Genomic DNA, 72,089 nt, shown 5'->3' on the forward strand with positions numbered 1-72,089 from the left:
TTTTGAACTGTTTTTATCAGGAAAGGATGCTGTATTTAGTCAAATGCTTTTTCTGCATCTATAGATATAATCACATGATTTTCTTCCTTCAGTCTGTTTATATGGTGTATTACATTGATTGATTTTCTTATGTTGAACCATCCTTGCATACCTGGAATAAATCCCACTTGGTCGTGGTGTATAATTCATTTAATGTGTTATGAAATACGATTAGCAAGTATTTTGTTAAGTATTTTTGCATCTAGGTTCATTAGAGAAATCGGTCTGTAATTTTCCTTTATTGTGCTGTCTTTGTTTGGCTTTGGTACTAGGGTAATTTTGGCATCATAGAAGGAGTTCGACAATGTTCCTTCTGTTTTGATTTTTTTAAATAGTTTCAGCAGGATTGGTGTTAGTTCTTTCCGGAATGTTTTGTAGAATTCACCTGTGAAGCCCTCTGGCCCTGGGCTCTGCTTAGTTGGGAGATTTTTAATGACTGAATCTATCTCTCTGCTTGTGATTGGTTTGTTAAGATCATCAATTTCTTCTTTCATCAATATGGGTTGCTTATGTGTTTCTAGGAATTTGTCCATTTCCTCTAAATTGTCATTATTGTTGGAATATATTTTTTCAAAGTATCCTCTTATGATAGTCCTTATTTCTGTGGGGTCAGTGGTGATATCGTCTTTCTCATTTCTTATTTTGTGTTTTTGCATCTTTTCTCTTTTTTTCTTTGTTAGTCTAGCTAATGGTTTGTCAATTTTGTGGATCTTCTCAAAAAACCAGCTCTTGGTCTTGTTTATTTTTTCAAGTGCTTTCTTATTTTCTCTTTCATTTAGTTCTGCTCTTATCTTTGTTATTTCCCTCCTTCTTCTTCCTGTTGGTTTACTTTGTTGTTGTTTTGCTAATTCCTTCAAATGTGCAGTTAGTTCTTCAATTTTTGCTCTTTCTTCTTTTTTGACATATGAGTTTATGGCTATAAATTTACCTATCAGTACTGCTTTTGCTGCATCCCATAAATTTTGGTATGCTGTAATATCATTATCATTTGTTTCAAGGTAGTCAATGATTTCTTTTCAGACTTCCTCTTTCACCCATTGTTTTTCTAAGAGTGTGCTGTTTAATTTCCAAATCATGGTGTGAAATCTTGGCCTCTGTCCCTTGCAAATTTCCAGCTTGACTCCACTGTCGTCAGAGATATTGTTTTGTATGATTTCAATCTTTCTGAATTCATTCAGCCTTTCTTTGTGGCCTAGCATATGGTCTATCTTTGAGAATGATCCATGTGCACTTTAGAAAAATGTATATCCTGCTGTGTTTGGGTGTAATGATCTATATATGTCTATTAGATCCAGCTCCTCTAATATACTGTTCAAATGTTTTGTTTCTTTAGTGCTTCTCTTTTGAAATGTTCTGTCCAGAGTTGTAAGTGGTGTATTAAAATCCCCAACTATAATTGTAGATGCATCTATTGTTTCACTTATTTTTTTCCAGCATTTGCCTCACGTATTTAGAGGCGCCCTTGTTAGGATCATAAATATTTATGATTGTTCAATCTTCTTGACAGATTTTCCCTTTCACTAAAATGTAGTATCCTTCTTTGTCTCTCACAATTGTTTCACATTTAAAGTCTATTTTGTCTGATATTATTATAGCTACTTCTGCCTATTTTGGTTATTATTTGCTTGTATGATTGTTTTCCAGCCATTCACTTTCAACCTCCATGAGTCTCTGGGTCTAAGATGTGTCTCTTGTAGACAGCATACGGATGGGTCATATTTCGTTATCCAATGTCACAGTCTGAATCTTTTGATAAGTGAGTTTAATCCATTGACATTCAGTGTTATTACTCTCAAGGAATTGTTTGTGTTAGCCATATTTTGATTGTATTTGTGTTTGTCATATTTTGTATTTTTTCCCTCTATTGTCTTTTTTTGTTGCTCTTATACTCTCCTCCAACTCTGCCTGTCCTGTTTCTTCCATTCTTCCTGCAGAACTCCCTTTAGAATTTCTTGAAGGGGAGGTTTCTTGTTGATATACTCTTTCAGTTTCTGTTTATCTGCAAATATTTTGAACTCTCCATCATGTTTGAATGCTAGTTTAGCTGGATAGAGTATTCTTGGTTGGGAATTTTTTCCTTTCGTACCTTGACTATATCATACCACTGCCTTCTTGCCTCCATCGTTTCAGATGAGAAATCAGCACTTAATCTTATGGAGCTTCCCTTGTATGTGATGGTTTTCTTTTCTCTTGCTGCTTTTAGGATTTTCTCTTTGTCTTGAGCATTGGATAATTTGACAAGTATATGTCTTGGGCTGGGCCTGTTGGGGTTTATGACTAGTGGAGTCCGCTGTGCTTCTTGGTCATGTACATCTGTCTTTTTCAGTAGATTTGGGAAGTTCTCAGCCATTATTTCCTGCAACACTCCTTCTGACCCCTTTCCATTCTCTTCTCCTTCTGGAATGCCTATAATACGTATGTTTGAGCATTTTGCATTGTCATTCAGGTCTCTGAGTCCTAGCTGGATTTTTTCTATCTTTTTATTGACACCTTCCATTGTCTGATTTCTGATGTACTGTCTTCCACGTCACTAATTCTCTGCTCTACCTCTTCTAGTCTGCTGATATTGGCTGCAAGTGTATTTTTGATTTCTTGAACTGTGGTGTTCATTGCCATCATATCTGTTATCTTTTTGCATATGTCTGCAATTTCCCCTCCAAGTGTTGTCTTCATTTTGTTAACCTCTTTCATTACATCATCAAATTTGTCGGTCATAAATGTTCTGAGATCTTTTATTGCTTGTTTGAATTTCTGCTCCCTTCCTGATTTTTAGTTTGTTGATTGGATTCAGCTATGTTTTCCTGATTACTGGTTAGATTTGTAGTTTTTTGTTGCTGTCTGGTCATAATTTTATCTTGATGGGTTTATTCAGTTCCTTAGCTTCTTTGTCTACTCTTGGAGATTAGTTAGCTGTTGTTTTTGTGTAAGTGTTATATCTTCTCTTTGTCACTTTGTTCTTCTTATTCTAATTTCTTGTTGCTGGTTAAGTTCACTTTAGAGGAAAGTGTTAATGCCATGGAAAGGCAATTGTGTAAGCAAGGAAAACGTGTAAAGTAGTATTGGTGATATATGTTAACAAAGCAAGAATATGAGATCTGGGAGGGTGGAGGTTAGATTCGTGTAAATTGTGTTGAGTTATAGCAGTAGGCAGAGTACCTATTATGAGGTAGATGACTGAATATGGGAGGAATATGGTATGCGCTAAAAGGCTATTGTTTTCATGAGAGAGGGAAAGAGAAAAGAAAGGTAATAGTTTCAAGAGTGGATAACAGACAGAACACAAAACAGAGGTATTAGAAATTAAGAGTTAGACACTTTGTGGATCAAAGAAAGGGAGGTGGGAGGTGGAATATAGCAGAGACAGTAGATGATGACGGATATCAAGGTATAGGGGAAAGGGAATAGTGTTGGTAGCCTAAGTCAGTTCACACAGAAATGAGGCAGTGGAGGATGTGAAAACCAAGCAAATGTGAGGTGTTCCCTGCCACACTTATTGTATAATTGAGTTAAAATGAAATAAGTAGAAAAAAAAATTTATAAACCCTAAATAACTGAATAAAAAAAGACTTTACGGGATACGCTGGGAGAAAAGACTAGGGGATAATGCAATAGTAGCAATCAGGACAATAAAAAACAATAAAAAAATAAGGTAAAATGAAAATAAAAACAAAACAAAATGAAACAATAAAGAAAAAATGCAAACTTTGAAGGCTAGGGCATTCAGGGATCTCAGATGGACCTCAGGGCGTGATGGATTCAGGGGTGGAAAGTCTGAGTTATTGAAGACTCAAGAGGTGTGAGTCAAAGGTATGGGCCACCAGAATTTAGGGGATTCAGACCTGGCAACATCAAATCTGGTCAACAGGAAGCCTAGGAGCCCTGCAGTGTAACACAGCCCTCAGGGAACCCCGCAGCTGGGTGTCAGCCCTATAGGAGAAGTCAGATCCGCAAACTCTATATTATGTCTGAACCCTGCAATTCACTTACTCAGTAGGATTTTTTTTTAGTAGGTAAATTGAGAATTCAGCTTTTGGACAGCTCCCACCCTGTGATTCCAAAAAATTGCCAGTTGAGTGTGCCTCTACACTGCAGTCAATTTACTGATGCAGATCCGAAGCCCACCGTGGGTTGGGTTCCGGTTGGAAATGCCGAAAACAGATTCCAAAACCGGAATTCCCAAGCTTCATGAAATATTCCCCTATCGACTTCCTGACGTGTCCCCCTCCCTCACCGCACCCTGAAACTACATCCCAATTACTAAGAATCTAATTTTGTTGCATATCGGCAGCCGGGCCTGGGGGGTGGGGCTCTAGGCGGAAGCGCTATTATTTGTGTCCGCAATCAAAAATTTCCCCGCTTCACAAAACACCGTCTGTCTCCCCAAATCGATTTGCATAGGCGTCCGTTACCTCAACCTCCCAACAGCCCACCCAGGATTTGTGAATTTCCTAGCACCACAGAGCCACCAAAAGCGCAGCCGGAGTGCCGACACTGCGGTTCCCCCACCCCCCCAAGGAGTGAGCAACCTGTCAGCCTGGTCTCACCTCTGGGCAATAGAAGCCAAATTATATCTTATAGACCAATCCTCTCCATTACCTTTCCACCAAATCGATGTCCAGACACTTCCTGCCCTGCAAAAATCCTGAAAAAGCCCGGCCTCGGAGAATCTCCAGCGGCACCCAGACTCCTTTTCCCACGAGAGACCGTAAGGCAAGTTCACTCAGCCACCATCTTGGCCCCTCTCTCTTCTTTGAATATTTGATAGAATTCATCTTTGAAGCTGGCTGATCCTGGACTTTTCTTTTATGGAATGTTTTTACTTACTGATGCAATCCCTTAACTTGTTATAAGTCTGTGGAGACCTATTTCTTCTTGAGTATGTTTACATAAGTTGTATGTTGATAGGAAGTTGTACATTTCTTTTTCTAGATTATTCTCATACCATTTTCGAAGCTTTCACTTATAATCCTTTAATATCTGCAATTTCTAGCAATGGCCTCAGTTTCAATTTAGATTTTATTCATTTGCCTCTTCTCTTTTTCTTTTTCAATGTATCTAACACTTTGAAATTTTATTGATCACTCCCAAGAACCAACTTTTTATTTTATTTGATCTCTCAATTGTTTTTCCATTTCATGTGTCTCCACTCAAGTATTTCTTATTTCCTTCCATCTACTAGCTTTAGGTTCTGTATTCCCTTCTTTTCATAGTTCCCCCAGATCTGTAGAAAGACTAATGACTGTTCTTTTCTATTTTTAAATGTAGACACTGATAGCTATAAATTTCCTTTCAACTTTTAAATCCACCCCTAGAATGACCTAACATAAGGAATTCATCACCTGAAAAATAAATAATAGTAAGGATCTTGATGGGTAGAGGAGTTCATATGCCAGCTGCAGTTCTAGTGAACTGTCAACACTGAAGTCCAGCTGCAGTTCTAGTGAACTGTCAACACTGAAGTCCTTGAGATTCTATATTAGTGAAGTGGGTTCATAAAGGGTTGAAGTCCAAAGTTCTCCTATGTAAAATATCTGAAAAGTACATTTCACTGTGGGAATGACTCAAAATCAGGGTCTGATCATGTGGGATGATAAATTAAAAAATAAGATGAATTCAAACTTTGCCAAAGAACGTGAAGTGAGTACTAAATAATAGGCAGATCACATTTTTTATCAAGATTAGACACTAGCTCACAGCAATTGTTAATCTCAAAATGCCACTCTGGTTTTCAAGTCAAAGGAATGGATGGCTCTGGAGTCAGGTGATGAAGGGGGTATTGGCCTTTTTCTAGTTCACAGAGAACACAGTAGGTTATATAAAAACTCTGGTATTATTTCATAATATCAGGGAAAACTAATGGTTGGCAGTGGACAAAATTAACACATGGCTCTGCTAAATCAATTTTAATGAAACATATCCATAAAACATAAAATCCCTCTAAAATTTACAATGGACTTTGGTATAATTACAGAGTTGTGCATTCATCACTTCAATCAATTTTAGTGATTTTTCGTTTCTCCAAAAAGAAAAATATCCATAAACAACTACAAAAAAACACACAAAAGAATCAAGCAAAAGAACACACAAAAAGCCTACCCCTTGGTAGTCACCTCTCAATCATGTTATCCATCTCCTGCCATACATAATTGCTATTCTATTTCTGTCACTAGATTTTATTTGAATTTTCATTTTGTTTAGACCAAATGTAACAATAGGTAGTAATTTCTGCCTACATTCTTTCACTTATCATTAATTATTATTAATATAAAATATATTATTATACTTTACAGTCCATAGGTTTTTTATTCTGTTTTTCCCCAAATCATCCTGATACAAACATCTCAGAACATCAACATATATTTTTTACATTTCATAGAAAACATCCTTATATATGCACTACTAGCAATATTAATTTTTCACAAGAAGGTTCTCTATGCTACAAAGTTCTAAGTTTTATATTTTCTTCAATTGACATAATTGACCTTGGAATTCCCTTTCAAACACTACTTTACTCATATACCAGAACTGCTAATTACAAACACTATGATGTGCTTTCACCATTTTTATGCATTTCCAAATGTTAACAAATACACTTTTACCAAGTCTGCACATATTAAAACTCACCTTTCAAATATATAAACTCATTCTATTTTCTAATGACTTATATTCTATTTTTTAACTCCATGAATTTGCTCTTTAGGCTCAGTTCATAATATCAAACTCATACAATGTTTCAGTTTTTGTGTCTGACTTGCTTTACTCTGCATTATGTTCCCTTGGTTCCTCTAGGCTGTAATATGCTTCAGGATTTCTTTCTTTTCAGAGTTGAATAATATTCCATCAGGTGTATATACCACAATATTTTTATGAGTTGCTTACCATTATTGTGAATAATGATGCTATGAACACTGCAGTGCAGATATATGTTCATATCCTAGCTCTCAGTTCCTCTGGGTATAAACCTGTGGGGAGCCGCCGGGAGCTACGTGCATTTGTTGTCTCCAGTAACATGGGGTTTTCATAAGTACGCCTACTCCACCCCTGTGCTTCCACCTTCTTCTTCCCCTTTCCCCAGTTTCCCGGGCAAAAAGTGTCGCACCTGCGCAACAAGATGTTGAAGCCATAACCAGCATTGAAGACTCGCAACCTATAGCAAGTGGTGTAACAGCATTTTATTGCCTTATATGGAAGAGCTGCTTCATCAGCCTATCACCCCCTGCTAATACCCTCCCCTTAGTATATATTCTGATGCTCTGCCCTCAATAAATGGAGACTTGATCAGAATCCTGTCTTGTCTCCATTTCTCTCACCTCTTGTCCCCCAATTCCCACTCCCTCTTTCAGGTGCCGGATCGTTTGACCTGCAGGCCGGGTCATAAACCTAGTAATGGCAATGTCAGGTCACATGGCAGATCTATATCTGACCTCCTTAAAAACTTGCAAGTGGAATTACAGAGCAGCTGTGCCATGCTACAGTTCCATCAATAGTGAATAAGCATTCTTATCTCTCCAAATTCTCTCCAACACTGGTGGAATCCTTTTTTTTTAAATCAAGACTTTCTATTAAGTGTGAAATGACATCTTGTTGTAATTTTGATTAGCATTTCAAAAATCTAGTGATACTGAAAGTTTTCTCATGTTTTATCACTATTGGATCTCTTCTTTAGAAAACTGTCCATTTAAGTCATTTGCCCCCTTTTTAAAATTTGTGTCCATTTATCTTTTTATTGTTGAGCTGTCAGATGTTTTTATATGTCATGGATATTAAAGCCTTGTCATAAGTGTGGCTTCCAAATATTTTCTCACATTAAGCAGTCTGACTTTTGACCTCCCTCACAAAGTCCTTCAGGTACAAACATGTTTAGTTTTGAGGAAGACTCATTTATTTATATTTTCTCTCATTGCTCAGCTTGGGGAGAAAGGGTTAAGAGAACTTCACATACCTAAAGACTTGAAGATGTTTCCCTATATTATCTTCAGGAAATTTCCTGAACTTTATATTTAGATATTTCATTCATTTTGAGTTGATTCTTGTGTGGCGAGTGATTTAGGGTTCCTGTTTCATTATTTTGGTTAGTAATAGTCATTTCTTCCATGACCACTTTCTGGAGAACATGTTCTCTCTTAGTAACATGAACTTGGTAGGATTATCAAAAATCAGTTGAACATAAAGCAGGGAGCCTATTTCTGAATGATCAATTCTATTCCAGTGATCATTTTTTCTGTCTTTATGCCAATGCCATGCTGTTCTGACCCCTGTAGCCTTGTGATGCAATTCATCATCAAGAAGCATGAGCCCTCCTACTTCATTCTTCTGTTTTAGGAAGTCCCTGGCTCTTTGGTGCCACTGTTCCTTCTAAATAAATTTGGTAATTGACTTTTATATTTATTTAAAGTATGCTGTTGGAATTTTTTAATATGATTATGTTGAAACTATAAATCAGTTTTGGTAGAATTGATATCTTCATGGTATTTATCCTCTAATCCATGAACAAAGAACATACTACTAATTGTTAAGGTCTTCTTTGATTTCTTTTCACATTGCCTTTTTTTAGATTTATTTATTTTTATTTATTTCTCTCTCCTTTCTCTCCATTGTCTGCTCTCTGTGCTCATTAACTATGTGCTCTTCTGTGTCTGCTTGCATTTTTGTCAGGCAGCACCAGGAATCTGTGTCTCTTTCTGTTGTATCATTTTGCTGTGTCTGCTCTCCATCTGCGTGGTGCCACTCGTGGGGGGTAGGGGGCAGCCCTTTTATCACGTGGGGCTGTTCTCCTTGTAAAGTGCACTCTTTGCATATGGGGCTCTAATACATGGCACAGTACTCCTTACCCACAGCAGCGTTCACAAGGGCCAGCTTACCACATGGAACAGGAGACCCTGGGTATCAAACCCTGGACCCTCCATATGGTAGGTGGACACTCTATCAGTTGAGCAATGTCTGATTCCCTCTCATTGCCTTTTATGACAATGAAATGAGGACAATTATTGCAGGAAGCACCAAGAGAATTTTCCAGAAAACTTCCTGCCTATCAAAAAATTGTTACACAGCAAAACTGCATCTCTGGAATAAAAATGTGATTAGTGATATTATCAGGGTTTGAATAATCAGGTATTAGTATAGCCTAACCTAACATTTGCTGAATGTGCAGGAGAAGGCACATGTGGCTTATGCAATATGAATTGTTGCAAACATAATCAGATACTAAGTCACGTTCCGTATGTGATCTCTTTCTGGAACCAACTAACAGAAATTCTAGCAACAATTGTAAAGACTTTGATATAACAGATTTTTTCAACAAATTCATGTAGTAAATGACCTATAGCTTTCATCTGGCTGATATTGTAGTTTGTATTCATTCCTCCAACACGTACTATAATTCTAAATATATCAATTACCTGTAGTAAATATTTTACTGCTGAAATTTAAGGCTGAAGATTTCCACTCCAATACTGTATTAGGGAATAAAACTGAAAATTCAAATTATTCAAAAGAAATTACATAAAAAGAGGTGTTTTGATGGACAAAAATTAAAGGGAAATAATTCCGGAAATTAGATCTGTAGCAGATTATCTTTCTATGCACGAATAAAAGTATCTAGATTTATCTCTCTCAGTATTTGATTTCTGTTAATCATGAGAAAATTTCTAATTTGGAGGCAAATGATCCTTTTATAAAGAGAAGTTGTCTCAGCAGGAGAGATTGTTTAAGGTCTGCTTTATATCCTTGTTTCTAAGACTGTAGATTAAGGGATTCAGCATGGAAGTGTTCACACAATATGTCAGTGAGGGTATTATACTTGCCCTTGAGTTTTGGGTAGCAGCAGAACTAAGATACACTCCAAAACATGTATCATAAAATAAGGTGACTACTGAGAAATGAGACCCACAAGTAGAAAATACTTTATTCTGGCCCCCAAATGATGAAATTCTGAAAAGGAAAGACAGAACTTTAGAGTAAGAGAAAAGGATCTTTATGAGTTGGATAACACCAAGAAATCCAGCTGCAAAATACCCCACTTGGTCATTGTGGAAACGGTCAAAATAAGCACATTGGAATACTTGATTAAGTTCACAGAAAAAGTGGGGGATTTCCAAATCTTCAGAAAAAGACAATCTTAAAACTATTAATCAATGTAAAAGAGAGTCCAGAACTCTGAATAATAGGCATGCCAGCAGCAGGAGGTCAAAGAGACAGCGGTTCATGGTGACTGTGTAGTGCAGGGGGTGACAGATAAAAATACATCTGGTGGAGGTAGTTTTTATAAGCCATGATTTTTCTTTCTCTCTTGATATTCAGCAGCATTTTGGGGACAGTAAAGGAGGTGATGATATCTGTAAAAAACAGGTGAGACAGGAAGAAATATGTGGACACGTGGAGGTGGTGTCTGAGATGGTGTCCAAGATGATGAGCAGGTTCTCCATGAAGGTGACCAGGTACATGGGCAGGAGGTGCTGCACTTCAGTGTCTTCTGAGAGGTCTGGGAAGATAAATTCTGAAGCATTTGTTTTTGTTTGGCCTTCTGGCAACACGTAGCTAATGAAACAGCTGGAAAAGGGACCAAAGCAATGCAAATTTAGCCACAATCAGTGGTCTCCAAATTTTCATAAATGCTCTGATTTGTAATGACATTTTGCTAATAATTTCTTCTGATAGCTAGTAGGAAGATTAGATAGATAGATAGATAGATAGATAGATAGATAGATAGATAGATAGGTGGCTAGATAGAGAGATAGATGTATATTGGGAAAAATTAGTAGAGTATTGCTCAAAACTAAAAGTGAAATATCATGCATGACACTTTGTTAATTAGCAATGTTTTCCTGGTCAGCAGTTTTCATATTTCAGAAGGCATAATGAGAACTAAAGTAGTGGGCATATTTGGGGAATGTCTCTAACAGATAAGAACAGATGCATTCGGGGAATATTGTGCTCCTCCCTGGGAAGGTTGGCCATATCTTGGGGATGAAGCACAAACCTTGGAATGTGCTCCCTGGGAGAGTTGTGTTCTTCCCTGAGGAGACTGGCCACTTCCTTGGGAATTGATGGAGTACTTTCAAGTTGGTATCCATATTATCCAGTTCATTAATTATGACCTCAGTATAGGAGTTAATCTCTGATGGAGAAGACTGAAGTCCCACCCAGGGAGAGCATGCTCTGCACAGGTGTTATTTCCAATCAAGACATTGGCATTGGCTGCTGCTTCTGGTCTTCCTAGCTGTGAGCTGGTTGGTGGTGAGTTTGCACATACAACTATTCTATTTTTATGTCATTTTGTGACTCTGATCAATATTGCTTTAATCATCCAAATGATTATATAATTCTTGTTTCTCACACTAATTATCAGTAAAGTCTTTTTAAGCTAGATATGTTTGTTTGTTTATTTACTTATTTATGGATTTATTTATACTGCATCCAATTGGGAATTTGGCCAGAGGTGGGCTAGGTATGTCAATGTGTCCCCCAGTTTGGTGAGCTTAGGAATGTTTGTATGCATATCGTGAGGGCCTGGGATATTGCAGTTAAACCCTTGTTTATAGAAAATCCTTCACTTATTTTGTATACTTTCAATGAACAAAGATTCACTATCTAGATCTAGCTATATATATTTACATTTCATCCAAACAGGACTCTGGTCACAAGTGGGCCAAGTATGTCATTGTGTCTCCCAGTTTGGTGAGCTTATAACTATATGTATGTATGTCATAAAGAATTACGATGTAGCAGTTGCACCCCTATTTGTAGACAATCCTTTCCTCATTTTATATTCTTCCAATTATTAATAGAATGTTAATAAAATAAATATGTGTTTGTATTGCTTTCATATTGTTGAGTTATTATATCAAAGAGTTATTATATCAAAGTGTTAGCAAAGCTCTTCCTCTGTCACATCAGTTCCCTTCTATTTTGGCTCTCATTGAGCTTGAGGTCTGTTCTCCTCCTAGGATTTGATCTTAACCTGGTTTCCAGGTACTGGGTGAGGGAAGGTTACACATAGACCACATTAAAGGACAAAGCTGAAGTGCGTCCTAGCAACCTCATTTGCTGTTTCTGTTGTAGTAGGAAAAAACACTTAGTTTTGTAGGTCTGCCATTGCTCCCCAGGGTATGGAGTGGGCAGGTTTAGGGATAAGAACTAAGAAGGAGACCTGGGTTAAACATGTCTTTCACCTGGTGTGGGGTGAAGACTGTGAAAGGTCACCCCTGAATTAATTTGGTGGTCTTACTAATTAAAGGATTTTTCCCCCTACTGCTCTCAGGCAAGGTGGCTATTCCTCTATCTTACAAGCATGTTTATTAACTACTTAGAAAATGAAGATTACTAGAACATTTAACATGTTCAATTTCCCCTTGCATATTATTTAGAATAGACAAAATACTATCATAATCATCAAGTATATAAGTACAATACTTAATATTATTTAATGCACAACACAATGCCTAAGTTTCTCTTTGAGTTGCAATTTTTTTTATTTTTTATTTACTTATTTTTTAATTCATTTTTAATATAATATTAAAAAATATGAGGTCCCAATATACCCCACAACCCCCTCACGCCACTATTCCCCCCATAGCAACATTCTCCTCTGTCATCATGAAACATTCTTTGCATTTGGTGAATACGTATCTGAGCATCACTGCACCTCATGGTCAATGGTCCACGTCATCGCCCACAATCTCCCACGTTCCATCCAGTGGGCCATGGGAGGATCTACAATGCCCGGTAATTGTCCCTGCAGCACCACCCAGGATAACTCCAAGTCACGAAAATGCTTCCACATATCAACTCTTCCTCGCATTCCCCACACCCAGCAACCACCATGGCCACTTTTCCCACACCAATATCACATTTTCTTCAATTACTAACCACACTATTTCATGAATAGAATATCAGTAAGTCCACTCTAATCCATACTATATTCTTCCATCCTGTGGATCTTGGATTGGTTGTGTCCATTCCACATCTATGTCAAGAGGGGGCTTAGATTCCACATGGATGCTGTTTGCAATCCTCCTGCTTTAAGTTGTAGGCACTCTTGGCTCCATGGTGTGGTGGTTGACATTCTTCAACTCCATGTTAGCTAAGTGGGGTAAGTTCAATAAACCAGAGTGTAGGAGCTGATGTCTGTTGACGTCCAGGGCCCGGCTATCATATGGTCAGTACAGAGATTCAGATCCCCTGAGTATATGTCAAACCCCAGCACCAACTACAATTCTGGTAAAGAAACAGGAAAGGCTTGTGAAAAGAGATCACATCTGAGGCCAGCTCCATCACACAGAAACACCAACTCCAAAGAAGGGCCAACTGACATGGCAATGAACTCCATCTGCCATGACCATAAATCCTGTGGGTCTCTGTAGCCCTCAGAAGAACCAATAACTGGGGTTGTATCTACTTTATCTGTCTCTGGGACTCTGCTCAGGAGTACATAAGGGCAACCCCTCTGTTAACCTCCTGAATTTTTTTAGGGACTCATAGCCACATAAACTCATTTGTCCTTCCATTTCCCCCTTGATTTAGGTCAAAAAGCATTTTTAACTCCTGTTATTATATGTAGATAGAGATATTCTCCTGGTCCAAATAAAAATTGAACCTTTTATTCAAGGTCATTTTCTAGTTATGTCATCAGCTGGTACTTGGTAGTGATCCCTTGGCGCAGGGAGGCTCATCCCCTGGAGTCATGTCCCAAGCTGGGGGAAAGGCAATGCATTACATGCTGAGTTTTGCTTCGAGACTGGCCACATTTGAGCAAAACAGAGGCTCTCAGGAGGGAACTCTTAGGCACATTGCAACTCTAGGCCTTGTTCTTATTTCAGGTGCGGTGCACAGGCTCACAAGCATAGCCATTAGTATCAGGGGCTCATTGTTGGACCTTCATTCTTTTTTGGTCTTTGCCATTGCACTTGGGGGATTATTGTTGTTCCTTTAGGTACTGTGATAGAGCTCCCCTGGTTAGGATCTCAGAACTCCCTCAGTTGTTTTTAATTGTTTCCACTATGAAAATTTCCAAACATTTTTATGTACCCTGGATATATGCCCTGTAGAACTCCCTGCCAACCATGTGTCCCCTGTCAATAACATCCCCCACCTATATTCCTCCACTGCCATTGTTGAACCTCTCTGTGATCCAAAACTTCCTGAAAGGTGAAGCCCAATATATTGCCAGGTTCCCTTAATAGTAAAATGGAATATAGCGATGAGTTTAAAGGTTAGATATAGAATACGTATTAATTTGGAAAAATTCTACATCCTTTTTTTCTTTCTTTTTTCTAATTATTAAGCTTATCTTCACAAGAGTCTTAAATCACAGTAATTCATATATACAATATACAGTACTCCCACATATCCAACATAAAACCTTTTCCCTTCCACAGCAATAATCTTTAAACATATTCATACCATATTTACTGAACCTGATGTACAGATATTGAGACAATAGCTTTCAAACAAGGTAACATTTGTTTACATCGTGGTTTATATTTTAGACTATATAATTTTCTAAATTTTAAGTTATGTTTTACATTATGATTTACATTTTAGCTTATTAGCCCCTATATATTTTTGGTGTAATTTTACATGTCTTATATCCATCCTTGCATACTCTTTTGAAACACTTCCTTTTGCCCTCACAGTTACATTGATTCCATCTATTCAATACATATTTCCCCCTCCCTTTAGGGCCCACAATGACAGTTAATCTTCATTTCTTGAAGAGCCATGTTCAGAGATACTTGCACCAGTGTTGAGGGTTTGACATGCTCAAGTGCCCGAATGCCCTGGGAGCCACCATTTCTCTTGAGATATACAGTTCCCTCTATTTGATGGCCTCAGTCCTCCCCAAGATGTGGGTATACCTTTACTCTCATTATATGGTCTCTACCCATGATATAACCAACTCTGGCAAAATGAGCATTCACTTATTCCCTAGGGGTCTGTCCTGAGTCAGATTAACCCCTTTAAGTATCTTAACAGGCAACTTTCCTTATTATATTTTTGAAAAGGTTTTCTCAGCATTATACTCTCAACCAAATACCTGACAATCTCTGATTGTATGTTGCCCCACCCTCCCCCTAATTTCTTGGGCAATATTACCCATCCTCCCATCCGTAGTCCCCTCAAGCCTGCAGAGCCCCAATTAAAGGTGACCCTATTCACCCATTTTATCCCTTCCTTGTATGCATACTTACCTCCAGCTTATCATAGATTTCACCCTTGTAAATGTCGCCTTACATTCTTCCTCTACCCCCCACCCCCAGATTTACTGTAAGCCTATCATCCAGTCTCTAGTTTCTGAGGCAGCTTGGTTTACTTATTTCATATCATTGAGGTCATGTAGTATTTGTCCTTCAATGCCTGGGTTGTTCACTCAAATTAAGGTTCTCAAGATTCATCCATGTTATCATGTGTGTTTGTATTGTATTTGTTCTTAAAGCTGAGTAGTATTCCATTGTATGTATATACCGCATTTTATTGATCCATTCATCTGCTGTTGGGCATTTGGGTTAATTCCAACTTTTGGTGATAGTGAATAGTGCTGCTATGAACATTGGTGTGCACATATCAGTATGTGTCCTTGTTTTCAGTTCTGCTGGGTATATACCCAGCAGTGGAATTGCTAGGTCATATGGCAAATCTATGGTTAGTTTTTTGAGAAACTGCCAAACTGTCCTCCAGAATGGTTGGATCCTCCTTCATTCCCACCAGCAGTGGATGAGTGTTCCCATTCCTCCACATCCTCTCCAGCATTTGTAGTCTTCTGTTTCTTAGCATAGGTGCCAATCTTATTGGAGTGACATGGTATCTCATTGTAGTTTTGATTTGCATTTCCCTGATAGCTAGAGATTTGGAGCATTTTTTCATGTGCTTTTTAGACATTTTATTTCTTTGGAGAGGTGTCTGTTTAATTCTTTTTTTCCATTTTTAAAATGGATTGTTTGTCTTTTATTTTCAAGATACAGGATTTCTTTATATATGCAAGTTATAAGTCTCTTATCCGATATATGATTACCAAATATTTTCTGCCATTGTGTAGGCTCCCTTTTTACTTTCTTGACAAACTCCTTTGAGGTGCAGAAGCTTTAAATTTGAGGACATCCCATTGATCTATTTGTCTTTTGCTTCTCGTGCTTTTGGTGAGAAGTTCATGAAGCCATTTCCTATTACAAGGTCTTGTATATGCTTCGCTATACTGCTTTCCAAAGTCTTCATGGTCTTGGCTCTTATATTTAGGTCTTTGATCCATTTTGAGTTGCTCTTTGTATAAGGTGTGAGATGGTAATCCTCTTTTATTCTTTTACATGTGGATATCGCGTTCTCAAGGCACCATTTGTTGAATAGGCTCTTTTTTCCCAGTTAAAAGGTTTTGGTGGTTTTATCAAATATTATATGGCTATATATATGAGGATATATGTCAGAACTCGCAATTCTGTTCCACTGGTCTGTGTGTCTGTCCTCATGCCAATAACCTGCTGGTTTCACTACTGTAAGTTTGTAGTATGTTTTGAAGTTAGGTAGCATTATTCCTCCCATTTGATTTTTCTTTTTCAATTTGTCTTTGGCTATTCGGGACCTCTTTCCTGTTCAAATAAATTTCATAGTTAGTTTTCCTAGTTCCTTAAAGAAGGCTGTGTTGATTTTTATTGGGATTGTACTGAATGTGTAGATCACTTTTGGTAGGATAAACATCTTAATAATATTTAGTCTTTCTATCCATGAACAGGGAATATTCTTCCATTTATTTAGGTCTTATTTGATTTCCTTGAACAGTTTAGGGTAGTTTTCTGTGTATAAATTTTTTACATTTTTAGTTAAATTTATTCCTAGTTATTTAAATTTTTATTGACTATTGTAAATGGTATTTGTTTCTTGATTTCCTCCTGAGCTTGCTCATTATTGGTGTAAAGAAATGCTACTGATTTTTGTGCATTGTTCTTATACCCTGTGACATTACTAAACTCATTTATGAGTTCTAGAAATTTTGTTGTAGACCTCTCCGGGTTTCCTATGTATAGCATCATGTCATCTGCAAATAATGTAATTTTGACATCTTCCTTTCCAATTTGAATGCCTTTTATATATGGTTCTGGCCTCAGTGCTCGAGCAAGTACTTATAAGGCAATGTTAAATTGAAGGGGAGAGAGTGGACATCCTCGTCTTGTTCCTGATCTTAGAGGGAAGGATTTTAGGATTTCACCATTGTAAATGGTGTTGGCTGTGGGTTTTTCATATATACTCTTTATCATGTTCAAAAAATTTCCTTGTATTCCACCTTTTGGAGGGTTTTTATCAAGAAATTTTGCTATATTTTCTCAAATGCATTTTTCTGGATCTATAGATATAATCATGTGATTTTTTTCCTTTAATCTGTTTATATGGTGTATTACATTGATTGATTTTCTTATGTTGAACCATCCTTGCTTACCTGGAATGAATCCTACTTGGTCATGGGGTATAATTCATTTAATGTGTTGTTGAGTACAGTAGCAAGTATTTTTTTGAGTGTTTTTGCGTCTAGGTTCATTAGAGAAATTGGTCTGTAATTTTCCTTTCTTGTGGTGTCTTTGTTTGGCTTTGGTACTAGGTTAATGTTGGGGTCATAGAATGAGTTCGGTAATGTTCCTTATGTTTTGAATTTTGGAAGAGTTTTAGCAGGATTGGTGTTAGTTCTTTCTGGAATGTTTTGTAGAATTCACCTGTAAAGCCATCCAGCCCTGGGCTCTGCTTAGTTGGGAAGTTTTTAATGACTGATTCTATCTCTTTAATTGTGATTTTTTTTTGTTTATGTGTTTCTAGGAATTTGTCCATTTCCTCTGAATTGTCATTTTTGTGGGAATATAGTTTTGCAAAGTATCCTCTTATGATAGTCTTTATTTGTGGGGTCAGTGGTGATATCTCCTTTTTCATTTCTTATTTTGTGTATTTACAACTTCTCTCTTTTTTTTTTTTTGTCAGTCTCACTAAGGGTTTTTCAATTTTATTGATCTTCGCAAAGAACCAGCTCTTGGTCTTGTTTATCTTTTCAAGTGCTTTCTTATTTTCTATTTCATTTAGTTCTGCTCTCATCTTTTTATGTCTTTCTTTCTTCTTCCTGTGGGATTATTTTGCTGTTTTTTTACTAATTCTTCCAAATGTGCAATTAGTTCTTCAATTTTTGCTCTTTATTCTTTTTTGATGTATGAATTTAAGGCTATAAATTTCCCTCTCAGTACTGCTTTTGCTGCATTCCATAAGTTTTGGTATGTTGTGTTATCATCATCATTAGTTTCAAGATAGTTATTAATTTCTTTTGAGATTTCCTCTTTGACCCACTGTTTTTCTAAGAGTGTGCTGTTTGATTTCCATATCTTGGTGTGAAATCTGGGCCTGTGGACCTTGCAGATTTTCAGCTTCACTCCACTGTGGTGAGAGATATTATTTTGTATGATTCTGATCTTTCTGAATTCATTGAGCCGTTCTTTGTGCACTAGCATATTTTCTATCTTGGAGAATGATCCATGTGCACTTGAGAAAAATGTATGTCCTCTCTATTCGCGTGTAATAATCTGTATATGTCTATTTGATTCAGCTCATCTAAGATAATGTTCAAATATTTTGTTTCTTTAATGATTCTCTTTTGAGATGTTCTGTCCAAAGTTGATATTGGTATATAAAAATCATCCACTCTAATTGTGGAGGCATCTATTCTTTCACTTAGTTTTTCCAGTGTTTACCTTGTGTATTTGGAGGAGCCCTTGTTAGGAGCATAAATATTTATGATTATTTGTCCTTCTTGAGAGTTTGCCCTTTTCACTAATATATAGTATCCTTCTTTGTCTCTCACAATTGTTTTGCATTTAAAGTCTATTTTGTCTGATATTAATATAACTAGTCCTGCCTTTTTTTGGTTTTTGTTTGCTTGTAAGATTGTTTTCCAATCATTCACTTTCAACCTCTATGCATCCCTGGATCTAAGATGTGTTTCTTGTAGACAGCATATAGATGGGTCATATTTCCTTATCCAGTGTTCCAGTCTGAATCTTTTGATAGGTGAGTTTAATCCATTGACATTCAGTGTGTTTACTTTCAAGGAATTATGGTAGCCATATATTGATTGGACTTGCATTTGTCATATTTTATTTTTTCCTTCTGTTTTTTGTCATTTTTCTTGCTCTTACACTCTCCTTTAAGTCTGCCTCTCCTGTTTTTTCCTTTCTTCCTGCAGAACTCTCTTTGTATTTCTTGAAGGGGAGGATTCTTGTGGCATACTCTTTCAATTTCTGTTTACCTGTGAATATTTTGAACTCTCCCTTATTTTTGAATGCTAGTTAAGCTGGGTAGAGTATTCTAGGTTGGAAATTTTTTTCTTTTAGTACCTTTACTATATTATATCACTGCCTTCTTGCCTTCATTGTTTCAGATGAGTAATCAGCACTTAATCTTATGAGGCTCCCTTGTATGTGATGGTTTTCTTTTCTCTTGTTGCTTTTAGAATTTTCTCTTTGTCTTGAGTGTTGGATAATTTGACAAGTATATATCTTGGGGTGGGCCAGTTGGGGTTTATGATGTTTGGGGTGCATTGTGCTTCCTGGATATGTACATCTATCTCTCTCAGTAGATTTGGGAAGTTTTCGGCCATTATTTCTGCAACATCCCTTCTGTCCCCTTTCCCTTCTCTTCTCCTTCTGTGATGCCTATAATACGTATGTTCATGCATTCTGCATTGTCATTCAGGTCCTTGAGTCCTAGCTGGATTTTTTCTATCTTTTTATTGACCAATTCTACTCTCTGTTTGATTTCTGATGTACTGTCTTCCATGCCGCTAATTCTCCTCTGCCTCTTCTAATCTGCTGCTATTTGCTGCGAGTGTATTTTTTATTTCTTGAACTGTGGTGTTCATTCCCATCAAATCTGTTATCTTTTTGTGTATGTCTGCAATTTTCTCACCAAGTGTTTTCTTCATATTATTAAACTCTTCCTCTTCTTCATTAACTTGGTCTGTAATATATGTTTTGAGATCTTTAATTACTTGTCCAATGTTCTCCTTTACTTTCTGGTTTTTAGTTTGTATTCGGCCATCTTTTCCTGATTATTGGTTTGATTTGTAGTTTTTTGTTTCTGCCTGGTCATCATTTTATCTTGACCAGTTTAATCTGTTCCTTAGCTTCTTTGTCTAGTCTTGGTGATTTATTAGTTTTTGTTCTTGCATAAGTGTTATGTCTTCTCTTTGTCACTTTGTTCTTCTTATTCTAATTTCTTATTGCTGGCTGAGTTCACTTTGAAGAAATATATTAGGGCCAGGGAAAGGAAATTGTGTAAGTAAAGAAAATGTGTAAAGTAGTATTGGTAGTAAATGTTAGCAGAGCAGCAATGTGATACATGGGAGAATGGATATTAGATTCATGTAAGTTGTGGATTGTTATAGCAGTAAGTAGAGCATCTATAATGAGATAGTCAACTGAATATAGAGAGGACTATAGTATGAATTAAAAAGCCAATATTTTCATAAGAGAGGGGAAAAAAAGAAAGACAATAATATCAAGAGGATAAAAGAAAGAAAACAGAAGAAAGGTATTGGAAATTGAAAGTTAGACAGTTTGGGGACCAAAGAAAGGGAGGTGGACTGTAATAGAGACAGAAAATGATGGAGGATATCAAGATGTGGGTGAAAGGGGATAGTGTAGGTAGCCAAAATCAAATCACACAAAAATGAGGAAATGGAGGATGAGGAAACACAGCAAATGTGAGCCACTCCCTGCAGCACCTATTGTATGAATAAAACAAAATAAGAAGAAAAAGAGAAAAAAGAAGAAAAAAAAGAGAAGAAAAAAAGGGGAGTGGCCCAAGCAAAGGAGGGAAACAAGCAAGAAAAAAAGAAGAAAGAAAAAAAATCCTAAATAAACGAAAAAGGACCTTGGGGGATACAATGGGAGAAAACAATAGAAGATAATGCAATATTAGCAACCAAGACAAGAAAAAAAGAAAAAAAGGTAAAAAAAAAAAACACAAATGCCAAGGGCTAGAACAGTCAAGGTCCTCAGATAGACCTCAGGGCGTGGTAGATTCAGGCGTGGGAAATCTGTGATATTGCAAACTCAAGAGTTGTGAGTCTCTGGGGTGTGGGCCACCAGGCTTTAGGGGACACAGACCTGGGAACCATGCATCCAGTTAACAGGTAGCCTGGGAGCGCTGCAGTTTAACACAGTCTTCAGGGTTCCCTGAATCTCAGCGCCAGCCCTAGGTGGAGGGGTCATGCCCAAAACTCTCACCTCTGTGTCAGAAACCCAAAATTCCACCTCTCACAAGAGTGTATTTTTTTTTTTTTGGTTTACATTATGGTTTATATTTTAGACTTTTCAATTTTCTAAATCTTTATTTACTTTTTAATCTATAGATTTTTTTACATTTTTGGTGAGATTTAACATATCTTATATTCATCATTGCATGATCTCATGGAACACTTACATTGCCCCCAGTTACTCTGCTTCCATCTATTCTTTTTTTTTTAAGTTTTTTATATCAATTTTATTTTATTTTATTTTCAAATTCTATTCAATTTATTCATTTTTTTAAAAGATATTACATTAAAAAATTTTGAGGTCCCCATTCACCCCCACCACCTCCACTCCACCACTTCCCCCACAATAACACTCTCCCCATCATCATGTCACATCCATTGTGTCTGGTGAGTACATCTCCCGGCATTGCTGCACCCCATGTCCCATGTTCCACACCTATGTCATTGTCTCACCAAGTTGACTTCAGGACACCTCCCTCCCTGCAAGCCCCTGAAACAGCCTGCTGGGGGCACCACTCTACTACAAACAATTCAGGGACCACCAAAGATGGGACGCCAGCCCTAGGTGGAGGGGCTGCAGCTGCAAGCTCTGATCTCGGTGTCAGAAACCCAAAATTCCACATCTTGCAAAAATCTCTCCTGTCTCAGTCTCACCAAATTGGCTTCCAGACACATCCTGCCCTGCAATCCTCCAAAACAGCCTGCTGGGGGCGCCAGTGTAATACAAATAGTTCAAGGACCACTGGAGATTGGTCACCAGCCCTAGTGGGAGGGGATCTAGCCGGAAGCTCTGATCTCCATGTCAGAAACCCAAAATTCCACGTCTTGCAAGAATCGCCTAAATCTCTGTTTCACCAAATCGACTTCCAGACACCTCCCACACTGCAAGCCACCTAATAGCTCACTCAGGGCTTGGGAACTCCCCAGCACGGTAAAGCCTCCAAGAATCACCACTGCCAGCCTTCCAGACCCAGGGGGAAGCATCCCACACACAACCCCAATCTCTGTGAAAGAGACCCAAAATTATACCTTTTACAATAATCTTCTCTGTCACTGTCCCACTAAATCATTGTCCAGACACCTCCTGCCCTGCAAACACCCAAAACAGCCCAGTCCAGCACAATTCCAACCCTATTCAGCCACCTCTTTATAAGAGAAATTATAAGGTGCACTCGCTCAGACACCATCTTGCTCCACCATCTGAGCTGCAATTTTTAATTGCATGTTAGTTCTTTTTAAGAACTAAGCTCCAGGTTTGCAATATTGTAGATGTTATCTTTCCATAGGAGCAGGCTATATGCTGATTTTGTTTAAGTTCTACTTACATCACTCTGGAAATCAGTGTTCCACTTGGTATGTCCTTAACGCAGCCAGCAAGCTGCAGCTCCATTAACCCTAGAGAGAACCTAGGAAGGTGGACTACATTATTTTACCAGCCTGGTGCATCATTTGGTTGGCACTATGAGACAGTGCCAGGTTGCAGGCAATATCCATTGTGTATTTGACCATGTTGAGCCACCACTGGCTACTGCAGAAGTATGAGACTGTAATGTATTTTCCATCCACTTCAGGAGCACAACCAGAGATTTAGTAGATAACTTTAAGTTTCTCAGGGATCAGTGAACAACCTAGCCAATAACTCCAATGGAGAGGCAAAATGCAGTTTATTGAAGACCTGGTTTGAATATACAGGAGTTTAATAATCCTGAGGTTTCTTTTGATTTTTACATATTTAAATTTTCTTTAAAAGCATTTTATATTATTTATTTTCTTATGATTTTTGTGAACTTTTCTTAAAAACTTCCCATCTAATATATACCTTATCGTTTTAGTCTTTACCACTACTTTAATATGCAGACTTTCTCAGTTATTTTATGAAAACTGAAGATTCTCAATGGTTCCAACATGTTTCCATATTATTAAATTACTTTTTGCATTAATATCAATTAAGCTTTTAATAAATGGTTAATCATGGGTCCCAGGTAGAGAGAAAGGGGCTGGAGAGTAGTAAAGCAGGCTTATTTACTGACTACAATTCCACTTTATAGATAATAAGTTACCATGTTTTACTTGTTGCCATAATGGCAGGGGATAAATGGCAAAAGCAGGGTGAAGATGGCAGGAAAAGGCACTGGGACAGAGTGAATGCAAGACAATGCAAAGAGATCTTTATTCTCGATTTTTAAACCATTAATTATTCTGTCCCTTTGCTACTAGCAGGGGAGGAGTTCCAGCTCTTTACTGTTTTGATTAATTACCCCACTCATCAATCCCCCTGGATGGCCAAAAGATAAAGTCCTTGGGAAGTATCAGTGGTTTCCTGGCTTCTGAAGGAAATCTTGATTGTGGTTCTTGCAGCAGCCATCTTCAGGATATTGATGTCAACATGGAGTCTTTGCCAGGTCCAAATCTACCTATTGATATCCTATTTTACTTGCCAGCTTCGATTACCTTAAATTCCATTTAGCAAACATGGAATTTACTTTATCCATTTAAAGAGGACAGACCTACATTTCTTTAACTTAATTTCTCTAGACATGAATTTAAAACTTACATCATGTTTTATTTGTTTTAATTATAATTTAGAAACTGTCTTTCCTTAGCTTTCAAGGATTTTTTTTTCTCTTATTGAAATTCAGTAATAAGATTATTAACCACCTTTATTTTAAGGCTGCTAAAATGTTTAAATTGAGGAATCACAGGGTAACTATGATTTTTAATTCCCCACATCAGAGGATTGAGTTTTAATCTATCACACTGTCTTTTCCCCACAGCTCTTTCAAAGAAAATGCCTAGGGAGTAGTGCAGATTAGAGAGTCTAAGAAAATCTTTTTCCTTTCCCTATAGTTTCTATATCCAGTTTTCTATATTACCTCTCTATCCTGCTTAGCTTAATTTGGGATCTAGGAATGCTTCTTCACATGTATAACTGCATATTTGATATTTCAATTCAAATAGAGCTCCTCTAAGAATTTTCATTTGTAACTTTGATATTACCATCCCAATATATGAAGATATATATTGAACACATATACAGACACAAGTAGAGTTTTAAAAAGACATGAAGCAGGCTAGTAAGATAGGGAATCAATAGATGATTCTGGAACTTGGCATGAAGTCGCTGTGGACATGACAAACCACAAGATGGCTGCTGGAAGACCCTTGGCAAGATTCTGCCACATCAAAGACCTCTTCTGCAAGCCAGAAGCAGACCCAGGTACTACCCAAGGACGTTATCATTGGGTCCTCGTGTGAGATTGAGGGGAGAAATGAGCATTCAAAATGGTAAACAGTTGAACTCCTCCTGTGCCATAAGCCAGGGGTGGGATAATTGACAGTTCAAAATTGAGCATGAAGCTCTCACTCTCTCCACTGGGCCCAAACTCTGGCTGCCTTCTCCCCATCTTGGATCACTATGCAAGTAAGCCTGGCGATTTATAACCTACAAGGCGGGATTGCAGTCTTTAAATCAGTCCTCCTCATCACTTTTTAGGCTTTGCCTCTCTACCTGGGACCCTTGAACTGTTATTTTCTACCATTTCTCTTCCTTCCCTACCTGAATAAATTACTGGACTAGCTCACCTGACCTGCTCTTGCAATTCATTTCTTCAGCATAGTCAAGAACATAAACAAAATCTGGTGACATATTTGGTGAGCCCATCCACGAGTTTATTGCCGAGTGAAACTATAGCCTGCAGCTTGTTTGAAGCCTTCCTTTTTTTTTTTTTTTCATTTTAAATGGGTTAGCCTATGAGCCCCCATTGGATGAAATCCCAGAAGGGAAGGGGCTGGGGCATTGGAAATCACTGTGTCCATGCCACAAGCCTGGGCTTGTTACATCTGACCCCAGCGGGGTGGTCTGGGGTACAAAACAGGAGCACACTGTGCTACGATGCTCTTTTAAGTAATTTTAGCAGCTGTCGGCTCTGCCCTTGGGGCTGGCGACCATTGTCTTCTCCTACTCTCTACCCTAGGTGGTGCACAGCAGTAATGGGGAGCCAGAGAGCTAGAGAGCCAGGGGCTTCTGGGGCCCACACCTTTGCAGGCCTGTCCAGTGGCAGGCAGTGCCAAAATGGATGCTGTGGAAGTTCCCTTTCCCCAGGGTGGTCACAAGCCAGGATACTCTTGCTTGTTTAACCTTAACCCATGTTTTTACCTTCCCACTTCTTGCTACTGAATTTCTCTTTACAGATTTTTGTTAGATGCTTTGGAATGTCTTAAAAACAGTGAAACTGGGAAGCAACCTTTGCTAGAAAGGAAGCCGTTGCCTCAAGGCACCAAGGCCTATTAGATAGCACCATTAATCTCTAATCACTGAATGACCGTTATTTTATTTTATATTTTAATTGTATTTTTGAGAATACATAGATCACAAAAATGTTACATTAAAAAATATGAGATTTCCATATACCCCACATCCACTGAACCCACTCCTCCCACATCAACCACCTCTTTCATCATTGAGAGATATTCATTTCATTTGATAAACACATTTTGGAGCACTGCTGCAATGCTTGGAAAATGTTTACATTGTAGTTTATACTGTCTCCCAGGACATTAAGTGGGTTATGGCAGAATATAATGTTCAGCATCTGACCATGAATATCATTTAGGACAAATCCAAGTCCAGAAAATACCCACACATCACATCTATTCTTTCCACTCTCTCCGTTCAGCAACTACTTTGGCCACAGTCTCCACATCAATGATATAATTTCTTCCATTGCTAAAGTCATAATTGTTCTATAGTGGAACACCAGTAAGTCCATTCTTATATATTTTATTCCTCCACCCAGTGGACCATGGGATGCTGACCTCCACTCCACCTCTATATTGAGAGGGAGCTAAAATCCCACATGGTTGATGGATGCAAATCTCCTGCTTTCAGTTTTAGGCACTCTTGGTTAACTGGTGTTGTGGTTGAATATCTTCACCTCCTTGTTAGCTGACCTGCGTAAGACCAACGAACTGGAGACTAGGAGGTGCAACACTGCTGAAGCTCAGGGCTCAGCTGGCACATGACCAGTCCAAAGATTCAAGTCTCCTGAGTATACACCAACTCCAGTGCCAACCACAGGTTCTGTAAGAGTAACAGAAGAGGCATGTATAGAAAGATCACATCGGAGTCCTTCTCCATCACACTCAGTAGCACAAATTCCAGATTATGGCCGACTGACAAGGCACTGAACTCCAGAGCCAACTGCCATGATCATAGAACCTGTGTATCACCATAGCCTCCAGGAGCACCAGTACCTGGGGTTGTATCCGCTTTGTCAGTGTCTGAGATTCTGCTGAGTCATGCATAAGTGTAACCCTTCTGATATCCTCCCAACTCTCTTTTGAAGACTCTTAGCAATATAAACTTATTTGTGTTTACCATTTCCCCATTTTATTCAAGGTCTTTTTCTAGTTGCATCACAAGTTATTGATTGGGGTTAAACCCTCAGCACTAGGGAGGCTTATCCCCAGGAGTCTTGTCCCATGCTGGAGGGAAGGTAATGCATTTGCATGCTGAGTTTGGCTTAGAGAGAGGCCATATTTGAGCAATGTGGAGGTTCTCATTAGGTAATTCTTAGGCACTCTGCAACTCTAGGCATAGTTCATGTTTCAGACACACAGGTTCATAAGTATTGTCATCAATATCAAGAACTCATCATTGGGCCATCCTTCCTTGTTGGAGTTTGCCATTGCTCTTGGGGGATTGTTGTTGTTCCTTTGGGGAATGTGAGAGAGCTCCCCTGGTTTGAAACTCTGTACTCCCTCTGTTGTCATTTGGAACTTTGGCTACTATGAAAATACCCAAAGAATCTTCAAATATTTTTGTATACCATATGCTGGGAAATTATCAGTCAGTAAAATCTTAAAACTAGGACTGAGTGTAAGACTTCTGGAGGGATATGGATAATACGTTTTCTGACTCTTCTCCATGGAAGGAACAGTATTTAATTTGGAAGGCATCTCATGTATTCGATTGGTCTTCCAAGTTCAAATGGCACCAGGAATGCCTGGAACCAGGGACTCTGTTATGATCAGAGTAGCAAGAATCAGAAAGTAGTCAAATATTTCCTGAGATTAAACTCAAAAACTTCTGTTTGGGTAATCATGCGGTCAATCAAAGACCCTGAAATATCAGAGATGATGAGAACCAGAGTAGTAAACTGTGAAGAGTCCCCATTCCATGGCCCTTCCATTCAAAGGACAGCCAAATATCCCCTGAGACTTATCTCACACACTTCTGAATGCTCAGAATATCTCCCACCAGCTCAACTTGGGTACACTGAACTGAAGCATCAGATATCCCCCAAGATTTATGTCACCTGTAAGGATGCCTCTAGGTCAGGCAGGCTCTGAGAGTTGAAATTTTCAGTATGCTGGGACAGGGGATCAGCTTCAAATTGTGTGGAGTGGTGAACATTTCAGGCAGAATAGTACTCTGGGATGCCAGATTGGTGGCTAAAAGATGATTCTTCATTCTTCCTAGAATAATGGGCACAACTGCTAGCATAGCAACACATTCCCCATAGGAGTCTCTTTTCAGGAATCAGGAAATTCTGCCTCCTGCTGGCCTACATGGCCCTAATATAGCCAAGAGCAGCCTCTGCAAATGACCCTGAATTCCACTTAAACCCATGTAAGAAAAGAAGACAGATAGATCTGATGTCCAGAAAGCTCAAGTTATGTCTCCTTAAAGAAATGAAAAATTAAACCTCAATCTTCTATTAGTTTAAACTCAGTTGTGCCTATGAAAGTTACGAATAGAGACCAACATCCAGACCAGTTAATAAGAATCTCCTGGACAATAAGAAAACTCATGTGCCATCAGTTGAGATCAAAGAGCTTCTAGAAGTGCTGAAGTTATAAATATTTTGTTTGTATGTGTGCTTAACCTTGCATTCACCTATGAAATCTGTGTTTAACATTGTCAGTTTACTTGTGCCTTGGAAATCAGATTTGGGGTTTACCTGTTAAAAATTGAGTAATGGTGAAAGGTCACCTAAATACAAGCCTTTAAATGTCAATACTGTCTTGGGAGTGGATTTAATGTATAAATCACAAGTGGAATTTATTTAATTGCTAGTTGTGGTTAATTATAAGGAATTTGAAAAAGCCTCTTCTAAACTGAAGCATTTAAATGCCCATTTCTAAGAGCCATTATTAGCTAGAAACAGCAAAAAGTAACTTCATAGCAGTAAAATCTGTCTGGATGTCACCTTGATTGCTTATTCAAGTGGTGGTATTAAAAAAGTTTCCTTGATTCCATTGGAAATCTTGTTTTCTTTTTTTTTTTTAAGAAAGGAGTAGTTTTTCCTCTACTGCTAAAATAAAATACCTGCTAAATAATGTCTTCATGGTAGAAGTGTAAAGGTAAAAATCAAAGTATTAAATCTTCATTTGATATGTAATGCATTGTATACAAAGTTTTTAAAAAGTATAAAAATCAAGAGATAAACTTCAGCATTGTCAAATTTTCTTGTGCATTCAAAAAACTCCCTTGATACACTGCAGGTTTCCTCTCCATTTGAATTTTTGGTTAAGTTATTCACTGATCCCTAATGTAATAAAATCATCTACTACATCTCTGGTTGTGCTCCTAAAGTCAATGGAGACTACATTGCAGTTTCAAACTCCTGCAGCAGCCAGTGATGGCTCAGTACAGACAAATGTACAATGGATATCACCTCCAGATTGTCATTGTTTCATAGTACTGAAGGGTGCTACACACCAGGCAGGTGGAATACAGGAACCTACCTTCCTAGCTTCTCCCTAAGGTCAATGATGGTGCAACTTGTTGGCTCTGTGAAGGACATACCAAGTGGAACAATGATCACCACAGTACTGTGATTAGAATTTAAACATAACTGGCATTATTGCCTGATCCCATGGAGATATAAGATGTAAGGTATTGCAAACCTGAAACATATACTTGTTAATTGAACCTCAAAGAGAAACTTATGAATTGGATAGTACATTAATTAGTATTAAGTACTATACCTAATCCCATTCTAGATATAAATTTAAGAGGTTCCCATGTACCCCAATCCCCACCTCCCAGCCTCAAAAAAAATGACCTCTTTCTTTAGGGTGGCACTTTCATTTCATTTGATGAATTCATTTTGGAGCACTGCTACACCACATGAATTATTGGTTACATTGCAATTGATACCCCCCCCCCAGGCCCATTCAGTGGGTTAAGGATATATATATATAATGCCCCGTGTCTGTCCCTGCAATATCATTGAGGACAATTCCAAGACCCGAAAATACCCCAATATCAAAACTCTTCTTCACTCTCCCTGCCTTCAGCACCTCCTGTGGCCCTCGTCTCCACATAAATGATACAAATTCTTCCATTGCTATAGTCACAGTGATTCTAGCATAGAATACCAATAAGTCCACTCTAATCCACATTTATTCCTCCATCCTGTAGACTGAGGGAGGGTGATGTCCACTCCACCTCTAAATTGAGAGGGGGCTTAGACCCCACATGGTTGATGGATGTGATTCCCCTGCTTGCAGTTGTAGACACATTGGGTCACTGGTGTGCTGGTTGACCATCCTCCCCTCCCTGTTAGCTGACCTGGGTAAGTCCAATGAAGCAGAGAGTCGGTGTTGCAGCTCTGCTGAGGGTCAGGGTCCAGCTGGCACATGTCCTATTCATGTCCACAAATTCCAAAATAGTGTCCAATAGCACGGCACGGAACTCCAAGGCTATCTGCCATTACCCTAGGACTTGGTTGTCTCTGCAGCCTTCAGGGGCACCACTTCCTGGGGTTATATCTCCATTCAGTTTCTCTGGGATCCTATTGAGACATGCATAAGCAAATCCTTTGATGACCTCCTAATTTATTTTGAGGTCTCTTAGCAATATAACTCATTTGCCTTTACCATTTTTATTCAAGTTGTTTTCAACTTTCATCATTAGGTAATGATTGATAGTAATCCCTCAGTCCCAGGGAGGCTCATCACCAGTAGTCATGACCCATGCTGGGGGAAATGTATTGCATTAACATGCTGATTTTTGCTTAGACAGTGGCCACATTTGAGCAAAATGGAGGCTCTTAGGAGGAAACTCTTACACACCTCGCAACCCTAGGCCTAGTTGAAATTTAGAAATATTTTTTATTATCATTTTTTAAAGACACATGTAAAGCATATAATGTTACAATAAAAAATATAAGAGGTTATCATATACTCTCCTCTCCACACTCCCACTCATCCTACATCAACAATTTCAAGCACAGACTCATAAGCATAATCATCAGTATCAAGGACCCATCACTGAAACTTTCTTTTTCACTGGTCTTTGCCCTTGTACTTGGGGGATTGCTGCTCCTCCACTGGGGAGTGCAACAGAGATTCCCAGAATGGGACCTTAGCACTCCCTTAGTTGTCCTGTGAAACTCTACCTCTTATGTCATAACCCATTAACATCCAAACATATCTACATATCCTATATGCATGCCTTGGAAAATTCCCTCCAACACATGCATCCCCATCAAGGACATGCCCCATCTGTGCTCCTCCCGTGACAGAGTTGAAAACCCCTGTAATCCAAAACTTCTTAAAAAAATGAAGCCTAATATCTAGCCAAATTCAGTTAAGAGGAAAATGCAATGGTAATGATAGGTTAAAGATTAGAATTAGAATATATAAGAATTTAGAAAAACTAAAATAAAGTAAAAAATGAACTGGAATAATAAAAGAATGAAAAATATTATAAGAAAATTTTTGATGTTTTCCCTTTCATCACTGTAATAGGTTTTGCCCTGTATGTACAGTGGCAAGGCAATCTCTTCCGTTTCTTCCTCAGTGTCTCCATTTTTTTGTGTGTGTCTTCAAAAAAGTTTTAGGTCACAGTAAAGCCATATATAGACCATAGGGGACTCCCACGGGCTCAATATCAAACCCATTTCCCCCTTCCCGAGAAATGATCTTTATACATGTGAATGTTACATTTGATGCGACTGATGTACAGATATTGAAACACAGATAATAATCATAGTTCCAATATTGTTTGCATTATTGTATACATTTTAGACTGCACACTCATAAAATTTTGGTTACATAATGGTTTACATTATAGTCTACATTTTTATAAATTTTTGGTGATATTTATATATTTATTTACTTCTATTTTTAAAATTTTTTATCTTTTTAAAAGATAAATAGATCTAACAAAATGTAACATTATAAAATATAAGGGGCTCCCAGATGCCCCACTCCCCACACCCACCACTCATCCCACATCAACTTCTTTCAGGATAAATGAGTTTACATGGCCATGAGTCTCCAAAAAGAGCTGGGAGGTTATCAGAGGAGTTGCCCTTATGCACACCTCAGCAGATTCTCAGAGACAAATAAAATAGATACAACCCTAAGCATTGGTTCTTCTGAGGGCTCCAGAGACCCACAGATGCTATTGTCATGGAAGATGGAGTTCAGTGTCATGTCATTTGGCCCTACTTTGGAGTTTGTGTTTCTGTGTGATGGAACTGGACTCAGAGGTGATTTTTGTCCACAAGTCTCTCCTGTTACTTTTACCAGAATTGTAGTTCATGCTGGGGTTTAATGTATACCCAGGGTTCCTGAATCTCTGGACTGACGATGTGATAGCCAGGCACTGAGCCTCAACAGACTTGCAACTCCTACACTCTGGTTGATTGGACTTACCCCACTCAGCTAACAAGGAGGTGAAGAAGGTCAACCATCACACAGGGAGCCAAGAGTGCCTACAACTGAAAGCAGGAGGACTGCATGCAGCATCCATGGGGATCTAAGCCCACTCTTGATATAGATGTGGAGTGGAGACACCATTCCAAGGTCCACAGGATGGAGGAATAGAGTATGAATTAGAGTGGACTTACTGATATTCTATTCATGAACTGTTGTGATTAGTAATTGAAGAAACTGTGGCATTGGTGTGGAGAAAGTGGCCATGGTGGCTGCTGGGGGTAGGCAGTGGGAGGATGAGTTGAGATGTGGGGGAATTTGTGGGACTTGGAGTTGTCCTGGGTGAGGCTGCAGGGACAGTTACCGGACATTGTATGTCCTCCCACGGCCCACTGGGTGGGCTGTGGGAGAGTGTGGGCTATGGTTTGGACCATTGACCATGAGGTGCAGCCGTGCTCAGAGATGTATTCACCAAATGCAATTAATGTCTCATGATGATGGAGGAGATTGTTGTTTTGGGGGGGAGGAGTGTGGTGAGTGGGGTGGGGTATATGGGGACCTCGTATTTTTCTAATGTAATATTAAAAAAATAAAGAAAAAAATAAATTTAAAAAATTAAAAAAAACAGAAAAACACAGCTCAACGAGTTATGGAAACATTGTTCCTATAAAGTTCATTCCAGGAACTTTGAGCTCATCTAATTCCAACTACTAACTCAGATGTTCCTCTAGAGTTCAGGAAGATACACAGATGAACGCAGATTAAACGGCCTAGTCACTCCTTATTAATGAAAAAAAATTAGAAAAAATACTAATCATATTCATAGCTCACAAAACCAGATTTCTGATTCTTTTTTTAACCTTTAGCATTAATATAGTACCAACTTCAGTGTCATCTCGGGCAAAACACTCACTTCCCCTGCTCTTCAACCTTCCTATCTTTGAAAGGAAGATAAAAGCATTTTTCAGGCTAAATCACCGCACATTTTGAGGTAAAGCTCATATGTTGTAACTGAAAGTGTTTTGTAAACTTTAAGGTGCTACTCTAATATCATAGCAAAAGATGACAGGGTGTGCCCAGGTACAGGGTAATTGGTATTCCTATCATTTATAATGTGCCAGAGATAGAAACAGGAACGGGGGAGCCAAGTAAAATTCTCCTCAGTTAAATATGTGCCAAGGTGAAAGAGAGCAAGGAACTTTTCTATCTTTCCTGGTAAACAGAAAAGGAAGGTGGTAAAGAGAATATTTGCTAATAAAGTGGTTAGCCAATAGAGGAGTGGGTGATTAAATAGTCTACAGTCATTGTTTTAAAATGTATGTAAATGTGTACAAAATGTCAGCTCTAGAATATACCTTCATGTAATGAGCAATGAACCGTGTAAATAATTCAATAAATACTAATTTCAGATCTGTAAAAAGAAAATATAGTACCAACTTTGCTGTTGCTTCAAAAATATTACAGTTGTGTTCTTAAGTATATTCCATATAATATATTATTTGTATGTTCCGATTGTATCAGCACATTCTTAAAAATGTGTAGAAGTCCATTCCTCCTTTTATATTATTAACCACAATTCTCATCTCCTTCCAAAATCATTTTTATACATTCCCAATATCATCCTCCAGCTGTCCTCCATATAACGATAATTTCACTTGACTACTTGTTTCAGCCACATTCATTCCACAAATCAGTGTTTCTTACATTCATTATTTGTAGCCATCAATTGCCACCATTACCACCTATTTGAAATTTACCTGATTAAACATTCTACATACATCCCACATTCCATCTGCCACCAACCTATACTTCACAGTTCCACTCCAGAAGTCAACTCATTGTATTTAGATCATATCAGTGAGACTATAAAATAATCTTCCTTTTGTGTCTGAATTTGTTCAACCTAATATTCTGAAAGTTCCTGCTTGTTGTCATGTGCTTATCCAATTGATTTCTTGGTACAAAGGAATAATAACCCAATGTATGAATATATTACATTTTGTTTATCCATTCATCAGTTGATGGACACTTACATTGTTTCCATCTTTTAGCAATTATGAATAATATAATTGTACTATTAATTATAACCCATAGATTCCTTTACGGTTCACTATAGTGCACAGTCTTATCATTGCTTACCTTTAATTTGTATTTTAGCAATATATATACTACCAATATTTCCCCTATTACTCCACATTCAGTTATATAATTTACGAATGTTGATTATATTCACAAAGTTGTGTTACCATCATGACTATACATTAACAAATCTAATTAAGTGAACTTTTGAGGCTCAAGTTTCTTTTTCAGTCTGTTCCTATTCTGCTCTACATGGATGATTTACTTAACATGAATTTACTCTTTTTCCTTTTGCATTTATTTTTTTCTCTGTTATCATAAACATTTCATTAAAAAATATAGGAGGTCCGCATATACTCCCACCCCCCTCATCCCACTCCTCTCACATCAACAACCTCTTTCAACACTGTGTGGCACATTCATTGCATTAGGTGAATACATTTTGGAACACTGCTGCACCACTTTGCAGCTTACATTCTCCCCAGTCCACCCAGTGGACCATGGAAGGGCATAAAATGTCTGGTATCTGTTCCAGCAGTACCACCCAGGACAATTCCAGGTCTTGAAAATCCCCCCACTTCATATTTCTTCTTCCCTTTCCCTACACTCAGCAGCAACCGTGGTCACTTTCTGCACATCAATTCTTCAATTTCTTCCATTACTGATCACAATAGTTCCATTGTAGAATATCAGTAAGTTCATTCTAATCCACACTCTATTCCTCCATCCTGTGGACAATGGGATGGTTGTGTACACTCCACTTCTATATCGAAAGGGGGCTTAGATTCCACATGGTTGACAGATGCAATTCTCCTGCTTGCAGTTGTAGGCACTCTCAGCTCCCTGGTGTGGTGGCTGACCTACTTCACCTCCCTGTTAGCTGACCAGGGTAAGTCCAGGAACCGGATGGTAGGAGTTGCAAGTCTGCTGAGCCTCAGGGTCCAGCTGCCACATGGACAGTCCAGAGATTCATATCTCCTGAGTATACATCAAACCCAGCACCAACCACAGGTTCAGTGAATGTGACAGAAAAAGCATGCATAGAAAGGTTACATCTGAGTCCAACTCCATCAAACTCTGGAACACAAACTCCAAATTAGGGCCATCTCACATGGCACTGAACTCCAGAGCCATCTGCCATGACCATAGAAGCAATAGGTCTCTGTAGTCCTCAGGAGAACCAGTACCTGGGTTCTATCTACTTTGGCTGTCTCTGGGATTCTGCTGAGGGGTGCATATGCGTGACTCCTTTGATGACATCCCAACTCTTTTCTGGGTACTCATAGACATATAATCTCATTTGTCCTTTCATGCTCCCCTTTTTATTCAAGGTCAAAAAGCAGATTTTAACACCTGACATTACCTGTAGGTTGAGATATTCCTCTTGTCTGAGTTGACCCTTTATTCAAGATCTTTTTCTAATTGCATCACCAGCTGGTGCTTGCCTACCATGAAGTTTTGACAACTGTAATTTTGTATTGTATTTTAAGTTCAAGTAACATCATCCAATTTATTTTTCTTTTAAAAATTTTTTGGCTATTTGGGACCCCTTACACTTCCAAATATATTTGATAATTTGCTTCTCCAAGTCTCTTTATATGTTGTTGGAAATTTATTGGAATTGGGTTAAATCTATAAGTCAATTTGGAAATGACTGACATCTTAATTATATTTAGTCTTCCAATCAGTCAATATGAAATATGCTTTCATTTGTTTAGGTCCTATTTCACTTGCTGTAGGGATGCTGTGTAATTTATGCCTACAAGTTCTTTACATCTTACTTAAGTTTATTCCTAGATATTTAATTCTTTTAATTGCTATTGGAAATAGAATTTTTAAAATTTCATCTTCAGGTTTCTCATTACTGTTGCACAGAAAAACTGATTTTTGCCTCTTGCTCATATATCCTGCCACTTGACTGCACTGTTTAATCATCTCTAGTGGCTATGCTGCAGATTTTTTTTTTTTTTTTGGCTTTCAACATGTAGAATCATTGCATCTGCAATTAATGAAAGTCTGTCTTTTCCAAAACTGGATGCCATTTATTTGTTTTTCTTGTCTAAGTGCTCAAGGAAGTACTTCTAATGCAATGGTAACCATGAGTGGGACAGTGGCATTTTTGTCTTGTTTTCAGATCATAGAGAGGAAGCCTACAGCCTTTCATCATAGGGTATGATGATAGCTATGGGGTTTTCTTATAGGCTCTTTATCATGGTGAGGAAGTTTCCATCTAATCCTATCTTTTGAGGTGGTTTTATCAAGAAGGAGGCTGTGTGTTGTTAAATGTCTTTTCTGCATCTGTTGAGATGGTCATGTGATCATAGACTGAGTCAGGTAATGTTCCCTCTTCTCAAAACTTGAAAAATTTTAGGCAGGATAAGTATTACTTCTTTCTGGAATGATTGATATAGTTTGCCCATCCTTCCATCTGGTCCTGTGATTTTCTTGATAGACAGAATTTTATCACTATTTCAATCACATTGCTGGTGATTGGACTGCTCAGTTCTTGAATTTCTTGAATTTCTTCTTTCATCAATGTAGTTTGATGTGCCTTTCTAGAAATCTGTACCCTTCATCTAAATAGTCCATATTAATGGCATAATTTTTTTCAATATATCCTCTTATAATACTCTGTTTCTTTGGGATCAGTGGTGATATACACTCTCTCATTTCTGATTTTATTTATTTGCATCAACTCCCTTTTTTTCTTTCCTAGCCTACCTAAGGGATTTTCAATTTTATAATTTTTTTCAAAGAATCATTTTTCATTTTCTTTATTCTTTCTAATTTTTCTTAATCTCAATTTCATTTAATTCTGCTTTATTCATTATTTCTTTCCGTCTGCATGCTTTGGGATTTAATAGTTGTTCTTTTTCTACTTCCTCAAGCTGTTTAGTTAAGGTTTTGTTTTTGGCTGTTTATTTTTTAATGTACTTATTTAAGGCAATGAGCTGCCTTCTTAGCACTAATTTAGCTGCATCCAATACATTTTATGTTTTTTCTCATTTTCATTTGTGGTAGTTACTATTTATCTGCTGAGTTCCTCCAAGTCAAACTGATTGTGTAAACGTGTGTTTAACTTCCATATAATTTTTCTAATTATGTTCTCGACCCTTTTTGATTTCCAGCCTCATTTCACAGTAGTCAGAAAAAGTGCTTTGTGTAATTTCAATATATCTAAATTTGTTGAGACTTGCTGTATGTGCTTGCATTTGTCTCCCCAAGTTTGAGGAAATTGAAATTGTTCTGCATGAATTTTCAAAGACAGATACAAACCATTATAAATGTCAAAATTCACAAAATTGTATGGTGCAAATTGAAAACCATATTGCAAACTATAGACTGTGGTTTGTAGCAATGCTTCTGTATGAATTCACCAATTGGCATAACTGCTCCATACTAATGAAAGATGCTATTGATATTGGAAAATATGAATGGGGGCAGTAGAAGGGCACATGGATACCCTCCATGTTTCTGCTCTAACATTTCTATAATCTAAAACTTCTTAAAAATAAAGTAAAAAATAACTCCAAGCTCCCACACTGAAAACTCTATTTAAACCTGATTCAGAAGATTTCAAGGTTCTTATCTTCCTTTCAGATTCTAGAGCTATCACTTTTCTAAAAAAAATGCCTTGCTCCATATTCATAAACTTTTTCCACAGCCACTTGTCAATGCTTGGAGTCTCAATCACTGATACCACACTCTTCCACATAAGCCTCCTTTTGCATATCTAGAACCAAGCAACAAGTTCTTCTTGGCAAAGTAGAGTAAGTGAAATTTCAGCCACAAAGCCAGGATTTAAGAAGAGAAAAATGTGATTACATGGTAGGTCTTCTTCTGTCCATCATGTATTGGAAAAGGAGACATTGCTCCTCAATATTACCAGGGAAGGTTCACCTGGATATGATTGCATTTGCCTTTTGATAGCTCTTTCTTCCAATTTTGAACTCTTGGACAACAAACATAAATGCAATCTTTGTCATAATGTCCATCCCTACATATCCTCAAATATTGCAAAGAACTTACCAGCCTCTATGACTAGAAAAAGGCCACACTGGAACACAGTGATATGTGTCCTTCACTCCTACCTGGAATGTATAAGGAATAAGTCCTTGTTGTCTGTTTAGGTTGTCTTTTTGTTTCTAGGGCTTTGTCAGCTCTACTATCTGTAGGCTTAGGGATCATTACTACCTCTAGTCAGAGGAGGCAAGCTTGAGTGTGGTAGACCATAAATTTGTGCGGTATTCCCAACACTTAAAATCCCTGCCTTGTAAGGGTATGGGCCTGCATGATGGTCACATCTTCAAATTCCCTTCCAAGTCAGTTGCCTTAAGTCTTTTACTTTTTACATCGTGGTAATAGAAATCTATCATTGCCTGTGTCATCAATGTTTGATGTCGTAGAGTGTAGGGGATGCTTTCCTGATATGTTTCTCTGCCTTATGTTAAGAAAAGACAAGAGTTTCTTACGTAAGGCCATGTTCCCCCAAAAGTACAAATATTTGAGGAAACCAATCTGGAGGTGGAGGAATGAATCAATATAACTTGCTAACCTATGGGTTTAGGATGCTTTATAAGGACTGAAGGTTGTCACATTTTAGGAATTCATAATGCAAATGCACATTTATTTTAACATTGTCCTTAAGCTACTGATTTCCAAGATTTGAATTTAGCGTGACTGTTGCTTATCCAGGCAGTGACACATTGATTTGTGGGTGGCTGTGATCCATTGTATGGCATGAAGGCTTATGTCTGCCATATCGGGTGTATTGTGTGGCTACTCTGGGACCTACATGTTTTAGGCTGCCCATCTTTATGGACTCTGGAGTGCATGATTCCAGGATGCTCTTGCCTAAATCTTGACAAACATGAGTCCTTCATGACACATCATTGTTCTCATGCAATGAACACCAATTCATTGACTAGACCTGCTGCACCGACAAAGGTTAGACTAAATTGCCTGGAGAGAAGGTTGTCCCTGGAGCCTTATTATCCTTGGACTTGATGATATCATAGCACCTATGGGTGAAGAGGATAATCCAAACATGTTTTCAACCATTGGTTTCCACCTGGGTGCAGGACCTCAGATGCAGAGCCCAAGGGCAAAATATGTTCCAGTTCCCCCTATTGTCTTTGAGGATATGGAAAAGATGAATAAAAAGACGTCATTCCAGGAATTAGATTTCCCTTTCCAGGTCATAATAATATCCAGCACAAACATCCATATGTGTGGATCCATATATATATATATACTTCAGGCTACAGATTCCATTTCAGCTCTGTCTGCTAAATCCTGTGCACAGACTTAAAGCTTTGGCTCTGATTCAGGGAGACATTTCTGTGATGTACCCATTTATTTTCATTTTCCTGCTCCTTTATCTTCCCCTCTCAGCATGGTGATTGACTTATCCTGCCTGCTTCATCAGAATGAAACCCAGTGTATTTAAGGAAGGAGATCTGATTATAGGTGTTTTTTTCCCCCTTTATACATTTATAACATACGATGGGAGCACCAAACCCACCAAGGAAGTCTATATGAAGCGGTAAGTGCTTTTGAACTCATTTTCTGCTTGATTATTACAATGAAAACTGCCTAGGCAATTTGCAGGTGGCTTGATCAACATACTCCACGTTACCTGTCCTCTCCATCCCACTTATTATTCACATCCCAGAATGTAATTTATTTTTTCTGTTTCTACTGGAAGTTTTTCTGTGGGAATGAATATTATATTTTTCTTCCTTTTAGTTCATTTCCAGTGCTGGAATCCAAGTGAGACAACCCTCTCCAAAAAACTACACCCACCTTGCCTTTCCCTCTGCTTCTGCACCACAAGCAGTGGATCAAGTGATATTCTTTAGAAATGCAATCCACTGGTGTTAGAGCTTTGCTAAGTGGTTACAGGAAAATATGTCTGTTCCCCAAACAATGGTTTGCACATTTTTCTTTCCCCATGAGTATAGATGCTAATAATCTTACCAAGATGCCCCAGATACCTGTGTCCCCCATGCATGGACAGACTTCTTAAAACAGGCATCTGACTACTGTTTGAAATATCTCTGTATCATCACCTGTCAGGGTTCCTTCATGCATCCTCCAGCTGCCTGCCAGTCTAGGGATAAGAGATGAATGATTTGTGAGATATTTTCCACTCCAGCTTCATTCTCATTCATGTGGGCATTTAAACTACTTTGCTTTGTAGATTTCTGTGACTGCAAGATCTATATCTGACGGTCTAATTAATGAATTGATGAAATGAAACTTCAAGGGAACACGTTTCAATAAAATTGATTAAAAAATTTCCGGGGATTCCAGCAAATAGTTTCTGCTCACGTGAGAATAAGGAGTTTCACACAATAAAATAATGGGTTAATGCTTTTTTGAAAGTGCCAGATACATATCATTTGCAAGAAGCTGAGCAAAATTTTGACAGGGGATGGAAAGATTAGGAATTTGAGACCGTTTTCTCCTTTGAAAAATTTTGCAACTAAGTTTTCTTTCTTTTCGTTTCTGGATATTTGTCTGCCTATCTTTCATTCTTTAATACTCCTCCAATGCTTCCCTGCTTATTTCCTCTTCATAATTTTCAAAACATATTTGTCCCATTGTTGTCAATGTCTTTGATGTACACACCTAATTCTGAAGGAGGCTGGTGATTGCTGTTTTTCAGTGCAGTTCAACTTATTTCATTCAGGGACATTTTGACATGAATTTCCTGGTGTAGAAGGCCAGATTTTCTCATGTGTCCCAGCTTGTTTTAAGAACACTTTAATACCGAGGGACAGAGAGGTGTTGTGTCTGACAGAGTAGGAGGCACTAACTGCTTCCCTTCTTACACTCTGCTGGGCAATCAAACCACCTCAGGAAAATATACACCTTGACAGATTTGTTTTTGTTTTTTTTTAATTTTTGTCTGAAAATAAATCCCGATGTAACAGTAATATGCACTTGCAAATATATAAGGTTTTTTCACCTGGGAGTCATATTCACTAGTCTCAGCAGGCACAGTGCTCACTGCTCACAAGCTTGGAGGGTGTGATGATTTGCCTTTCAGGATTTTGACCATTTTTTCTATTCATGTACAGGCTTTTTCACCTTTTAAGAATATTTTTCTTATTGGAATTAACAAGAACTTGCTCATTAAAAATTCATTTTATTTTGTTCTTGCTTGTTTTAAATATTTTTCTATAACATATATTGAAGTAAAAAAGAGCATGAAATTTCACTTAAAGTAAAATTTAGGTGTAATTTCTTTTATTCTGTGTGCCTTTTTGGTCAGGTCTCCCTAGTCTACGGTTTGAAAAATAGATGTGCTAATTTTACTATTTAATTTTTCCTCTGAGACTTGGAAAGATTTTGCCTCAAGTATGAATTAGATAACATCAATTCTATATTCCAAAATTATTTACTTTCACCACTATTCAAACAGGTCATTATTCTTGTACTGTTTTTCAAGACTAGCTAGATAATGCATGGAAGAGTCACTTAAACACAGATTGTTTCTCCATTTTATATTCTGTCCTGGTGCTATATCCATATCTTCGATTCTATTTAAAATATTTTGCCTAATAAAAAATTGCAACTATTGGTTTTTCTGTCATATTCTCCCCTTAGCATTCTCAATTATTTTCACTAATTTCCTGAACTTACCATGCTTCCAGAAAACCTCTTAAGCCATATTAACATTACCTTATAAATATCTCAATGAATTTTTAAAATAGTTTATACTAATATACAAATCATCCAAATTTTCCATTTTAAGCACTGTTAAGTGTACAATACAGTGGTATTAATGATATTCACATTTATTGTGCTGTCATCACCAATATCCATTACCCAAAGGTTTTAATCATCTCTAATAGAAAACCCTCACCCACTAAAAAATAATTCCCTTTCTCCTTCTCATCCTCTGGGCCCTGTAACTTGTAATGTTTAATTGTTTTAACTTTTTTTTAACCAAACAATGTTATTGATGCATATTCATGGAGCATACAATTCATCAAAAATGCACAATCAATGATATTTGGTATAATCACATATTTGTGCATTCATCACTTCAATCATTACTGGACTATTTTCATTAATTCCATCATAATACTACTAAACTTTTATAGCATGTTTGTTTGCAGACCATTGACATAGTTGTGACATTTTTTTAGGAGGTGCCAGGGATTGAACATGAGACCTCATACATGGGAAGCAGGTGCTCAAGCATAGAATTAAACCCAGTTCCCTGTTTTTTGATGCTTTTACATTCCTCAATAGATCTTTATGATACTGTTCATTGGTAACAGAGGAATTGATTTATGGGTAAATTTACTGTGAATTTATTGTTAATAAATTTCTTAATAATAATCAATCATGATTATGTTAATTGTTATTATATTAAAATGCATAAATGAAATTGCCCAATATTATACCATTAATAATAATAAAGAATTTATTATTAATTTATTGCTATCATATCTATTTCCCATAAAGCTTTAATAAATTATTGATATTATATTTAAATGCCATTAACAGTTGTATATATTCGGTTGACTACTTCCTTATCAATTACAAACAATTTTCACATTTCCTCTTGGGTTTCCCATTGACCCATCTTACTACCATGAAAAGATTGTGGTTTGCTCCTTTCTTTCCATTCTTATTTGCCTGTTATTTAATCGCTAGCAATTCCAGTAAGGTACAAAGCAATCCTGAAATTAACAGGCCTTATCCTTACCTTGATTTTAAAGGAAATTCTTATTGTTCAGGGATTCATCGAGCAAATTACATCCCATGATACATGAAGCATATGACATTCTGCATCAGCAAACTTGGCTAATGGTTTTGGCTCATTCAGATCTGGAATGGGGAGAGTATCTGCCTGTGCAGATCAGCCCCTGAGTGGGGGTGATCCTTCATTACCTCACCCTCAGCCACCTCCAATTTTTACTCAATATCTATCCATATAAGCAGAGTCTAATTTCTGATTTTGAGTGTTTTTTTGTGTGTGTGTTTATTCATATTAAAATACTCTTCTCCTAACAAATATATTCAGTTACATGCTCAATTTTCTTTAATGCTTTATCAACTTCTATGAGTGCATACATTTTAATCATTGCAGAAAAGTGAAGACTGATAGGAAATTATCTAATTTGCTAATAGTCTTTTTTTAAAAGATTGTTTCATATTATTTTCTGCATGTTGTTTTTTTCCCTATGTATTAGAAGAGTTTCCTTCAGGGTAATTCAATTTTTTCCATAGGAGATTTTATTATCCTACTTCCTTGTAAAACGTGATTACAGGACACATTTAAAGAAATAAATGAAAACTTGAAAACCAAAGTATGCAATTAGTTACAAAGATACCAAAGATTACTAAAGATAAGAGCCATAATTAACCATAGGTAAGTATATTTATAGATGGGTGAGGAAAAAATGCATCCTTAGGAATCGAAAGGTGCATTCATAATAATAAAATGTTCAAATCTGCACAAAGGAAAAGCAATTATTATAAATACATAAAGATATAGTAGCCTCAAATAAATAAACAATAAAGAGAAACAAGATATAAAATCAGGCATCATAGTGAGAAATTTCAACCTTTCTCTCCCAAATGATAAAATATATCTATTAAATATAAATTATATTTGAAAAAAGTTTACCAAGTTTGTTTTTTTTGAGCACATTTGGAAACCTGTGTCTAATGGTGAAATGTACAGTATGGAATACCTATTACTGTGTTAATCAAGTCTGTAAAAAAGGACTTTTGAAATGAAAGCAGATTTTCATTCTTCTTGGAAATTCTTTTGCTGGGTAATAAAAATGTAAAGAATTTCATTTGTGCCCAGAAATGACTTATTGATTAAGGAAGTGAAACTGCACAAATCAACAATAAAGATGAAAAGAATAAGAGTCATATGAAGGGAATAGAACTGAAGATCTTGGATTAATATTAATGTTAATAGGACTGTAATATTTTTTGTCTTTATTTCTTTAATATTACATTCAAAAAACCTGAGGTCCCCATATACCTCCCATACCCCTTACCCCACTCCTCCTCCCATGGCAGCAATCTCCTCCATCATCATGAGACATTCACGGCATTTGGTGACTGTCTCTGAGCACTGCTGCACATCATGGACAATGGTCCACATCAGAGACCACACTCTCCCACAGTCCACCCAGTGGGCCATGGGAGGACATACAATGTGCAGTAACTGTCCCTACAGCATCACCCAGGACAACTCCAAGTCCCAAAAGCGTCTCCACATCTCATCTCTTCCTTCCATTCCCCACCCCCAGCAGCCACCATGGTCACTTTCTCCACACCAATGCCACATTTTCTTCGATTAGTAATCACAATGGTTCATGAATGGAATATCAGTAAGTCCATTCTAATCCATATTCTATTCCTCCAAACTGTGGACCTTGGAATCTTTGTATCCACTCCACATCTATATCAAGAAAGGGCTTAGATTCCACATGGATGCTGGATGCAATCTTCCTGCTTTCAGTTGAAGGCACTCTTGGCTCAATGGTGTGGTGGTTGACTTTCTTCAATTCCATGTTAGCTGAGTGGGATAAGTCCAATAAACCAGAGTGTAGGAGCTGAAGTCCGTTGAGGTTCAGGGCCTGGCTATCATATAGTCAGTCTAGAGATTGAAGTCCCCTGTGTATATATTGAACTCCAGCACCAACTATATTTCTGTTAAAAGTAACAGGAGAGGCTTGGGGAAAAGATCACGTCTAATTCCAGCTCCATCACACAGAACCATAAACTCCAAAGTAGGGCCAACTGACATGGCACTGAACTCCATCTGCCATGTCCATAGAACCTGTGGTTCTCTGTAGCTCTCAGAAGAACCAATTACTAGGGTTGTATCTACTTTATCTGTCTCTGTAATATTTTAATAAAGAAATGGTTAAGAGACCTTTTAGACATCATAACACTTTTCCCTTTACAATACTACATTGTTTCCAGTCCTATTAGGTATAGTTAGGCAAAAACTCACACTTCATTATTTTTCTTCTCTCAAATATTCCTGCCTTGCATGATTCTTCCTATACTGTGCTCTGATATTCTTCTCAGTTTGTTGATGTTGGAAGATGGCAGATCCAAAATTTGATGGGGTAGAGCCTTCAGTGAATTCATTGTCATTCTTTTTGTGGACACTTCTCACCATGCAGATGTTATGCCCCTCTGTCTCTCACATCCAATTCTACCTAAGCACTGGAACTGAACTTTTGAAGAGATATAACCTTCAGTTGGAATTACTGTAACTTCAACTTCATGACAATAATACTGTCATTATATAAACCATTTAATAATGTATTAATATGAAAAAAATCATTTTTATTTCCTGATATAAAGAATAAATTAAAAATTCTATATGAATTTCATCACTCATTACACTTTCCTTTGTAAACAGTATCATCTTCCTCCAAGGAAGCAGAATTCAATCATAGCAATCAAATACATTTTTGCTCTTTTTGAATTAGATAAATTTCTAAGGCTTCAGAAGAACTCATCGAGAATGAGACTACTTGTGCTTTCAACCTGAATTTGGGCATTTAACTGAATTTGAAGATAATCATGATTTCAGTCTTCTGCCTTCCACACAGGTTTGAGACCAAGAACTACCAGTATGTTCTGGCCTTGATTTTTGCAATTGAAGAGATCAACAGGAACCCCCATCTTTTACCCAACATTACTTTGGGATTTGATCATACAATTCACTACACAGTGAACAGACAACTTTGGAGAATCCCATTATTTGGCAATCAGGGTTGGACAAGGACCTCCCTAATTACACCTGCAGGAAAGAGACCAAGTCTATAGCAGCCCTTACGGGAACAACGTGGGCAGTTTCTGCCCAGATTGGGACACTGCTGGAACTCTACAAAATTCCACAGGTGAACCTCATTAGAGGGAAGATGAATTAATGTTTCCTTTGCTATTTTCAGTGACCTTAAAAGAAAAGGTCAAAAGAGGGAATTGTGTTTACACATTTCTCAAAGGGTACAGCTAGTATACAGAGACATGGTGGAATGTTCACATATCCTTTTCCAGAACATAAATGAAGTGAGGTGAGTAAGAGACAAAGGAGTTTCCTAGACCCTTGAAACTGATCAATTAATTTCCATTATTCTCTCAGGGATTTGGAGATGATTAGAATATAAAAAGAGCAGTCTTCCCTTCTTCCCCTTTAAAACATTGCTTAATTTTCATCAGGGCTGAGTTTGTGCTTCTGACTAATTCTCTTTCTCATACTGGCTATTTAATCCTTCCCCTTTAGCTTGCTTATGGCCTTTATGAACCACAACTGAGTGATGATGGACAGTTTTCATCTCTCTATCAGATTACCCCCAAGGACACATCTCTGGCTCTTGGCATGGTCTCACTGATGCTTCATTTTAGTTGGAACTGGGTGGGACTGGTCATCTCAGAAGATAAGAGAGGTGTGAAGTTCCTATGGGACTTGAGAGAAGAGATGGACAAAAAGGGAGTCTGTGCAGGCTTTCTGGAAATGATTCCTGTCACTGAGAGGTCATATTACTCAAAAGACTGGCAATATCATTTACGGATCAGAAAATCAACAGTAAATGTGACTCTCATTTATGGTGACTCTGACTCACTAATGGGATTGAGCTTTTGGAGATGGAATTTCTTAGTAATAGGGAAAGTTTGGATCACAACCTCACAATGGGATTTTACCACCAGCGAGAGAGACTTTTTACTTGATTCATTCCATGGGGCCCTCATTTTTTCACAGAATATTGGTGAACTGCCTGATTTTAAAACTTTCATGCAGACAGTTAAACCTTCAAAATACCCAGAAGACTTTTACCTCACGAAATTGTGGTACGTCTCTTTTGATTGCTTGGTTTCTGAATCTGATTGTAACACTCTGGAGAATTGTCCTCCCAATGCCTCCTTGTAGTTGCTGCCTTGGTCGCTGTTTGACAAGGACATGAAAGTAGGAAGTTATAATGTGTATAATGCAGTGTATGCTGTAGCTCAGAGCCTTCATGAAATGCTTTTTCAACGATTAGAAATGCAGTCAGTGGAAAATGGAGATGGACTGGGTGTTTACCCCTGGCAGGTAATACCTCTTCCATTGAACAATATGTGTATTTCAGAACATGCCATAATCATGACTTTCTTGGTGTGGAACATATGCTCAAGTCAAGAAGTTTAGGGTTGTCTCTCCAAAAGAGCAAGAGATTGTTTACTTGTTCACTGTCTAAGAGGTAAACCTAGACCTAGGTAGAAATGGTCATGAACAGGAAGGTGCTGATAGCAGATATGGAAGGAGTTATTAATCAATGCCAATGTTTCATGTTACTAAGGCCCTCAACATTCTGCCCTGCTAATATTTTTAATATAAAATACCTAGACCTCTTCCATTAAACATTTGCATGACAACAGGAACAAACTTGTTTTCGAATTAGTTTTAGGCACTCTGTAAGATACTGCACATCAATCATATCATTTAATTCTGCAACCTCTTCAGGTATTGCTGAACTTACTTGGGGAGAATTCAGTTAGTAATTGAGGGTGCTGAGATTTGATTCTTCTATTAAGGTTTGTTCATATCACACACTCACAGATTGTTTTGATTTCATTGTATTTGGAATTTTCTACTGAAAATATTTTGTAAATGCTATAACATTTTAGTCCACCTTACGGTTTCTTTTTTTTTTTTTTTTTTTTTACTTAATTGAATGTTACTGATAAAGTTGCCTTAGGAAGCAGGGATGACAGAGGATCAGAGATGTTACCACCTTGGTGATCTGTCTTATTCAGTGGGCACAATTTGTTACCACCTTGGTGATCTGTCTTATTCAGTGGGCACAATTGTTCACAGGTGTGTCTCTTATAGCTACATCCATTTCGGAAGAACATCCAATTTAACAATTCTGCTGGGGATCCAGTGAATTTGGATAAGGAAAGGAAATTTGAAGCTAGGTATGACATTCTCAACTTTTGGAATTTTCCAGAAGGTTTTGGACATAAAGTTAAAGTAGGACATTTTAACTCAGATATGCCACGTGATCAACAATTGTCTCTTTCTGAGGAGATGATAGAATGGGCCACAGGATTTTCAGAGGTAGGTAGGCCACAATTACAATACTTAATATTACACAAAAGTAACAAAATCTTGCAATGGATATTTTATTAGTGCAGGTTCTCTAAAGAAAGATAATCAACATGAGATATCTGTAAATAGTAAATGAGTTAATATAGTTCTCTCATGGGACCAAGGGATGAACATGTCCAGATTCTGCAGGCAGTCTGCAAACAGGCATTCCGGTGAAGGTCCCATGAAAGTCCTTGGTGGAGTTTACAGGAGACATTGGCTATTCAAAGAACAGGGAATTTCTCTCCAAATGCTGAAATCACTTTTTATTTTAAGGCACTGAATTGATCGGATAAAACCTTATCCATTGCTGACAGCAATCTCCCTGGTTGATTGTACATGTAATCAGTCATCTATGCAGTCAATTCACTGATGACTAAAGTCCATAAGTGTCCTTTATTACAATTAGCCCAAGGTTTACTTGATCAAACACTGGCTGTGTTAACACATTGACCTAACCTCCACAGCAGTTGTCTTCCTCCTTCCTGCTAAGTAAGTGTTCACATTATTAGTTTAACCACTTACCTTTACACAAGAAAATTTTTCTCACATACTGTCCACAGGATGGGAAAAGAAAACATTTATTTAAAGATACATTTCTAAATTATTTTATTTCATATCATAAAATAAACCTGACATCTTATCAATAAATTTGATTTAGGCACTTAAAATTTAAAATTGTTGATACCCAATACCCCAAACCATCTAATGGTTGGAGAAGTAAATACAGAGCTATTAATAACATGTATCTGGTTTTCTTCCCAGACTCCCCACTCTGTATGTAGTAAGAAGTGTTTGCCTGGATTCAGGAAGACCTTTCAAGAAGGAAAAGCAGCATGTTGCTTTCTTTGCACCCCCTGCTCAGAGAATGAGATTTCCAATGACACAGGTAAGTTTTGCCCTCAAAAAGGTCCCCACCTCTCCTTTATATCCCCTGACCACACAAGGTAGTGGAAAGAATCTGGAGGAAAACTACAGAAACAAATTTCTTCTTTCCTTTGTTTAGTAATTTCGTTTTTATAATAAAAATATTTCCCTTTGATATAACACCCTTTCTATGCCCTTAAGTAATTTACTTGAGTCATTGTTGAGACACACTGAAGGCCAAATAGTTTCTGGAAAGACCTTTGTTGAACGCACCAAATTAATATACCTTTCATGCCTCTCTTGGAATTTAACACATGTGATTACAAGTATCTGCTTTCCATCTTGATTGAAAGAATGTTTAGATTATAATTAAGTAATGTGTTTTAACCTTACTCCATTTCTGTGTCTAAAACTGTTCATGACACAGAGCAGATGTTCAGAAAGTTTGGAAATGATTTAGGGAATGTTTAGTTCTATTGCGTCCAACATGAGGATGAAGTAACAAAGTCTTAATGAGGAATTTCTGTTTCTGCTCTCCTCTAGTTCACAGGTAAATGGGAAGGTAAACATAGACTATTTTTGTCCATGTTTCAAATATGCTATAAATATTTGAACAGGGTCCTAGGGACCAGTACTTTCCTTGGGAGGAAGGTTTGATGGAATTCCTCACAGAGGCAGTCACATTAGTATTATGTAAGAAGAGTGGAGGATGTGATAAAATCTTGGCCAAATTATTATATATAAAATAAAATAAAATAAAAGGAAAGGAAATAATCACTGCACATAATTTTCAGAATTTCAGAGTACCAAAACACAGTTTCTATGTGACAGGATCTCACAGAATATTCGGTATGTGGTTTGAGACATGATGTAGAAAAGAGCTAAATATTCTTTACATAATATAATTAACATGTTTAAATTATAAATACTCACATATTAAATTCTAGAATCACTTCTATGGTTGGAAATTTCTAACTTTCTTTTGATGATTAACATGTAGTTGAATTTCCTGAAATGTTTACTATTATTTCAGTTATTTGAGACCTGTTGAACTGATGAAATAACATGGAATTTAGTCAATGTGGAAAAAAGGTTCATGTACACATTTTTATATGGTAAGTTTGAATAAATGTTCCATGTGCACATATAAAGGAATAGTCTAACCAAAAATTCATTTCCTAAACATATGGAGATTAAGAAATACACTATTGAGGAAGTGGGGCAAGATGGTGTCTGATTGAATGCACCTTTGTCATCTCTCTTGTAAAAACCTGGATAAGTGGAAACAGAATCCTCCCTGAGGGGGCAGTCTGGTAATTTACAATGCAGCAGGTGTCTGCAAACCATACCCAAAATCAGGAAAACATGAACAAATCCAATGAACAAGCTAAAAACCAGGAAGAGAATCAGAACATTGAACAACCAATTAAACTCTCAAAACATTATAACATGGATCAATTTAATGAAGAGAAGGAAGAGATTAAGGATGTTAAGAAAACACTTGGGGATCATAGAGAACACATTTTAAACATATGTAAAAAAGATAACAGATATGATGGTGATAAACAGTACCATCCAAGAAATCAAAAATACACGATCAGCAAACAACAGCAGTTTTGAAGAGGCAGAGGAAAGAATTAGTGATGAGGAAGACAGTACATCTGAAATCAAACAAATAGTAGAATTATTGGTAAAAAGAGGGAAAAAAATACAGCGGGGACATAGGGACCTAAATTACAATGCAATATACTCAAACATGCATCCCAGAATGAGAAGAGAATGGAAAGGGGACAGAAGGGGTGTAGGAGGAAAAAATGGCTAAAAGCATCATTAACCTATTGAGGGAGATGGATAAACATGTCCAGGAAGCACAACATACCCCAAACAACTTTAATCCCCAAATGCCCACACCAAGACATAATCTTGTCAAATTATCCAATACTCAAGACAAAGAGAAAATACTGAAAACAGTGACAGAAAAAGAACCATCACATACAAGGGAGGCTCCATATGATTAAGTGCTGATTTTTCATCTGAAAACATGGAGGCAAGAAGGGAGTCATATGTCATCCACAAGGCAGTAAAAGGAAAAAATTTCCAACCAAGAATACTCTATTCACCAAGCTAGCTTTCAAAAATGATGGAGAGTCAAAATATTCACAGATAAACAGAAACTAAGAGAGTATGCCAACAAGAAGACTGTCCTTCAAGAGATAACAAAAGGAATTCTCGATGAAGATAGAAAAAAAAAAACACATGAGAGATAGAGTTGAAGGAGACTGTTAGAACAACTAAGAAGAGAAAAAGAGAGGGAAAAAAAGAACCCAAACATATCACAAAGACAAATGCAAAGAAAATATGTCTAATAAAAGTAATTCCCTGAAAGTTATAACAATGAATGTCAAGGGATTAAACTCATCAGTTAAGAGACACAGATTGGAAAAATGTGTAAGGAAATAAGACATATCTATAAGCTGTCTACAAGAAACACATCTTAGACCCAGGGATTCGAGGACATTAAAAGTGAAAGGCTGGAAAACAATCTTACAGGTAAACAATAACCAAAAATGGGCCATATTAACATCGGACAAGATAGATTTTAATGCAAAACTACCATGAAAGACAAACAAGGACACTACATACTAGTGAAAGGGATAATCTTTCAAGAAGAAATAACTATCATAAACATTTATGCCCATAATTAGAGCACCTTTATATATATGAGACAAACACTGGAAACCCTACGTGAAAGAATGGATGTCTCTACAATTATAGACAGGGTTTTAATATACCACTATCACCTTGGACAGAATAACTCAACAGAGAATCAGTAAAGAAACAAAGACCTTGAACAATATATTAAAGGACCTGGACCTAATAGACGTATACAGAGCATTACACCCAAATACAGCAGGATTTATATTATTCTTAAGTGCACATGGATCATTCTCCAAGATACCCTACATGCTCGGACACATTATTAAGATGTCTATACTACCCAAACTTATTGACAAACTCAATGACATCCCAAGAAAAATCAACACAGCATTTTTTTAACACTTGATGTGGTATAATTTTATATTTTCATTCTTCTTTCTTTTTTAATAAATTGTCTTTTTAAGGATATATAAATAATAAAAAGTTACATTTTTGTCTTTATTTTTTAATATTACATTAAAAAAATATGAGGTCCCCATAACCCCCACTCTCCTTACACCACTCCTCCCCCCATAACAACAACCTCCTCCATCATCGTGAGACAGTCATTGCATTTGGTGAATACATCTCTGAGCACCACTGCACCTCATGGTCAATGGTCCACACCATAGCCCACACTCTCCCACTGACCACCCAGGGGGCCATGGGAGGGCATATAATGTCTGGTAACTGTCCCTGCAGCAACACCCAGGACAACTCCAACCCTGAAAATGCCCCCACATCATATCTCTCCCTCCCACTCCCTACCCCCCAGCCACCATGACACTTTCTCCACACCAGTGCCATATGTTGTTGATTACTAATCACAATATTTCATGAATAGATTATCAGTAAGTCCACTCTAAATCATACTCTATTCCTCCATCTTGTGGACCTTAGAATGGTTGTGTCCACACAACATCTATATCAAGAGGAGGCTTAGATTTCCCATTTTGATGCTGGATGCAATTTTCCTGCTTTCAGTCATAGGCACTCTTGGCTCCCTGGTGTGGTGGTTGACCTTCTTCACCTCCTGGGTAACTGAGTGGGATAAGTCCAATAAACCAGAGTGTAGGAGTTGCAAGTCTATTGTGGCTCAGGGCGCGGCTATCACATGATCAGTCCAGAGATTCAGGTCCCCTGGGTGTACCTTAAATTCCAACACCAACTACAGTTCTGGTAAAAGTAACAGGAGAGGCTTGTGGACAAAGAACTGATGACAATTCTTATGGGCCTGTGTGCCTGAAATTTGAACTAGTCCTAGAGATGCAAGGTGCCCAAGATTTACCTCCTGAGAGCCTCCAAATTGTTCACATGTGGCCACTATCTAAGCAAAACTCAGCATGTAAATTCATTATCTTCCCCCCACCAGGGGACAAGACTACTGGGGATGAGCCTCTGTGGCACAGATGGATTACCACCAATCACTAACTGGTGATGCAACTAGAAAAATGCCTTGAATAAAGGGGGAATGGCAAAGACAAATGAGTATATATGGCTAAGAGTCTTTTAAAAAGTGTCAGGAATGATGATGGGAGACTGTATTGCTGTGGGGGTAGTGGTGGGGTGGGGATGGTGGGGTTGAATGGGACCTCATATTTTTTGAATGTAATATTTTAAAAAAAGAATAAAAAAATTAAAAAAATAAAGGGAAAAGGTAGAGAACAATAAAAAAAAGGGGGGGGGTCCTTAGCAGTCTTGCAGGCTGACGTTTAATTTCATGGGGTATGAAACTGGGAGTCAGACACACTGCTCTTTGGAGTAACAGAGAAGGTTCCAATTCTGGCCTCAGGACCCTCTTTCCTACACTATCCTGAGAGCAGTGAACTGAGTCAGGCTTGTTGAGGATTATTGGCAGGAATCCAGAAAAAGAGTGTGTAAAAAGAGACAAACCCATCACTGAAAGAAGCCGCTCTTACCCAGACCCTGTGATTCCCCAGAACTTCCAAGAGCTGTGCACACGTGGAGCCTTGAGGCTGCTCAGCTGGTGTTCTCCACTCTCCTCACCCTCCACCCTTTTCCTGGCATTCACCCCAGAGCAGAGAAGGCTCTTCTCGTCCTTCTTGAGTTGAGGCGAACATCCCTTGTATCTTGAAAGCTCACTACTTATGACTTAAAGTAAAACTTTTGTCTTTAGAAAAATACAAATAAAAAAATAAAAAATAAATAAATAAAATAAAAAAGTGTCAGGAGGTCATCAGATGTGTCATCTTAATACCCACATCATTAGGATCCCAGAGACAGCACAAGCAGATACAATCCCAGTTACAGGTGCTCCTGAGAACTACAGAGAACACAGGTTCTATGATCATGGAAATTGGCTCTGGAGTCCAGCGCCTTGTCAGTGGACCCTACTTTGGAATTTGTGTTCCTGTGTATGAAGGAGTTGTACTCAGGTATGAACTTTATACACATGCATCTTCTGTTCACTTTTACTGAACCTATAGTTGGCCTAGATTTGGTGTTTATCCAGAGGACTTTAATCTCTGGACTGGTTATGTACATGCTGGGCTTTGAGCCTCAGCAGAGTAGCAGTGCCTACTCTCTGGTTTGTTGGACTTGCATATGTCAGCTAACAGGGAGGTGAAGATGGCCAACAACTGTACCAGGGAACTGAGAGTGCGTCCAACTCCAAGCAGGAGAATTACATCCATCAACCATGTGGGATCTAAACCCCCTCTCAAGATAGCAGCAGAGTGGACATCACCAACCCAGGGTCCTCAGGTTGGAGCAATAAAATATGGATTAGAGTGAATTTACTAGTATTCTGCTATAGAAGTATTGCATCTAGTAATGGAGGAAACTGTAGCATTGATCTGGGGACAGTGGCCATGGTAGTTCCTGAGGACAGGGAAGGGGGAGAAGAGATGAGAGGTGGTGACATTTTCAGGACTTGGAGTAGTCCATAATGATATTAGAGGGGCATATGCTTGACATTATATATCCTGCCATAACCAACTGAATGGACTGGGGGAGAGTGTAAACTACAATGTAAACTTTAATCCATGCAGTGCAGCAGTGCTCCAAAATGTACTCACCAAATGCAATGAATATGCCACAATGATGAAAAATTATGCTGTTGTGGGAGTATTGGGGGAGGTGTTGGATATGTGGGAGCCTTTTATATTTTTTAATGTACCATTTTTTTGAGATATATGTACCTTAAAAAGATATTTTAATATAAAAATAAAAAATTAAAGTAAAGAATTACACGAATAAACCATGGTTTAAAGTAAATAGCACAATAAGATTTATAAAATGTATAAAACTGGAATTTCCACATTTCAAGTTTCAGGTAATGCAGCTAAAGATATCCTCTGAATATAATATATCATCCTAAATTTTATATATGTGTGTGTGTACTATTAGTATATATATTTTAATGTAAAAATCTGAAGTTCTAAGTATCACAAATTAAAATAAGAACAGTAGAATAAATATAAAATAAAAGAATATAATAATTATGAAAATAAAATGTAATGAAAGACAAATATGAAAGGATAAAATCTCAAAGCTGTCTAATGAAAGTCAAAACTGATAAATTAGTAGAATAATGAATTAAGAAATATTACATAATAAATGATTTAAAATTGGAAAATATGTACAGAATTTTTAAAATCAGAAATGGATAGTATAAATAAATTCATTCAAGTTTATGTGAAAATTGAAATGAAATTCCCAAATTCCAAAAAAAATTAATATTACCATATACGTCCCAGTAATAAAGGAAAATCTGAAAAGATTCATATTTTGTTAGGATATTAAACCATAGTTTAAAATGAGATATCTTCTCAAAAAGTTTTTATAAGTCTATGACTTTCCTGAGAAATCCAAACAAACTGTCAAGGAAAAAAGAATACTTATCTACTCAAACTTTTCCAGATACTAGGAAAATGTGAAAAAGACTTCACATTTAATTTTATGAGAAGAGTTTAACATTGGTACCAAATTCTGATAAAATTTTTGCAAGAAACCAAATTTACAGATCACTTTTTTTCTTGAGACTAAACTTCTATTTGCTAAAAAGAAAAGCTGCAATCCAAATCCAGCTATATTACGTAAAGAAGTTATTGTAATGAAGTTTGTTTTATGCAAAATAATTCAGTAAATGAACCCCCAGAAATGTAGAAACAAACATTTCAAAAAGTTCAGGAAAACATTTAATAAAAATCAGCCCTCATTCATTATTTAAAATTAAACAACAAAAATAAGACCAAATTAGAAATAGAAGGGAACAACCAAAGTAGGATAAAATATGTAAAATAGATCTAGCCAGTGAGAAATCATATCTTACATATATAGAATGCTTTTACAAATGCAGAAGACAGACACAAAATACAGTAATAAAAATGGCCTGACTTGTGCACAGGCTTTTCTCAGAAAAACATTTTGAAATGTGCAATGCACAGATGAGCTAGTGTTCAGATTAACTTGGCACCAAGAAATTCCAAACAAAAATCATGGTGAAAAAAACTAAAAACAGGAAAAGGCCTTGGCCCAGTGGTTAGGGCAAGTGTCTACCACATGGGAGGTCCATGGTTCAAACCCCAGGCTTCCTTGACCTGTGTGGAGCTGGCCCATGTGCAGTGCTGATGCGCGCAAGGAGTACCGTGCCATGCAGGGGTGTCTCCCGTGTAGGGGAGCCCCATGCGCAAGGAGTGCGCCCATAAGGAGAGCTGCCCAGCACGAAAGAAAGTGCAGCCTGCCCAGGAATGGCGCCGCCCAGACTTCCAGTGCCACTTAAGGACAACAGAAACGGACAAAGAAACAAGACGCAGCAAATAGACACAGAAACACAGAGAACAGACAACCGGGGGAGGGGGGGAATAAATAAATAAATAAATCTTTAAAAAAAAAAAAGAAATACTTAAAAAAAAAAAGCTAAAAACATTCCTCATAATAGCAAAAATTAAACAACTTCCATGTTAAGGTTCTGACAGAAAAAGGTACACCTGGAATGAATATTGTTTGTTGGAGTTTAAACTGGTGTAACCATTTATAAAACAGGATGGCATTATTTACAAAGATGTTTATATAGTCTATTACCCAGTAATGGAGCATGATATTTGTACTAGATGTACAAAGATGCTCAGAACAGCATTATTGGTAATAACTAAAACCCATAAGCATTTAAACTTCTATCAGCAGTAAAATGTGTAAATAAAATATGATGTATTATTATATTGAAATCTATCCAGCAATATAAGTGAGTAGTTTATACAATTTTAAAAAGACCACTATATTTTAGAAATATAAAATAACAAGTGGTGGAGAGGAGTCGTAGAAATTGGAACTCTAGACACCCATTCATGAGAATGTAGTGTAGTTCAGTCCCTGTGGAATGCATTACAGCACATCCTCAAAAATTTAATGATGCAATCACCATATGATCTGGTAATGCACTTCTAGGTTTACATTAAAAGTGAAAAGAGGTTCTCAGAATAGTAATTGTGTACAATGTGTGTAGCAGCATTATTCATAACACCAACATGTGGAAATAATCCAAGTGTCCATCATAGCTAAATTGATAAAATATGGAACTTGCACATCAGAGAATATTATTCGGCCACAAGGAAAAAATGAATTTCTGAGATATGGTGTTACTTGAAAGAAACTTGTAAATATTACACACTTGAAATATGGAAGTTACAAAAACAAAGAGATTGTACTATATTACTTGCAATAGAATTCTAGAAATATCAAATCTCCAGAGTCAAAATTTTAGTAGAGTTTACTAGGTAATGGGTGCAGAGTGAAGAGAAAATGAATGTTTAGCAGACTAGATGTGTTTGTAAAAAGAAACTGTATTTGCATACTGTGACATAGAAGAATCTCACAAAAATAGTATTGGGTCAAAGTACCCAAGCAGAAGGAATCTAGGTTACATGTCAACAAGTTAGCATTTTTGAAGATGTAGGAGATGTAATTATTTGAATTTAGGAAAGGTGCTTCAGATGGGCTGCGTAACAGAAGAAAAATATACAGATTATAGCACACAGTTATATGAAGTCAATGCACACAGAGAAACAATGGCTAAAACTACCCAATGTGTTTCTTTTGGGGTCTTGTAAATAAGTTAAAATTACTGAACCTGAGCTGATGACACATTGCTTTTCTCACCAGATATGGACGAGTGTGTGAAGTGTGCAGATCATCAGTATGCAAATAGTGAGAGAAATCACTGCCTTCAAAAAGCTGTAATCTTCCTGGCTTATGGAGACCCTTTGGGGATGGCTCTGGTCTGCACAGCTCTTTGCTTCTTTTTCCTCACCGCTGTTATTCTTGGGGTCTTTGTGAAGCACAGAGACACTCCCATAGTCAAGGCCAATAACAGGATCCTCAGCTACATCCTGCTCATTTCCCTCATCCTGTGCTTCCTCTGCTCCTTACTCTTCATCGGTCGCCCTAACACAGCCACCTGCATCCTCCAACAAATCACATTTGGAATCGTGTTTACTGTGGCTGTGTCTACTATCTTGGCCAAAACAATCACTGTGGTTCTGGCATTCAAGCTCACTGTTCCCAGGAGAAGGACGAGGCACTATTTGGTGTCAGGAGCACCTAACTTTGTTATTCCCATTTGCTCCCTGATCCAGATGGCACTCTGTGGCATCTGGCTGGGAACCTCTCCCCCATTTGTTGATAAAGATGCACACTCTGAGCCTGGTTATATCATCATTGAGTGCAATAAGGGCTCACCCACTGCCTTCTACTGTGTCCTGGGATACCTGGGCTGCTTGGCTCTCGGGAGCTTCACTGTAGCTTTCATGGCCAGGAACCTTCCTGACACCTTTAATGAAGCCAAGTTCTTGACCTTCAGCATGTTGGTGTTCTGCAGTGTTTGGGTCACTTTCCTCCCTGTCTACCACAGCACCAAGGGGAAGGTCATGGCAGCTGTGGAGATCTTCTCCATCTTGGCTTCCAGTGCTGGATTACTAGGCTGCATCTTTGCCCCAAAGTGCTATATTATTTTTTAAGCCAGATAGGAACACTCACCAGGGTTTAAGGTATCAAACACATTCTAGGGGTAATAAGTCTTCTTAATTTTTAACTCATATTTTTCCTATAACAAATAGAGGGCCTGATAAAAATCTACCAAATGCTTGCTTTCAGTTATTAGATAGAAATATAATGTAATTTTCCTTCAGTTATCACATGAATTTCGTACAGTTTGTCAGTGTTCAGAAACACATCTCTCAGCCTTCTAAATTACTTTTAATCTAAACTACATAATTTGGTTCCTCAAATACAGAGATGAATATGGATATTCTGCCTTCATTGTGTGTGTAATTACCAAATTTACACATATTCTCCCATTTTATTTTGCACTTCTGTTTTTTCTAATATACCTGGTAAACACTATCAACATTTCCCTTTTCATCTCTTTATAGTAATCATAATTATCCAATACTATTTATGGAATATTCCTTACTTTCTCCCAGATTGCCATGACCATATTTTAATTATAATAAATTCCTATGTATAAATAACTCCTTCTACTGCACTTCCTAATGTCTTTATTTGACTTTTTCCCTCTTAAACAAACATCATAATATGTACAACACGATGACGCCTTTTATTTTATAGTTGATAGTACATTTCCCTCCTTACTGTACCATTTCAGGACTTGTTGGAGAGAATATCCTCAACATGTCTATGCCACTCAAAAACCTGTCTGTCAGAAATGCTAGTTGTTGGAAAGATGATCTAAAAGAGAAGGTATTTCTCTTCCCCTTTCTAGGTTCTCTATAGAGTCCAGGTCTGATCACATAGGACATGCTGGACGTTTATGTGCTGATCATTATCTTCTGAAATGCAGTGTGTTTAATATTTTACTCTGATTTCAGTAAAAATTCATGAAAAATCCTTACACTTGTTATTATTATTTCTTGTTGTTTCTTTTTTTTTTTTTTTTTGGTCTTTATTTTTTAAAATGTTACCTTAAAAAAAAAAGAGATTTCCAAATAACTCCCACCCCTCTCATCTCATTCCTCCCATATCACCAACCACTTCCATGACCATGGCACATTCATTGCATTTGTTGAATACATTTTTAGTTGTATTATGAAGTACTGTGTTTATTTTGCAGTTCAGAGTCTTATTTAAAATTAGGGGTCCTCCTTAAGAGTTTATTTTAAATTTGATGTCTAAGAATATCTGATATTTTTTCTGAGAAAATAATATGTTCTTCTTTTCTGACAATTAAGAATTGAGATATTTACTAATATCAAGTAACTCAGAATCAAATTTGATTTTCAGCCTTATAAGTAGATCAAACATTTTGAATCATTCTCCAACATATCATGTTGAATTTCTCTTGCTCTTTTTTAAGCCATGCATGTAAATTTTGTTGGAAAGAATGGATGAAAGAATGGAGGAATGGAAGAAAGAGAAAATTAGATAGAAAGAGAGAGAGGAAGGAAAGGAGGAAGGAAGGAAGGAAGGAAGGAAGGAAGGAAGGAAGGAAGGAAGGAAGGAAGGAAGAAAGGAAGGAAGGAAGGAAGGAAGGAAGGAAGGAAGGAAGGAAGGAAATCAAATTCTTTTTTGGAGATGCAGCTTTCTGCCCAGTGGAAATACAGTTATAATAATGATGTTTATGATCCTTCAGTCTTACTCAGATTGCTCATCTTGAAAGATTCTTTTTCAACATGTGTTTCTCTGAGATTTTGCATAAATTCAATGGATCTATTTTGTAAGCCAAGGCCCTCTTGGTCTTTGAAAATTCACTTAATCTCCTAATCCTTGGTACAATTCCACCTATCTTGGTTATCTAGTATTAAGTGCTATGTGGATCAAACAAATTGATGACTGCCTTTTGAAGTGAGGTTTTATGAAAAAATCTTAGTGGTTAATTTTTCCAATTTACATATATAATGCTTTATGAGAAAAATGCAACCTAGAGGATGGAGGAAGAGCACTAATTTAATTAAGTACTGTGCTGGATATTTGTTTGCCCTTCTGCATCCATTCTCCAGTCTTCTCCTTCAGAAAATGGGAATGGAGACAATAACATAAGTAAGGAGGAATGATGTTGAAATCTATGGCTATTTTTGCTTAGTTTGTTTAATTTGGCCATTGGAAATGACTTTAAAAGTTATAGTAAAATACTGCTAGATTTGGATTGGAAATATATTGAAGCTATCGATTAATTTAAGGGAAAATATATTTTTGCAACAGTAAGTTTTTTCTTTCAGGATTTTTTCTATCTCTTTCCATCTCTCCTCTGCTCATCACCACCACCCCCACCCCACCTCTCCCCCCCCCCCCCAGCAGCACTCATTCCCATCATCATGACACATCCATTGCATTTCGTAAGTACATCTTTGGGCACCTCTGCACCTCATGGTCAATGGTACACATCATGGCCCATACTCTCCCCCAAAAACCTTATTGGGCCTTGCTGTGCTGTTCTTTTGTTAGACAGTTCAAAGTAAATCTGCATAAAGAGTTATTGCATGCATATAAAATGTCATTAGCCTATAAATTTTCTTTCTAGTGCAATGCTTACTGGATTCTTAAGTGTACAAATGAAAGGAAACATATTTGTTAAATAAAAGGGTGGAAAGAGTGAAAGGATAGAGGGATGGATGAATGGAGAGACAGTCAAAAGGGAAAAGATGGAAAGATATGATGAATCAATGAACCGAGGGAAAGAAGGAAAGAGAGAGGAATGGACAAAGGCAACATAGAGGAATAGAAGTAGATTAGGACAATGGAGGAAGAGAAAGACTGAATGAAATCAGAGAGATAAGACTGAAGAGGTGAGCAAATAGAGGAAGGAGAGACAGAATATCTAAATTAAAATGAGTCTTACTTTTGACTCGATATAAAGATAGACCCAGTAAGGCACTCATAAATTCTATCATAATTAATAAAGTCACCGCATACCTTGGATATCTTCTGGTTTGCAAACAACAACAAAAAATTAAATTTGCTTAAGCAGAAGTATGAAGTTGATTGCATTTATCTATGAATCTATGAATTATCATATCATATCCATGAATCTTGAAATATACTTCCTCCCATTGCTCAGTTTTGGTCACACACTCATTTTTGACCTATGGACTTCACAAGATGGAAGGGAATATTCTAATAGTTTAAGCCAAAAGAGCTAATGGCAGAGGTGTAGTTCAGTTTGACAACACTAAAGCACCTATATGCTGCACAATGAGAAAAAAAAAGCAATTCACTCAAAAACTGAGGTTTTAGAATTAGAATAAGACTCACATCAATATTGTGAAGTATTCAAAAATTGTTCAAAGCATATATATTATTTCATTTTAAAATTCCAACCATGGGTTTAATACCATAATGTTAATTGAACTGAAATGTTTTTGAACAACATGTTTGTATGTATCATATTATATCACATACACAAAGGAAAGAAATGGGCTGTGATATTAATAACAAATCCTCATTGCAATAAGAGCCAAAGCAAAACAGAGTACTTTATAAATTGAAAAGTGTACAAAATCTAGGAGAAAATATTCTCAATACATATACCTGAAAAAATACCTGATGCATTAAAATATGCTGAATACCTACAAACAGCATAAATCAGAAATGGATGGAAAAACCATGAAAATTTCAGAAAATATGATACACAAATGGCCAATAATACTTATGAAAGAGGTCAATATATTAAAAACCACGATGACCACAATCTATTCTAACCTTCTAAAATGGATAAAATTGAAAGCCTTTCCTTTTCAAAATGAAAAAATGTTGTGGATGATGACATGGAACAGCTTATAATTTTTAGACTAAACTACTACATCATTTTTCAAATGAATTGGCTGGTTTTTCCATCTCCCTATGTGAGTTTCTGGGAACAGAATAAAGAAAAATTTATTTATTTTTTTCCTTTTTTTATTGAAGTTTATCATTCATACATGAACACACATGAATTCTAAGTGAAGATTGCAAACTTACAAAATTAACATACATAACATCACACAGGGGTCTCATACATTAACCCTCCACCAACTCTTCTCATTGGTGTGAAACTAGAGAGGAACAGCAGTGTGGGGTGTTATTGAGGGGGACACATGTTTGGGAGGGCATTCCTCATGACATGTATATAGGGCACATAAAAATGAATGGATATATTTTGGGAATTTTCACAGTAGTTACTGTTAGAAATGACAACTGGGGGAATGCTGAGTTCCTACCCAGGGGAGCTCTTTCACATTCCCCATGGGAACAGCAAGAATTTCCCAAGCACAATGGCAAAGACCAACAAAGAAGGATGGTCCAGCAATGAGCCCTTGATACTGATGACTATGCTTATGAGCCTGTGTGCCTGAAATATGAACTTGTCCTAGAGCTGCAGCATTCCTAAGAGTTACCTCCTGAGAGCCTCCATGTTGCTAAAATGTGGCCACTCTCTAAGAGAAACTCAGCATGTAAAATGCAGTACCTTATCCCCAGCATGGTACATGACTCCCAGGGATGAGCCTCCCTGGCAGAGGGTTTACTACCAAGCACCAGATGATGATAAGGCCTAAGCTCAGGTTTTGTTGAAGATTTTTGCCTTTAAGTTCTTTAGAGATATTGATCTGTAATTTTCCTTTCCTCTGGTGTCTTTTTTTGGCTTCGGTACTAGACTAATGTTGCCATCAAAGAATTTGTTAGGTAATGTTCCTTTGGTTTTGATTTTTTTGGAAGAGTTTAAGCAACGTTGGTGTTAGTTCTTTCCGGAACGTTTAGTAGAATTCACCTGTGAAGCTATCTGGCCTAGGACTGTTCTTCATTGTGAGGTTTTTAATGACCGATTCTATCTCTTTACTTGTGATTAGTTTATTGAGATCATTAATTTCCTGTTTTGTCCATGTAGGCTACTGATGTGTTCCTAAGAATTTCTCTATTTCCTCTAAAGTGTCTGTCTTGTTGAAATATGATTTTTCAATGTATCCTCTTCTGATAGTCTTTATTTCTGTGGGGTCAGTGGTGATATCTCCTTTCTCATTTCTTATTTTACATATTTGCATCTTCTCTCTTTTTTATTGGTCTAGCTAAGGGATTGTCAATTTTATTGATCTTCTCAATGAACCAGCTCTTGGTTTTGTTTATTTTTTCAAGTGCTTTCTGATTTTCTATTTCATTTAGTTCTGCTCTGAGCTTTGTTATTTCTTTCTTTCTTCTTCCATTTGGGTTAGTTTTTTTGTTTTTTTACTAATTCCTCCAAGTGTGCAGTTAGTTGTTCAATTTTAGGTCTTTCTTTCTTTTTTGGATGTATGAATTTATGGCTATGCATTTCTTCTCAGTACTCTTTTTGCTGCAACACCTAAGTTTGGATATGTTGTGCTATCATTTTCATTATTTTCCAGGTAGTTATTAAATTCTTTTGTGATTTCCTCCTTGACCCACTCTTTTTCTAAGAGTGTGTTGTTTAACTTCCAAGTTTTGGTACCAAATATGGGTCTCTGTCCCTTGCACATTTCCATCTTCATGCAACTGTCATCAGAGAAATTATTTTGTATATTTGCAATCTTTCTGAATTCATGCAGACTTTTCTGAGGACTAGCATGTGGTATATCTTAGAGAATGACCCATGTGCTCCTGAGAAGAATGAGTATACTAGAGTATTTGGGTGTAATATTCTGTATATGTCCATTAGGTCCAGCTCCTCTAATATATTGTTCAATATTTTTGTTTCTTTATTGATTCTCTTTTGAGATGTTCTGTCCAAAGTTGATAGTGGTACATTAAAGTCCTCCACTAAAGTTATAGAGGCATCTATCCCTTCACTTAGTTTTTTCAGTGTTTGCCTCACATATTTGGAACCTCCCTTATTAGGAACATAAATGTTTTTCCCTTTCACTAATATGTAGTGTCCATCTTTGTCTCTCACAATTGTTTTGCATTTAAAGTGTCTATTTTCTAATATTAATATAGCAACTTTTGCTCTTTTTTGGTTATTGATGCTTGTAAATTGTTTTCCATCCATTCACTTTCAACCTCTTTGAATCCCTGGGTCTAAGATGTGTTTCATGTATACAGCATATAGATGGGTCAGATTTTCTTATTCAATCTTCCAGTCTGAGTCTTTTGAAATTTGAGTTTAATACTTTGACATTCAATGTTATTACTTTCAAGGAATTACTTATAGTAGCCACAATTTCTTTGGATTTGTGTTTCTCATATTTTGTTTGATTTTCTTTTTCTTTTGTTTTTTTCTTTTTAGTTGCTCTTATACTCTCCTCCAACTCTGTCTGTCTTGTGTTTTTCTTCCTTCTTGCAGAACTCCCTTTAGTATTTCTTTTTTATTATTATTATTATTTTTATTTTTTTTTATTTTTTATTTTTTATTTTTTTTAATTGACTTTGTAATAATATTACATCAAAAATAAATATGTGAGGTCCCATTCAACCCCGCTCCCCTACCCACCCTCTCCCCCCCCCAACAACACTCGTTCCCATCATCATGACACATCCATTGGATTTGGTAAGTACATCTTTGGGCACCTCTGCACCTCATAGTCAATGGTCCACATCATGGCCCATATCTCCTCCATTCCATCCAGTGGGCCCTGTGAGGATTTACAATGTCCGGTGATTGCCTCTGAAGCACCATCCAGGGCAGCTCCATGTCCCAAAGACACCTCCACCTCTCATCTCTTCCTGCCTTTCCCCATACCCATCGTCCACCATGTCCACTTTTCTCAATCCAATACCACCTCTTCTATGTGGACATTGGATTGGTTGTGTCCATTGCACCTCTATGTCAAGAGGAGGCTCAAATTCCACATGTATGCTGGATGCAATCCTCCCATTTTCATTTGTAATCACTCTAGGCTCCATGGTGTGGTGATTGTCCTTCTTCAACTCCATCTTAGCTGAGTGTGGTAAGTCCAATAAATCAGATTGTAGGTGCTGGAGTCTGTTGAGGCTCAGGACCTGGCTATCACATTGTCAGTCCAGAGATTCAAATCCCCTAAATATATCTTAAATCCCAACGTTAACTGCACCTCCAGCACATTAGCATGAAAGTCTTATGAAGGGAGATCCCATCTGAGTCCAGATTCATCACACATAAACACCATTTCCAAAGAGGGGCCATCTGCCCTGGTAGTTAACCCCATCGGCCATGGCCATAACTCTCATGGGTCTCTTTAGTCTTCAAAGGAACCAATATCTGGGGGTTGTATCTGCTTTATCTGTCTCTCTGACTCTGCTCAGTTGTGCATGAGGGCAATCCTTCTGCCAGGCTCCAGACTCTTTTTTAGAAACTCATAGCCATATAAACTCATTTCTCCTTTCCATTTCCCCCTTACTTTAGGTCAAACAGCATTTTAAAGTCATGTTATTTTATGTAGACATGGATATTCTGCTGATCCGCATTGAACCTTCCATATAAGGTCCTTTTCCAGTTGCATCATCAGTTGGTATTTGATAGTGGTCCCTCGTTGCCAGGGAGGCTCATCCCCGGGTGTCATGTCCCACGCTGGAGGGAAGGCATTGCATTTACATGCTGAGTTTGGCTTCGAGACTGGCCACATTTGAGTAACATGAAGGCTGACAGGAGGAAATTCCCAGGCACAATGTTGCTCTAGGCCTTGTTCTTATTTTAGGTTTATCAGCTCACAAGCATAGTCATTAGCTTCAGGGGCTCACTGTTGAACCCTCACTCCTTCCAGGTCCCCGCCGCTGTACCTGGGAGACTGTCGCTGCTCCCCTAGGGACCGCGGCAGAGCACCACTGGCCAGGAACCCAGTACCCCCCCTGCTGTGGTTTTTAATTGTTGCCACTATGAGTATATCCAATCATTACCATGCCCCCTGGACATATGTTCTGTACAGCTCCCTGTCAGCCATATATCACCTGTCATTGGTATCCCATACCAGTATCCCTCCATTGCCATTGTTGAAACACTCTGTGGTCCAGAACTCCCCGAAATTTGAAGCCCAATATAATGTCATGGTCACTTACTAGGGAATGTTATATAGCGATGGGTTTAAAGGATGGATAAAGAACTTGGATAAAGTTAGATAAAGAACTTAGATAAAGAATGTTGACTTGAAAAAATTCCATATCCTATCTTTTTTTTTTTTTTTTCTTCCCCCCCCCCAATTATTCAGCATTTCTTCACAGGAGTCCTAGACCACAGCAATGCATATATATAATATACAGCACTCCCATACCTCCACCACAAAACCTTTTTCCTTCCACAGCGATAGTCTTACACCCTTTTCACATCATATTTACTTAAGGTGATGTACAGAGTCTGAGATATTAGCTTTCTAACAAGGTAATATCTGTGCTTACATTATGGTGCATACTTTAGGATACACAGTTCTTTACATTTTTAGTTATCCTATGTTTTACATTATGGTTTACATTATCAGTCATCTCCTATATGTTATGGTGTAATATTACATGTTTTATATCCATCCTTGTGTACTCTCAAAAAACTCCTCTCTTGCCCCCCTTTTACTTTGGTTCCACACATTTAACGTCCATTTTCCCTTCCACCTTGGTGCCCACAGTGACAGCCAACCTTCGTTTCCTGAGGAGCCACTTCCAGAAATAGATGGAATAGTGTTCAGGGCCTAACTTGCTCAACTGCCCCAATGCCCTGGGAGCCACCCTTTCTCTCGAGGGATACAGTTCCCTCTATTTGGTGGCATTAGTCCTCCCCAGGATGTGGGTCCACCCCCACTCTCACTACTTGGGATTTTACCCCATGGTGTCACCCACTCTGGCAGAATGAGCATTTAAGCATTCCCCAGGAGCCCGTCCTGCATCAGACCCTCCCCTCCGAGCATTCTAAACAGGTAACCCTCTTTATTATATTTTGATATGATTTTGTCGGCATTTTACTCTCCACCACCTCCTGACCCACTCCTGTGTTCGTATGCTCCCCCTCCCTCCCCCCACTTTTGGCAATGTTACACAACCATCCCTCCCCAGCCACCCTCAAACCCGTAAAGCCCCAACCAAAGGCAACCCCTTGCCCCCATTTTATCTCTTCTTTGTGTTCATACTTACCACCATCTCGTCTTAAATTCCCCCCCTGCAGACATCGGCTCATATCCTTCCTCCACCCTACGATTTCCTGTAAGCCTATCGTTCAGTCTCTTGCTATCTAGGGCAGCTTGTTTATTTCATATCATTGAGGTCATGTAGTATTTGTCCTTCAATGTCTGGGTTGCTTCACTCAACATCAGGTTCTCAAGATTCATCCATGTTATCACATGTGTTTGTAGTGTGTTTGTTCTTACAGCCGAGTAGTATTCCATTGTGTGTATATACCACATTTTATTGATCCACTCATCTGTTGATGGGCATTTGGGTTGATTCCAACTTTTGTCAATAGTGAACAATGCTGCTATGAACATTGGTGTACATATATCGGTTTGTGTCCTTGTTTTCAGTTCTGCTGGGTATATACCCAGCAGTGGTATTGCTGGGTCATATGGCAAATCTATGGCTAGTTTTTTGAGAAACCGCCATACTGTCCTCCAGAATGGTTGGATCCTTCCGCATTCCCACCAGCAGTGGATGAGTGTTCCCCTTCCTTCACATCCTCTCCAGCACTTGTATTCTTCTGTTTTTTTCATAGCTGCCAATCTTATGGGAGTAAGATGGTATCTCATTGTAGTTTTGATTTGCATTTCCCTGATAGCTAGAGATTTGGAACATTTTTTCATGTGCTTTCTTGCCATTTGTATTTCTTCTTCGGAGAAGTGTCTGTTTAAGTCTTTTTCCCATTTTTTAAATGGGTTGTTTATCTTTTTATTTTCAAGATATAGGAGTTCTTTATATATGCAAGTTATAAGTTTCTTATCAGATATATGATTGCCAAATATTTTCTCCCACTGTGTGGGCTCCCTTTTTACTTTCTTGACAAACTCCTTTGAGGTGCAGAAGGCTTTAATTTTGAGGAAGTCCCATTTATCTATTAGTTCTTTTGCTGCTCGTGCTTTTGGTGAGATATTCATAAATCCATTTCCTATTACAAGGTCCTGTAGATGTTTCCCTACACTGCTTTCTAAGGTTTTAATGGTCTTGGCTCTTATATTTAGGTCTTTGATCCATCTTGAGTTGATCTTTGTATAAGGTGTGAGATGGTAATCTTCTTTCATTCTTCTACATATGGCTATCCAGTTCTCCAGACACCATTTGTTGAATAGGCCACTCTCTCCCAATTGAGAGTGTTTGGTGGCTTTATCGAATATTATGTGGCTGTATATGTGAGGTTCTATATCAGAGCTTTCAATTCGATTCCATTGGTCTATGTGTCTCTCCTTATGCCAATACCATGCTGTTTTCACCACCGTAGCTTTATAGTATGTTTTGAAGTCAGGTAGTGTGATTCCTCCAATTTCGTTTATCTTTTTCAGTATGTCTTTGGCTATTGGGGGTCTCTTTCCTTTCCAAATAAATTTCATAGTTAGTTTTTCTAGTTCCTTAAAGAAGGCTGCATTGATTTTTATTGGGATTGCATTGAATGTGTAGATCAGTTTTGGTAGGATAGACATCTTAATAATGTTCAGTCTTCCTATCCATGAACAAGGAATAGTCTTCCATTTATTTAGGTCTTCTTTGATTTCCTTGAACAATCTTGTATAATTCTCGTTGTATAAATTCTTTACATCTTTAGTTAAATTTACTCCTAAGTATTTGATTTTTTTATTTACTATTGTGAATGGTATTTGTTTCTTGATTTCCTCCTGATCTTGCTCATTATTGGTGTACAGAAATGCTACTGATTTTTGCACATTGATCTTATATCCTGCGACTTTACTAAACTCATTTATGAGTTCTAGAATCTTCGTTGTAGATCTCTCAGGGTTTTCTATGTATAGGATCATGTCATCTGCAAATAATGAAATTTTGACTTCTTCCTTTCCTATTTGAATGCCTTTTATTTCTGGTTCTTGCCTCAGTGCTCGTGCAAGTACTTCTAAGACAATATTAAATAGAAGCGGAGACAGTGGGCATCCTTGTCTTGTTCCTGAGTTTAGAGGGAAGGAGTCTAGGATTTCTCCATTGTAAACAATATTGGCTTTGGGTTTTTCATATATACTCTTTGTCATGTTCAAAAAATTCCCTTGTATTCCAACCTTTTGGAGTGTTTTTATCAAGAAAGGGTGCTGTATTTTGTCAAATGCTTTTTCTGCATCAATAGATATAATCATGTGATTTTTTTTTTCCTTCAATCTGTTTATATGGTGTATTACGTTGATTGATTTTCTTATGTTGAACCATCCTTGCATACCTGGGATGAATCCCACTTGGTCGTGGTATATAATACGTTTAATGTGTTGTTGAATACGATTAGCAAGTATTTTGTTAAGTATTTTTGCGTCTAGGTTCATTAGAGAAATTGGCCTGTAATTTTCCTTTCTTGTGATGTCTTTGTTTGGCTTTGGTACTAGGGTAATGTTGGCATCATAGAAGGAATTGGGTAATGTTCTTTCCGTTTCAATGTTTTGGAATAGTTTCAGCAGGATTGGTGTCAGTTCTTTCCGGAATGTTTTGTAGAATTCACCTGTGAAGCCATCTGGCCCCCTGGGCTCTTCTTAGTTGGGAGATTTTTGATAACCAATTCTATCTCTCTGCTTGTGATTGGTTTGTTAAGATCATCAATTTCTTCTTTCGTCAATATGGGCTGCTTATGTGTTTCTAGGAATTTGTCCATTTCCTCTAGATTGTCATTTTTGTTGGAATATAGTTTTTCAAAATATCCTCTTATGATAGTCTTTATTTCTGTGGGGTCAGTGGTGATATCGCCTTTCTCATTTCTTATTTTGTGTATTTGCATCTTCTCTCTTTTTTTCTTTGTTAGTGTTGCTAAAGGTTTGTCAATTTTGTTAATCTTCTCAAAAAACCAGCTCTTGGTCTTGTTTATCTGTTCAAGTGCTTTCTTATTTTCTATTTCATTTAGTTCTGCTCTTATCTTTGTTATTTCCTTCCTTCTTCCTGTTGGGTTACTTTGTTGTTGTTTTTCTAATTCCTTCAAATGTGTAGTTAGTTCTTCAATTTTTGCTCTTTCTTCTTTTTTGATATATGAATTTATGGCTATAAACTTCCCTCTCAGTACTGCTTTTGCTGCATCCCATAAATTTTGGTATGTTGTGTTATCATTATCATTTGTTTCAAGGTAGTCATTGATTTCTTTTGAGATTTCCTCTTTGACCCACTGTTTTTCTAAGAGTGTGCTGTTTAATTTCCAAATCGTGGTGTGAAATCTGGGCTTCCGTTCCTTGCAAATCTCCAGCTTGACTCCACTGTGGTCAGAGATAATGTTTTGTATGATTTCAATCTTTCTGAATTCGTTCAGCCTTTCTTTGTGGCCTAGCATATGATCTATCTTGGAGAATGATCCATGTGCGCTTGAGAAAAATGTATATCCTGCTGTGTTTGGGTGTAGCAATCTATATATGTCTATTAAATCGAGCTCCTCTAATATACTATTCAGATGTTTTGTTTCTTTGGTGATTCTCTTTTGAGATGTTCTGTCCAGAGTTGATAGTGGTGTATTAAAATCCCCCACTATAAGTGTAGATGTATCTATTCTTTCACTTAGTTTTTCCAGCGTTTGCCTGACGTATTTAGAGGCACCCTTGTTAGGGGCATAGATATTTATGATTGTTCGATCTTCTTGACAGATTTTCCCTTGGACTAAAATGTAGTATCCTTCTTTGTCTCTCACAATTGTTTCACATTTAAAGTCTATTTTGTCTGATATTAATATAGCTACTCCTGCCTTTTTTTGGTTATTGTTAGCTTGTATGATTGTTTTCCAGCCATTCACTTTCAATCTCCATGTGTCTCTGGGTCTAAGATGTGTCTCTTGTAGACAGCATATGGATGGGTCATATTTCCTTATCCAATGTCCCAGTCTGAATCTTTTGATAGGTGAGTTTAATCCATTGACATTCAGTGTTATTACTATCAAGGAATTATTTGTGTTAGCCATATTTTGATTGGATTTGTGTTTGTCATATTTTGTTTGTATATATTTTTTTGTCTTTTTTTTGTTGTTGTTGTTGGTCTTATACTCTCCTCCAACTTTGCCTTTCCTGTTTTTTCCTTTCTTCCTGCAGAACTCCCTTTAGAATTTCTTGAAGGGGAGGTTTCTTGTTGGTATACTCTTTCAGTTTCTGTTTGTCTGTGAATATTTTGAACTCTCCTTCATGTTTGAATGCTAGTTTAGCTGGATAGAGTATTCTTGGTTGGAAGTTTTTTTCCTTTAGTACCTTGACTATATCATACCACTGTCTTCTTGCCTCCATGGTTTCAGAAGAGAAATCAGCACTTAATCTAATTGAGCTTCCCTTGTATGTGATGGTTTTCTTTTCTCTTGCTGCTTTTAGGATTTTCTCT

At 37.4% G+C, this 72,089-nt stretch overlaps 1 pseudogene; it reads left to right on the forward strand.

Moving 5' to 3' along the window:
• Nucleotides 1-4,650: 4,650 nt before the first annotated feature.
• LOC131276758 (vomeronasal type-2 receptor 116-like) lies at nt 4,651-58,799 on the forward strand (annotated as a pseudogene).
• The last annotated feature ends 13,290 nt before the right edge of the window (nt 58,800-72,089 follow it).

This window comes from Dasypus novemcinctus, chromosome 30 (genome assembly GCF_030445035.2).
Source record: "Dasypus novemcinctus isolate mDasNov1 chromosome 30, mDasNov1.1.hap2, whole genome shotgun sequence".
NCBI classification, from domain to species: Eukaryota; Metazoa; Chordata; class Mammalia; order Cingulata; family Dasypodidae; genus Dasypus; species Dasypus novemcinctus.